This window comes from Nicotiana tabacum, chromosome 18, assembly GCF_000715075.1.
Source record: "Nicotiana tabacum cultivar K326 chromosome 18, ASM71507v2, whole genome shotgun sequence".
Classification (NCBI taxonomy): Eukaryota; Viridiplantae; Streptophyta; class Magnoliopsida; order Solanales; family Solanaceae; genus Nicotiana; species Nicotiana tabacum.
This window is the reverse complement of record NC_134097.1, coordinates 112263602-112335690: the sequence shown is the minus strand read 5'-3', so window position 1 is coordinate 112335690 and position 72089 is coordinate 112263602. Positions and strand designations below refer to the sequence as shown.

At 36.6% G+C, this 72089-nt stretch overlaps 5 protein-coding genes across 5 annotated transcripts; 2 read left to right on the top strand and 3 right to left on the bottom strand.

Annotated features, from left to right (window-relative positions):
* The first annotated feature begins 919 nt into the window (after positions 1–919).
* On the top strand, positions 920–6207 carry LOC107767074 (J domain-containing protein spf31). Its single transcript, XM_016585987.2, has 9 exons — positions 920–1114; positions 2605–2695; positions 2783–2843; positions 3703–3780; positions 4110–4183; positions 4596–4709; positions 4791–4898; positions 5831–5869; positions 5981–6207. The coding sequence occupies exons 1-9, from the start codon at positions 990–992 to the stop codon at positions 6065–6067; spliced, it is 777 nt and encodes a 258-aa protein (XP_016441473.1). The 5' UTR covers positions 920–989; the 3' UTR covers positions 6068–6207.
* A 33238-nt stretch (positions 6208–39445) lies between these two features.
* Positions 39446–39928, bottom strand: LOC142172638 (uncharacterized). The gene has a single exon (XM_075236304.1). It carries the CDS (start codon positions 39926–39928, stop codon positions 39446–39448), a length of 483 nt encoding a protein of 160 aa, XP_075092405.1.
* A 4-nt stretch (positions 39929–39932) lies between these two features.
* LOC142172637 (uncharacterized) lies at positions 39933–40370 on the bottom strand. Its single transcript, XM_075236303.1, has one exon. The coding sequence runs from the start codon at positions 40368–40370 to the stop codon at positions 39933–39935; it is 438 nt and encodes a 145-aa protein (XP_075092404.1).
* Positions 40371–49583: 9213 nt separating this feature from the next.
* LOC107795579 (GTPase LSG1-2) lies at positions 49584–57037 on the bottom strand. Its single transcript, XM_075237165.1, has 7 exons — positions 56592–57037; positions 53640–53741; positions 53478–53564; positions 52877–52970; positions 51529–51585; positions 51096–51175; positions 49584–51009 (listed from the first exon to the last, which is right to left on the bottom strand). The coding sequence occupies exons 1-7, from the start codon at positions 56813–56815 to the stop codon at positions 49887–49889; spliced, it is 1767 nt and encodes a 588-aa protein (XP_075093266.1). The 5' UTR covers positions 56816–57037; the 3' UTR covers positions 49584–49886.
* Positions 57038–64239: 7202 nt separating this feature from the next.
* LOC107795580 (uncharacterized) lies at positions 64240–65353 on the top strand. The gene is made up of 2 exons (XM_016618246.2): positions 64240–64746; positions 64910–65353. The coding sequence occupies exons 1-2, from the start codon at positions 64240–64242 to the stop codon at positions 65351–65353; spliced, it is 951 nt and encodes a 316-aa protein (XP_016473732.2).
* The last annotated feature ends 6736 nt before the right edge of the window (positions 65354–72089 follow it).

The window sequence follows — 72089 nt, the reverse complement described above, 5'->3', positions numbered from 1 at the left end:
TGCCACCTAACTGCTTAAACAACAAATAACCAGTGATGTATAATATGAGTATAATCATATATATATACCTACAAGAAAAAGTAAGCTGTAAATTTATCCTGCTATTTGAGTAAAGATCTCGACATTTTTACAAAAAATTAGACTTGTTGCAAGGGTGAAATGCACAAATGGCCCTCAAAGTGGATGATCTTGAAATTTTATCCCCAGTTGCCCCCATGAGCAGAACTTCAAGTTTAATAAGTGTGGCCCTTCACTTGTCCCATAGGCAATACTGCCAATAAAAGTATAAAATTTATGCAATTGTAAAAATAGTACGGGCTAACCAATTTTCGGACTGGTCATTCAAAAATAGCCAACGTTTGCCAAGTCATTGAAAAATAGTCACTATTTTGCTGCAACAGAGATCGGTCCAACATAATATACTGGAGTACGGTGCACCTGTATATGAACTTCCAGCATATTATGCTGGAACTCCAACACGCGAAAAGTTCCAGCATAATATATTGGAGATTCGAGCACCTGTGTATGAACTTCCAACATATTATACTGGACCGGTATACTTTGCGAGAACTCCAGTATATTATGCTGGAGTTCTAGTATACTTATGTTGGAACTCTATTATATTATGCTGGAGCTCCAGTATAATATACTGGAGTATTTTTTGAATTTTGAACAATGTTTTCGTTCAGATTTATCTTTACATAAAAAGTTGCTAAATTTCGATTATTTTTGAAAGTGTGACTATTTTTGAATCACCACGTGTAAATCTAACTATTTTTAGATTTCTCCCATTTTTTGTTGTTTCAAGGTGGTTAGGACTTAGGACTCATGCATCGGCCCAATGGAGCAGTCCATGTTGAAGATCGGCTTAGGCCCTTGAAAATGCTGATATAGAGCCCAGAGCTCAAAGCCCAAGTTTCTGAACTGGAGCTTGCGTCAAACTGTAAAACATCTTAGGATCTTCAGTCGGAGCGTGAAAGTCCGATTCAATGGGAGACAACAGCGCTACAACCACCGCACCTTCGCCGGCGAAAACCGCCGCGGTGGAAGATGCTCTTCTCAAGCAATTCTTCGCTGAGGTCAGTGAAGTTGAACGCGATAACGAAGTTAACAGGTTCATCTCTTCAATCAATTTGCTTCTAGTTGTTATTTAGTCGATTTTTGTTCGCATATTCATATCTCCGTGTGTATAACTGTGCCAAGCAACTAGCTAGGCTGATATTGTATGCTAATCTGGACGGGTAATTTTAGCGTGATCTTTGGAAAAAAGATGCGTAAGGCTGGTAGGATTGATTACCGGAAAATTTTCTTCCCTTTAGGCGAAATAAACTCTGTTACTTATACAAATGAATTAGTGTATAAGGCGTATGAAACCATAATTTCGTAGGCAGAAGAATCCATGTGTTTATGATGATTTGAGATGTTAAATTGAGCGGTAAGGAACCAATATTTTTGTAATTGATTGTATTAAAAGGAGGAGGAAAACAAAAACCGTGTTCACTGTAATGGTTTCAGTTAGAATCATAAAGCCAACTCTTATCATCATGATCAATGAGGATTTTGTTTTTAATATTAATTGATCAATGAGGTTAAGAACTCCAAAATGAGTCTCATGGATGATAACATGTATATCTGCCGTGAACTTATCTTGTCCTATTCCTGGGAGGCACTCAACTTCATGCTAAGTTACAGAACAAAAAAAGATAAAATGAAGAAGGGTGCTTTGTTATTGGATTGATGGAATAGTCTCATAGAAGTGTCATATCTTATATGCAGATGGCACTTCTTTTAATTCCTATGGTTTTTTTTTTTTGGGGGGGGGGGGGATGGGGAAACGGTGAAAGAGGGTGGAGTGGTGGGAAAAAGGGGGGGATGGGGAAACGGTGAAAGAGGGTGGAGTGGTGGGAAAATCCCTTCTTCGCGGAGATCCTTGAGTGGATAGCATTTTAATAATTTTAAGAACATTGTTATAGGTTTTAATTAATCAGATCTATTCATCCGTTGTAGGAAAAAACACTTAATGATTGTGATCTGAATGATTATGGTCCAAATAAACCACACTTAATAACTAGAGTATGAATGATTAAGATTTAGACCTTCATTAAGTGCAAACAAATGAGATCTTACATCTGTCTAGGCTTGGAAGGATTGAAAATACTAATGCGTAGAAGTAGCACAGTCTCAGTTATCCCAACCTGAAAAACGGAAATAGACTTCACTCCTTGTTTACTTCCTCCTTCTTATGAAACCTAACCTTCTTTCTCCACACCAACCTCAGCTATAGTTTTGGATGTGCCTCCCATTGAGGTTGAGTTTAAGTTAGACAGTTCTCATTTGTTTGTAGATTAAATCTGTTAGGGATCAACTATTTTCTCCTGTGGTTGTTGTAAAACCCTCAATGCAACTTTCTGGTTATCTTTTCAATAAGTTTGAGTTATCATTTTTTCTTTATAATATTGTGTTTGAGAGTGTTGTGTGTTTTAGTGTTTATCTACTGATATGAGTTGTTTTTTTTTGGGTCAGAATCAATTTGAATTCTGTTATCGATTTCCTATTTCTATCATTCAAGTTTGTTATTTGGGTTAAAATTTAAAAACTATGCAGGATCCTTTCGTGCTTCAAGTTGAATCCGTTTGACTACCTTAACCTGCCATTTGATTCATCCATTGATGAAGTCAAAAAGCAATATCGTAAGGTGTAAATTTGTGAAACATTTTCCATTTGACAAACCATTCCCTTATTCTGTCACACTATCTAATATGTTGACTTGAATTACATGTAGTTATCTTTGCTTGTTCACCCTGACAAGTGCAAGCATCCACAAGCAAAGGAGGCATTTGGCGGTAAGGAAGTTGTTCTTCCTTTTTGTGCCACTTTATATTCCATTTATTTTAGGTGGTTCTTTGAGTGAAGGATTATTCTATTTATTTTATCTCCTTTTGATAGGATAAATTTCACGAAGTTATGGGGATTGTGCTCTTCCTGTTTCATTTTAACTGCAAGATATACGATTTTGCATTAAGAATTTTGAGTGTAGTTTTACTGAACTTGGTGCATCTACCTTCAAGAAAACCATCACGAGAGCCTACTCCATTCACGTTCTTTCAAGTTTGTCTTTTGTAAAACCATACAACTAGAATGTTTTCATAGGTACTGGATGTTTTGACTTACATTGACCCAGATGTTCATGTAACGGCACAGTAAATGTGACATGAGCTTCTTGTTTTTGTTTAAATTACTTTTAAGGTGACACCGTGTAGCATATCATATTATGTTTTGGCTAGAACGTTGTTCTCGCTTCAAATATTGTCCTTAGAAAGCTTCAGAAGACATCTAACGTCGGAATAGGTTTTTCTTTTCAAGAGAATTCCAAGTACTATTGAAAGTCCACTTTCAAAGGACGCCGCAATGTGACCATCGGTCAAAATATCTGTTTGGAGTGACAACTTCGCTCATTTATTGGGAGAAACATTGCCATACATGTCAAGTCACACAGAATTAGAAGAAGCAATAAAGTGTTTCAGAAAGGAGTTAAAACCCTATCATCATTGTCAAAATTAGTCTTCTAAAGCTTTGTTGTAGTTTTGTAGATGGAAGTTCTGATAAATTTGCTATGTTACTGCTTGAGTTGGTTAAAACCATTCTAATTTTTCTGTTCTCGTGAAATATTTTGACCCAAATTCATTCTCATTATATTCACAGCTTTAGCAAAAGCCCAGCAGTTATTACTCGATCCCCAGGAGAGGGATTATATTCTGAACCAGGTTAATGCAGCAAAAGGTCGGTGGTCCTTTTTCTTTGTTTCGTCCTCTTGTTTTCCTTTTATCCCTGCTTGCCACATTGTCGTCGAATCTTTTAAGGAGGTTAAAACTGTTTCTGCAACTATTCAATTGTGGACACTGTCAAAACTTCATTTTATTTATGTATTTCGTACTTATATGGGCAGAGTAACATGGCAAATTCTTTTTTTTCCTGGTATTGCAGGTCTTGTTTTGTTACTAAGCTAGTGGAAACTATATTCTTCTTTATTCTGTTGTATCTTTTTCGTCGCTTGTCTCTGATACTGACACAACTCTTTATTTTTCACCCCTTCTTGGGTATGAGGACAGAAGAGCTGAGAGCAAAGCGGAAGAAGCAACTTAAGAAAGATACTGCTAGCAAACTGAAATCATTAGTGACTGAGGTAAATATCTACCATAGGCTCTTCAACTTGTCCTTTCATCAAATTCCATCTACTTGAATGTCAATTTATTAGCTGGAATTATTGTTCCTGGATTTTAGTGGTTATCTTCCAGATGTTATCTGTAGCTTTGGTTGACCCCTTTTTTTACATTGAAAACTGCGTTGATCATTTCCCAACACACGAACACCTTGAAGCATGATTGTATTGCCACCTTGATTCACTCTAACTAATTTGATGTGGTTCGAACTAACTTTTCTCTCACGTATCTGCTAGTGAAACTTTATTAAATTCCTTGTGTTTTCTACCCCCAAGGTTGAGATCAGGGAGTCAATTGAGCAAATAAGAAAATACGTACAGCCAGTGTAAATTTTTTCTGGAAAGAAGTTGAGATGGTTGGTTTCTTGACTAACAGGGAAAATTCGACCAAGAACATGAGCAATCAGAAGAATTCCAGCATCAGCTGAAGTTGAAAGTTAAAGAAATATTGACAGAACAAGAATGGAGGAGAAGAAAAATGGCGATGAGGGTACTTATACCTGTCGTTTCCTCTAGCTGTCATCTTTTTAAATTTTTACTTAGGTTTCATGTCTGGATATTGTTTGTGTAGATATCTGAAGAGGAAGGTCGCTTGAAGAAAGATGAGGAAGAAACAAAAGAAATGTGGAAAAGGAAGCGTGAGCACGAGGAGCAGTGGGAAGGAACTAGAGAAAAAAGGGTTAGTAACTTAGTTTTATGTATATCTTTCTGTTACCGAAAACACAACTCTTGCAGAGTCTGACTGATATTAAGAAACTATATATTTCTAGTCAATTATCTAGTCTTGGGTCACAGCCCCTCTTGTTTGAGAAAAGGTTCAATAGCTACATTTTGGAATGTTTATTTTTATGTTTGAATGCATTTCTTCGGAGTGATGATTTGCGCATGTGACTCATTTATGTGACATCTGGTTTTCCATTTCAACCAGCCAACCTGAACACTAATTATATGTTCATTTGTAGTGTGTTCTCTTTCAAATAATTGCACATTGTCAAAACTTTAACTACTTATTTGTCTTGCTTCTTGATTGTTGGTAGAATTATATGTGCAATGTACATTTGCTGCGCGAGGTATTACCTATTGTGTATCCTCTGGTTGTATTTGTATTTGATGTGGTTATGAAAGAAGTTTGATGTGATTATACCAAAAGTAGTTACAGATATAAGATTTCTGAAGTAACTAGTACAACAAAGTTGCATCTCAGTGTATACTCGTAATCGCGTAAAATTCTATGATGAAAGTATCTATTGGTCTCACTTGCTTTAAAATGAGCAGAAACAGAAAGAAGGTAATTCCTTCTCTTTTTAAAGAGGGGTGGAGTTCTGACTCTATGCTAAGTCATTGGGTATCTTAGCTCTTAAGCTAAGACAGTATGCACGACGTTACAAGAGCCGAGCAAATGATGCTTTTGATTCGTGAACATGAGGAAGTTGTTGATGATTGCCGATAAACTTAGGTGGTTGCCTATAAACCTAGTGTTGTCATTATAAGTTAACTGTATTATCTGAAATAGTACAGTTAGTGCTGACTGCTGACGTGTTCTAAAAATCTACACTTCACTGAAGAGCATTATGTTTCTATTAGTTGAACTTCTTTTCTTCTTGTCATCAGGTGTCCAGTTGGAGAGATTTCATGAAAGGAGGAAAGAAGGTAAATTACCTTATATTGCAATCACTTGATATTTTTCCTTGTGAAGAATATGAGGGGAATGTTTATATGCTGAAGAAAATGTGAGTGAACAAACTTTCTGTGCTTCTGCAGGTTAAGAAAGGAGAAATTCGGCCTCCAAAGTTGAAAACAGAAGATCCCAATAAATCTTATGTTCAAAGACCTGTGAAACGAGGTTAAACACATGTTCTTAGTTTTGTGTCATTGATATTTAAGCGATTCTCATCTAAGTTTGAACTGGCAATGGAAGTGTAAGTTCTCGCTTGTATCAACTTGTATCTGTAGAAAACTTAATTAATCTGCAGCAAATTACGTGTTCATATTGGCAGAGTCCTTGCTATTCTTTTTTGCACCATATTGGTAGACTAGCCCCCCCCCCCCTTTCCTCCTCGAGAAGATAAAAGTAACTTATCTCTCCCCTCCTACTCTCCATTGCCCTTCTTTTTACGCCCCCATGGTGCTTTTCGGTTGCATTTGACATAAATTTTTCTCTATGAGCTCGACCCCAGTAGCTTTTTTAAGGCCCTGCGGCGACGACAATGATCCAGTGAAATCCATAAGTGGGGTCTGGGGAGGGAGTGTGTACACAGATCTTACCCCTATCTCGAGGGGTAGAGATGCTCTTTCTGAAAAGACCATCGGCTCAAGAAGACGAAAAGACGACGAAAAGAGATAATATATCAGTACCATCAATAAAAATCATAGAAACATAACGTCACATGAACCAGAAAATAGATGAAAAGCAAAACAATAACCAGTAGATAAAGCCTTGTACTAAGAAAAACGAAAGAGGTGTGAACTGAACATTAACCACTAGCAGTCTTAAGACTAAATCCTACTTAACAGACTAGCCTCGCTCTGGAGCGTTGGAGAGAAATGCACAACTACCCCTTAACCTACAAGCTTAATGCTCGACCTCCACAACTTTCTGTCTAGGGGCATGTCCTCGGTAATCTGAAGCCACGCCATGTCCTGCCTGATCACCTCTCCCCAATACTCCTTGGGTCGCCACTCTCCTCGTACCCGCCAAAGCCAGCCGCTCATACCTCCTTACCGGAGCATCTGAGCTTCTCCTCTAAACGTGCCCGAACCATCTCCTTGCTTCCCGCAGCTTGTCATCCATAGGGGCCATACCCATATTCTCCCGAATATCTTCATTCCTTATCTTATCCATCCTAGTGTGCCCGCACATCCATCTCAACATCCTCATTTCAGTTACTCTCATCTTCTGGATATGTGAGTTCTTAACTGGTCAAGAGTCAGCCCGATACAATATGGCTGATCTAACCACCGCTCTATAGAACTTACCTTTGAGGATCAGCGGCATTGTCTTGTCACACAGGACTCCAGATGCTAATCTCCACTTCATCCACCCCACCCCTATACGGTGTGTAACATCCTTGTCGATCTCACCATCCCCCTGTATCACATTGAAACTGCCCTTTTTGGGAATGACCTGTGATTCAAGCCTCACATCCACTCCTGCTTCTGTCGGCTCGATGCTGAACTTGCACTCTAGGTATTCCGTCTTAGTTCTGCTCAACTTGAAACCCTTAGACTCGAGGGCCTGTCTCTAAACTTCCAGCCTCTCATTGACGCCGGCTTACGTCTCATCAATCAGAACGATATCGGCACTGCTTTTTTAAAGGCCCTGTTGACAAATAACTACAGCTTGAAATACGAGTCCATCTTTAAATCCAATATATTAACTGTTTAAGGGATTCCACTGCTCAATATGCATTACAAGTGCGTAGAAATGTTGAACAAATATGATGTGAAGCTTTTGACCCGAAATATACTTGTACGGTTAGGGACAGACTAATATGTTGTAAAACTGAAGGAAAAGGGTCATCAATTAAGGCTGGATTCGTAAATCTCAGGCATCGTCAGTTATTAGTTTTGGGAAAAAATTGCACTTGATTTTGATCAAGATTTTCTTAAACAAACTATTGCTATGAAAATGTTTCCAGCATGTAATAGTTTATGTTTATTCTGAACATCTAACAATACATTCAGATGATGAATTTATCAAGTTCCCCAAATTCATTTTAATAGTACTGTGTTGAGAGGCCAAAAGCTTTATAGGGTGATAACTGACGTGCTAAAACTGCATTTATCAATAGCCGCTTCTATTCTCATTACTCGACTCCAACGTATCATTGGGATAATTTCAATCTGAGAAACCAAAAGATCACTCAAAGGAACCTCAGTGCAAAAGCAATAAAGAAAAACTGTCTAAGAATTTAGTGGCATTTACTAGCTGGCAACTGTAACAATCTCATGTTAATTGAGAGATCTCTACTACTACCGGTTGTCTCTTTTGCTTTGATTTTTGTTATTATCAATGTTGTTGTTACTGCTTCTTGTTATTGGTGTTAGAATTGAGAGATCAAATGTAATCTCAAGCTGCCATTGTTGTGGCAGTTGAGCTCAAACGAGAGAAGAAGAGAGACCAGTGAAGACTTCTAGAAAGAAGATACTTTGGGAAAAGAAAACTAATTTCATTCTTCATCGTATATCCTATATATACATGTGCAAGGAAAATATAATGACAACTACCATTAGCTAATTACAAGAATACCCTTACTAGTGTACTCAATTTTGACTAACTGTGAATATGACTATACATATAAATACACTAATACTCTTAATAATTGTTTTTTTTTCCCATGGATTTTCCTTTACTGTATTTCTTTTACTATACTGTGATTATGTTTTTCCTGAGCCAAGAGCCTATTGGAAATAACATATTTACTTCCACAAAGTAAGGGTAGGGTCTGCATACACACTACCCTCTCCGGACCCCACTTGTGGGATTAAACTGAGTTTTTTGTTGTATTTGTTGCTACCAAACGTTAAAAGATAAATCAGCTAAAAATAATAATCAGCCATTCCTTTTGTACTAAGTTTCTTGGGCGAGTAAAGCTTCATATCTTCACACAAGTTACATTCTACAAGGCAACACCACAGATTACACCAAGCAACACCCTCTATGATACATGAAACCCCACTGACATTTCAGGATTATGTATCTCACCAACCATATATGGAGACTTCAAGTCCTTTAAAACACCTAAACGAGGGAAAAAAAATATAGGAGTCATCGGGAAATATAGAAAAATGAAAACCTAATACTATCAATCCATGAAAATGTAGAAACACTAGTTGATCCTTCTGTCTATGGCTCAATGTACAAGGGAAAATTCTGCAGACTCCGAACTACTGTGCGGAAGAATAGACAATGCGCCTGCACCACTCCAATATCTGAATCTGTCTCAATTCTGCAGGAAGATCCCAAGTGCGTCAAAGCCTTAAATCTTCAAGTAGATAGATTTGTCCGCGACACACTCCAAATGGCGTCATGCTATGTACAGATCACTGGAAATCCCAGATGTTAGAGCCTGAGCCTGAGGTATAATATGAAAACAATTCACTATAATCTAAATCCAAGCAAGAGAACCTCGATCCTTGGCAACTTGAGGACGGCCTCTAGTTGGTGTAGGTGGCCTATTACTAATAGTCTATTCAATGTATATTATGAGGATACTCGGCCTAAAGCAACCAATTATGTGCATTAAAATATAAGAATATAGTTAGAAGGCGGAAGCATAGCACAAACATATACCGAACATGTACCTTTAAAGCAAAGAGAAGAGTAATGGTTTCTAAGCTGTGCTGGCCCCTATCAACATATCTCCCAAGAATATAGGTAATCTATATACCTGAATAGTCAATTACACAAAATTAGCATTACTGAAAGATAAGAAAAAAAAAAAAAAACTAAGTAAGAATTAGTACTTAGAACTGCACATTGACATATTAAAAAAATAGATCAAGTGATGTAAGAGTACAATGAACTACAGTTGTCAACCACACCATAACTTATAGAGTAGTAATCAAATGTCCATATTTCATGGTTTTCTCAAAAGAAAAAAAGACCCAAAAATACGGTAATTAAAAACTTACTCGTATCGGAATATTTTATTAATCCAATAAGTACATGATATATGTCTTCACGAATATGATTATCACTAAATCACACTTAAATAATATATATTTTTTCCCTTAATTTATCACTTAACCATAATAAATTAATATAATTTAGTGTAAACACCGACTACGGGCACCCAAAAACACTTGTGTATTCCTTTCAAACAAATGGCCAGAAAGGAAAAACTGTGATCAGCAAGAGAAGGCTTTGAGTTGAATATTCTAAGCAGATAAAAAAGACTAGCCTATTAGCAAGATAAGGATAATATGGTATTTGTTTACATTAGTGGAATTTTCAGATGCATATATCTACAAGACTACGTTGTTGTTACTATTTACTGTTTTTACTTCTTTTCAATTCTTTCTTTAACCAAGGGTCTATCAGAAACAACCTCTTTATCCTTTTAGAATATGGGTAAGGCTGCGTACATTTTACCCTTCTCAGATTCTACTTATGTAAATTCACTGGTTTTTTATTATTGTTATTGTTGTTATTATTGTTGTTGTTGTTGTATATATATTGCAAATGCCTAATTTTGCACTTTCTTTTTTATGTTTATTATGTGCGTATGTGTAGGATTTAGGAGTTGTTGGTAGTTAATTAAAAGAGAATACGAGTGTGGGCTAAGATGAATTGGGCAAAAATTGACCCCAAAATTGGAGCCCAAAAACACCTGGACCTGTTCCATGATGAGGCCAGCCCAGTAGAGTCTTTAAACGACATAGTTTCATAGTGAAACTACGTCGTTTCATTTAGTGGCCCAGAGATCGAATCTCACCCGTATGATCTCTCTTGATCAAATGGTCCATATTCATTCCACTACCCATGTATTTAAAGCCTCATATCTCAGAAATTTGCCCTCATTTTTCCCCTTTAGTTCTTCTATTCTTCCTCTCTCTTTACTCTCCCTTCTCTCCTCGCCAGCTCCTCCCACTACCACCTTGCTCCTCCATCGAAAATCGCCCCCGGCGGCAGCCGTCGTCCAATTCACCCCAAAATTTTACCACTTCTTCCTCTCAACCTCCTCTCCATGAATCCAAGTCTTAAATCCTCCAAATCTCCACCAATCTTCACAGATCTACCTAAATCTGAAAAAACCCTAGTCACCGTCCACTACAACAAAAAGGCTTATCTGCGACCAACATTTAGGGACGAGTTAATAATTCCGTCTCTAAAAGTATATGTATTGCGACGAAATTATATTGTGGTCCTTAATTTTGCATTTTATTGTGAAAGTACTAAATCTGGTTCTAAAGAAATTAGTAACTGGTCCCAAATTATAATTGAGGGGCTATGAGCGGGAGAGAATGGAGCCAAATATAATACTAAAATATTTAAAAATATTAAAAAATAGGCGCCACAACTAATTTACTAAAATTAAAAATTCCAAAAACTAAAGAGACTCCTCTCTTATTTCCCAAAACAAACTCATCGATCTGCCCTAGTCTCAAAACGCAATAGCGCACGCAGCTGCTCTGCCTCCCTCTATCAATCTCTCAAAATTTTTGTTTTCTCAAAGCAAAGGTTACGAATTTGTTGATTTGTGAATCGAAGGTCTGCCCTAGTTTTCAACCTCCGTTTGCGAATCCAGGTATGCCTCATCTTTTGAGTTGCTCCTTTTCTTCTTTTTTCAACCTCACTCTTCTGAGTTACCCGTTTGGAATTTCCTTTACTACTTTGCTATATTCGACTTCTTCTTCTTCTTCTTCTTCTTCTTCTCTAATATTAAATTGTAAAAGGTTTCACAATTTTGTTCTGAGTTTTTACTGCATATGTTGAAGTATTCATTAATGAGATCCATAAATTTGCAAACTTTTGAGCAAATACACTTACTAAGTAGTGGTGTGTATTCGATGATAGTGAAAGAGCGATATTGAAATACATATGAGTGCCTGCTTATTAGCTCTCTGCTTTCGTAGTTCCAATTCTTACCTTCCAGCTATTTCTTGATATGTGCTTGTGATAATGAAATCTGTTGAATTCATTGCAACCGAATCAGCTGTGAATTGGCAAGAGAAGTGGTATTTTGGATCGAGTTCTTTCAATTTGATGTCAGAGTCTTCATATTTTGTCTTTTCCATAACATGAGCAATAGTTCAGAGAAATTCACGATCTCATACCAATTACTAACAAACAGTATTTTTAGTTGCTATCGATATGTTTGATGATCTTGTGTCGCAAATTATATTCTTTGCATTTTTTTGGGTTTAAGTACTTACTTCGATCTTGGGGCAGGTAAGAAGGAACCATGTATACATGTTTCAGGAACTAGCATCTTAATTACAAGTTAATTTATAATATTTTATTTATCTTAGTTCCATTTGATTGTACATTACAAAGCATTAACTGGAAAAAAAGAGAGCCTAATCACCTATTGCGACCTTAGAGTTCAACACAATTGTGCATCTAATCGTTATAAGTTGTGTTCATATTAGTATTTTCCTTGTCATTTATCTTTTTTAATCTAATTTTTATCTACTCTCCAAGGTTATGGCACCTAGTAAGCAATGGATGCAACTTGTTGATAATCGGCTTGATGAAGCCTACTTAATCGTGGAATGATATTAAGCAATATATGTCATTTGGGAGTATCATCGTGGAATGATATTAAGCAAGAAAAGTTGAATTACATGTGGGCAGCTACTGAGGTAACAAATGTAGTTAAGAGTATGTCTGTGCATTTTAAGCGTGATGAAACTGGAAAGTATATTACTGTGAAATGTGGCTATGTTGTGATAGATGTCAAATTGCTAATTTAGTTGATTAGTTATGTTTGTTGCAGGTATTTTGTTATATCAGTCAATTATATGTGTGAGTCTAACTGCTCTTTTACACATGAAATTACTACTGCATATGCCATTGTTCTGAACCTGAGTAAAATGAGCCTCAAGATATGATTTGTCTACTGCATTGCCATTGTTCCCTTCTTGTTGCTAGAATTGTTTGGTCAATTTGTAGTTTATCATTTGGCGGAACTTATGCTTACAAGTTTCGTGTGGGGCCACTCATTATTTGTGGGGAGCATCTCCAATAGACCTCCAAATTCAGTAGCTAGAACAACTTAAATGTGGGTCAAAGCCAGTTAACATTTACTTCCTTCTAATTGCAATGTCCTGCATTCTGTCCTATAAGCAAGCAATTTTTAGTAGATGGACGGAAAATTAAATAAATCAAACAATTAATTATTATTCACCCAATAGAAGATATTGTATTCTCTGATATGATGAACACTATGTTACTAAATGTTATATATTCGAAGTAATATTAAGTTCAAGAGACTTGCCTTTTCCAATACTGTGGAAGCAGATAAGTTTTTTTCCTAAATGGTTTTATATCAACCATGAGATGATTGTATTTGGAAATTAAGAAAAACAACTTTGCACAGTGACAACCTTAAATTTTAGTGCTAAATTAACTTTATTTGATATCTTGATTTTTTTTATCCAGATTTCCGAGTAGAAAAAGAAATTAGATGTCATAATCTCATTCAAAAGTCAATGTTTTATTATTTCTGCATGGTGATTATATAAGCATTGCTAGGACAACTTAAGGAAAAATATCAAGTTCTTTTTTAGTTTCAAATATTTCTAGGAGGCAGAGAAAATTATCAAATTCTCTATAATAATAATAATAAAAAAAAGTTATCAAATTCTTTAGATATCCTATAAATTTACTAAGTAGCTGGTGAAACTCTAAGAAAAAGTTCCTCAAATTCTTTAGATATCCTATAATTTTACTAAGTACTTGGTTCCTCAAGTGTATATGTATATGTTATCTCCAGAAACTATGCAGTACTAAAACTTTCTCTGATTCTTTTGGATCCTTTTTCTTGTCCTTTATTTTGGGATTTTCTTGAGTTTTATTTTATCAATTAGGGACAGGTTAGGATATGGTGCAGAAAATGATTGATAAACGGTTGTATCAGGTGGCAGAATTTTAAGGAATTGGAATATAAGAACTACTCAGATTACTCTTACTGTGTCTTCTTTCTTGCTATGGTAATGAATGTCATTGAACAACTATTGGAAGTGTACAAACTTTCTTTATTTCTCTGTTTAGGTACATCTATCTTTTACTGCAACTAAGTATCATAAACTTGAAGCAGTAATGTTAAAATATCCTCTAGAAGTGGGAATGTCTGCATCAATGTTTTTTTTTTTTTTAGCAGTGGTCTCGGGACCAGCTTGTGCACTTGCACACAACACTATTATTCTACCGAGCATCATTCTCGCCATCTTCCTGTTCAATGACCAAGGCATCAAAAGAATTAGTACACCTAATATTTGCTGCTGCAAATTCCTGCTTTTTATGATCTGTAGCAGTCCTTTTGCTAGGTGATACAACTGACCAAACCTTAGCCGCATTCTTTAGTCCACCAGCATTCCCTGTAGCTTCACAATTACTCCTGGAAATCTGTAGTACTTCACGATCATCTCCCTTGTCATGAAATCCAGTATCACCTTTAGTAGCACAATCAGTAGTACCAAACCTAGAAGCAGTACGATCTGCAGGTGCATTCAAACGAGCTGCTTGAATACCAGCAATAGCCTAATTCTCAACCAAATTTGTAGGCAGCTTAGCATCCTTGATCCCTGCCTTATCACCTGTAGCAACTGTAACATTCACTATTGTTCCATTCACAGTACTAGTAGTCTCCAAACTTGCATTCACAACCTGTGAAACACCATCCATAGGCTGCACAATCTTATTTGAAGTAACAGCTAGATCAGTAGCAGCATTCAAAGAACCAGTAGTAGCTGTATAATAGATCTCTGGCATCTCCTTGTAACTTTTCCACCTTGTTCATCTCAGCAGTAGGTAATAATGGATCATTATCACCATTCCTTCCGACCAAACTTTCATGTTGTTCCTTTCCATAATAGATCATTATCACTATCTCAGCAGTAGTGTTCTGATCTTTCTCCTTATATTTGTAATTGTTCTTAGATTTAATTAGTCAATATGTTATCACTTGATTTATGTGAATGGAGTTCGACTCTCTTAGTTCCTAACAAGTATAAATTTACTCCCAAAGCTTGTGTTTCAAGTATACATTCTAAGGTTTGTTCCTTGAGTGGAGTGGTGACTTTGGCTCTGAATCTGACAGATATGTTTGATAATTTGTGAATGATAAGAGAGAAAAAAAGGACTATGTATAGACGGTGGTCAATCTGACCGAAGTTTGATTTATCATTCCAAATTTTTTCTAATTAACTTTCTATATTCTTGTAGCCTTGTTGATATTGCTGGGTAACACCTGATGAATTTTGACTCCTTTTGGGGTAAGCGGCTTAACCATTACTATTGTAAATTAACATATACATTATTTTACCAATAGTTATTCATCGTCTTTTCAAAATTTTGTATTTACAGGTTTTGAAGATTGAAGCTACAAGTCAAGATGCAAGTTTGGAAGATACACAAGCTCAATATTATTTTGCTAAGAATGTTATGTAAAACTTGATATCATAGTCTAGCTCTGGATGTTAGTTAAGTTTTTTTGTTAAGGTGTCGAGCAAATATTGAAACTAACATCACTGGATGTTAACATTGCAATTAATAACTTTATTACCTTTTTATATCTAGATTTTTCAATAGCAATTTTATATTTATTGATAAACATATCTTTTTTGTGATATCTAGCTTTAGGAATACTTGTGGTCAATAAGATCGATATTGGAAATACGATCGTTAAAGTTACTGCAAATATTTTAAATAGAGACCAGTGTTGCTCGTCTCTAAAAGATAAGTTATGACCAATTAAATACTGGTCGCTAAAATGGGTTAACAACCGAAAAATATATATTTTTTATAATATATTTATCGTCTAATAGGGAGGAGCAAGGTGGTCACTAAAACTCTTTTACGACGAGAAAATATATAATTTTAATAATATATTAATTGGCTACTGGGACGAGATATGTAGTCTCTAAAGGTATTTAACGACTAGATTTTTTATCCGTCTCTAAAAACATTTAACGACTAGTTTTTTGGACCCGTCGCTATTAGCCTTTAGCGGCGGAAGCTATTGCGATCGGTGGCGACCAACTTTTTCCCGTCGCAATTGGTTTATTAGGACTAGATTTGGATCTTTAGGGACCATATTTCCGTTCCTTAAAAGGCCGTTTTTCTTGTAGTGGTCGCCTCAAAATTCCTCAAGTTTTAGCCCCCCATACCGTAATGCTTATATAAATGGATAGATATCCTTGAGATCTATCTATTTCTACCAGTTTCATCACCAAAAAACCTCACCACCGCCAACCTCCACACCTACTACTGCGACCAGCCCACTTCCACTACCTCACCACTGCCGATCCTCCGTTCTAGCATGAACATAACCTCGTAGTCTCTCTTTCTCTTTGACACAAATTTGGACTCAACTCTGGTTCGCTGCAGTTTGTGTTTTTCGGCATTTGTCGTCGAGAAAAATGAGGCGTGGAGGTCGATTCACCATCTATTTGTGTCGTACAACTAGCTAAAAGCTTGAGCGCTTAGGTAAAACCCTAATCTTTTCCTTTGTGTTTTTGATTTACTATTTCAATGCTATTTGATTATAGTTCTCTTTTTAATTTAAATTAGGTTAGTGGTTGTCTTAGTTAAACGCTTGATGTAGTTTCTGTTTCGATTAGCAATTAGGATTAGGTTTTAATTGTGTTATATGTTTATGCTTTTTCCTAATTATGTAATTCGTGCTTCTGATTTAATTAAATTAGAATAGTTGTTCTAGTTTAGTTTCTACAAACACTGACTCGTATCGATTCGCATTGTCTAAAGTTTTAGTTTATATCGACTAATTGTTGGTTGTTTGGTTTTGAATATCTATTTGGTTAAGTTACTATGAGTTTAGTAAGTTTGATGTTCTGATCAGTGTATAACCAAGCCCTCGTTAGGTTGTAACCATTGTGGTAATTGAGTTTATGTCTTCAAATGGGTCGTTTGGTTTTAAATTGCTTTTGGAATTGTGCTGGAAGTGTTGTTAATCCAGTTACTACTTAGCAAATGATGTTTGTCTGTTTGGTTGATAACTTGAGTCAAGTTTCATGGTTTCTTGTGTTTTGGTTAAAAAACATAGGGTGGTACTATTATTTGGTTGAAAGTTGAAGCTTAGGTAATTTGATCGTGATTTAGGGTACAAGTAGCCTACTTTTAACTAGTAGGGTGGCTGAAATAACTCCATGCTTTTGCCACAGCAAGTTGCAAGCTGTCCTTTCACCCTTTGGACAGCCCTTGGGCAGTGTTTTGGCAAACTTACACACATCTTTGGTAATCAAAATCTGTCGAAAAAGTGACTTTCTTTGCCTACTTAAAGGGCTGTTGTTTCCTCACTTCACACACACTCTAACAAACTTACACACATCTTTAGAGCTGCTTGAACACACAAAAATTTGAGAGAAAAATCAGCAACTGACATAGAGAAAGTAAGCTGAAATTGTAAGCTTTGTGAGTGGTTCTTAGAGTGAAAACTCTTTCAGAAAGATAAGCCTTTTAGAGTTGGTTCTGGGCTTCTATTCTAAGATTTTTGGACCGTTAAACGTGAATCTGCTGCTTGTTTTCTGCTATTTTTGCTGTTGTTTTCTACTGCTTCTGTTGCTGAGCTCTTATTCTTCATTGTTGTGTTTATTTTCTGCGAACCAGGTAACCTTTAAACTCTGTAATGCAGATTTTTAATAGCAATTGATGAGGATTTGAGCATGTTTAGATTACTTGAAGCATCTTTAGCGAAATTTGCTATATGGATAAATGTTGAGGTTTCAGTCTTGATATCAAGCTTTGGATCATAATGTTAAATCCAGGATTTTTTATTTATTTATTTATGGCCTTGTCGTATTTATCTGTTAGCCTTTAAGTAGTATTTTATGAGAATCTTGGTCATGTTGTAGAAAAGAAAAATTGTTAAAGACTTGATGAAGATTTTGAAAGTAGGCAGAATGTATTAGTTTTGTAAAAAACAAAGAGCTATGTTTGGTATAGGATCTTTACCATTCTCTTTATTAGAAGTCCTACTGAAAGTACTAATATTATCAAAAGATCACTCGATGATCCATTTTATTACTCTATTATAGCAATAATAATGTTACTTTAAAATTAGTTTCTCGTTGTCTATATTTGTTTGTTCTTAATTTTGTATTTCTTTGGTCAGTGTCCTTATGTATTCATCCCTTTCCTGATTTTCGTATTTCTCTTGTTAGTTTTCTTTAGTACAACAACAACAACAACCCAGTATAATCCCACTTAGTGGGGTCTGGGAAGGGTAGTGTGTACGCAGACCTTACCCCTACCATGGGGTAGAGAGGCTGTTTCCAAATAGACCCCCGGCATCCTTCCCTCCAAGAACTTCCCACCTTGCTCTTGGGGAGACTCGAACTCACAACCTCTTGGTTGGAAGTGGAGGTTTCTTTAGTATTTCTTTTTTAAGTTTAATAAAACTTGAAGTCTCTTTTCTAAGATACAAGAAATGGGATGGGTTGTTTGGTCAGTTGCTAAAGCTTAGTGTTGCTAGTTGAAAGTTTGAAATTAATACGATTGGACTAACAAGAATAATGTCACAACCCAAAATCTCAACCTGTCGGGATGAAGCCTAACATACCGACTAGGCAAGCCGAAACATTATAACAAATGCAACATAATAATGAAATTCATAAAAATATCATAAACTTGAGGTCTTAATACCATAAAAACTGCTAATACAATGTAAATACCCCCAGAGACTAGCAAGTATGGAATCATGAGCTACTACAACGGAATACAAGTTTGAAATTGAGCAATAAATACATAGTCTAAACTATAACAATAGTATAAAAGGAAAAGACAAGTCAAACTGCGACCAAGGATGCAGCTCTACCTAGGCTCTAGCAGATAGTCCGAAAAGCAACCTACTGCTGATAACTGGTCCTCACACCTGGATCTGCACAATTAAGTGCAGAGTGTATTATGAGTACAACCGGCCCAATGTACTCAATAACCAACATAAATAAATACGGCAAGGTAAAAGGAGCATAAATTATTAATGATATTAGCTATCACCTGTGTAGTTTCATCTTTAATTCTAGTACAGAACAATATTGAAATTGTGATGGTCCAATAGGTCATCTAGAGGTTTAGCCTCCATTTTCATGTTTCAAGACCTCGACTAGCTCGTTTAGGGTTGCTCAATTTGTGTGCGCAGTATGTGTCTTGTTGCAAAAAGTTTTATGTGAAAACATTAAAGAAAATGTGAAATTTGCCTTAAAACTCATTTGAGTTGACTACGGTCAAGATTTTATGCAAACGAATCCGGATTTATATTTTGATGATCCCAGTGGGTCTGTATCGTGATTTGGGACTTGGACGTATACCCGGAATCGAATTCGGAAGTCCCTAACTTGATTTAAAATAATTCGTTGAAAACTAGTAATTTGAAGGCTAAAATAGTTCCTAAGTTTGACATAGGTTGACTTTGTTGCTACCGGTTCGGATTTCGATTCCGGAACTTGAAATAGGTTCACTTCACCATTTACGACTTGTCCGCAAAATTTGGTATAAAACGGAATTGATTTGACATGATTCAGACGTCCGATTGTAAATTTGCATGTTCTTGAGTTTCTTTAAAAATTTCATATACTTTGATGTCTGATTCGTAGTTCTACATATTATTTTGGTATTATGATCATGCGAGCAAGTTTGTATGATATTTTTAGACTTGTGTTGGTATTTGGTTTGGAGCCCCGAATGCTCGGGTGAGTTTCGGATAGGCTACAGAGTGATTTCGGATGACCCTCTGTTACTGGTGTGGTTTGCAGACCTCGCAATTGCGAGGTGGGGGATCGCATTTGCAACATTTGGCCAAGTCTGTTATAATCGCACTTGCAAAATTTGTTCGCAACTGCGAAGGGGGCCTAAGAACAACAAAGATCGCATTTGTGATCATTTGATCGCTTTTTTGAAGTTCCAGCGTTCGCATTTGCGATGAAAACAGAGATGTGAGTTTCTTCGCATTTGCGATGAATTTCTCGCATTTTCCCGGGTGGCAATTGCGACATTTGCGACTGGATAAAAAACTGAGAAACGTGATTTTTAGCCTCATTTTCATATTTTGGAACTCTAGGCTCGGTATGAGGCGATTTTGAAGAGGGAAATTCATCTACAATCTTTGGATAAGTGATTCTAATCATATTCCATCAACTTATCTTAGATTTTAACATCAAAATCATGTGAATCAAAGTGAAAAATTGGGAAACTTTGCCCAGTTTTTGAAAAATAAGAAATTGTGTTTTGAGAGTTGATTTAGACTCGAATTTTAAAATTAATCACATATATGAACTCGTGGGGTCATGAGTAGTTACAATCTATCATTGGACCTGGTTTTTGATCGGACGGGCCCTGGATTGACTTTTGTTAGCTTTTTGAGAAAAGTGTAAAGATTTTAGCTTTATCTATTGTAATTGATTTCCCTAGCATTGTTTGATAATATTGAGTCGATTTTGGTTAGATTCAATTGGTTTTGAGGCAAATTAGAGAAAAGGTCCCAGTTGAGCTTCGATTTGCTTGCGGAACGAGGTAAGTATTGGGTCTAACCTTGATTTTGGGGAATTAAGAACCCTTGAACTACATGTTATGTGAATTACGTGTGTAACATCATATATGCAAGGTGACGAGTGTATATATGCTGTCAAAGTAATTATTTCTATGCTTTCTCTTATTTCATGAATTATCTTATTCCATGTCTTAACTGTTACATGCTTTGATTGCTTTCTATACTGGAACTTGTTACTTGTCATAAATTATTCTTGTATTTAAATTTTCCTTCACTGACTCCATGATTAATTGCTTCTTGCCTTAATTGTCTTACTTGTATACTTAACTGTCACATACTTGGCTTTTTTGTTTCTCTTGTATTATTTGTAGCATTCCTTTGATTAGTACATGGTTCCTTTATTGCTTTGCTTTCATATTATTTAATCATAGAGATTCTTATGAATTGAGCTGTTGGATTGATTAAATTTATTGAACTTGTTTATGGATTAGGTTGCACGCCGCAATGGTTGTGATATGATGGAATAAGGGAAGATTATGATATTGATTATGATGATATGGTGGGATTGGGTTATGCGCCGTGGATTTTATATGTGATTTTGATATTGATGTGGTAAAATAAGGGAGAATTGTATGTGTATGATAGGATCGGGTTGCGTGCCGCAACGGATTATGTGTGTTGTATGCATTGATGTTATTGTGTTGATTTCCAATGTTGTTACATGAAATTATGAGATCGGTTATTCTAGGTTCTCTGGTTACAATAATTGAGTTCGTTTTCATATATTAAATGCCCTACCTTCATTCCATGTTTTCCTTCTTTGTTATTATTATTGTACTATGTATATGTTATTGTAAGTGACCTGTCTTAGCCTCGTCACTATTTCGCTGAGGTTAGGCTCGGTATTTATAAAGTATATTGGGTCGATTGTATTCATACTACACCTTGCACTTCTTGTACAGATTTTGGAGTCGGTCCTAGCGGCAATCAATAGATTGCTCGAATCCAGTGTTTGACGGAGACTTGAGGTATAGGTCCTTAGCGTTTACAACCCAGAAGTCCCATTCTACATTACCATATCTGTTTATTTCGATTCAGACAATTATGCTTTCATTCAAACTATGATTTGTAGTACTCTAGTCACTCATGTATTCATGACACCAGTTCTGGGATGTGTATTTGGATTATCACCGTTTATCAGATGTGCCTACTTTATTTCAGTTTATTTAGATTATTGATTTTCATTTGACTTGAATTATTAAAAATGATTAATAACTACATTTAACTTTGGCTTGCCTAGCAAGTGAAATATTAGGCACCATCATGGTCCCGAGAGTGGAAATTCTGGGTCGTGAGAGAAATCAAATCATCAAGTTTAGTAAGAAAACATATGTGTGCGTATAAGGGAAATTTCTCAAATACTCTGCTCAGAAATCAAATCATCAAGGAAATTACAAGAAAAGATGAAATGCAAATCCAATAACACACTGACCTGATTCCCTCACTTTTACATATTCGTTCCAAACCACTTGTCAGTATTTCCAATATCCGCATGTACACTATCAAGAGATTAACATGAGAGGGTAACCCTGGGGGTGGATCTGTATCCACACGTTGCACGGATAACTCACGTACTAATATAGAACCCGCACGGACAACTCACGTGCCAATAACATCAATATATGGATCCGCACGAACAACTCATGTGCTGCACAGACAACTCACGTACCAATAACACAATCCGCCTGGTATGGTCATAGGCACAACAACACAATCCGCCCGGCGTGATCACAGGCCTCCAGTCCAAACGTATCATACAGGAGCATTTAAACAAGTACACATGTATGAAACGAGTGAATATCAAATCTCATGCTCCTAGACTGGTATAAATGACATGCTAAGGTATAGGCATGCGCAAGTGTACTATCATAGCATAAACTGACAATTTCAGCGAAGAATAACATTTATCAGTTCATTCAGGGATTAATCCCCTACATAGCCTCAACCATGGCTCAAATAGTTCACAATAATATCACAAATGTGCGAAGAATCATAACTTAAGGTTTAACAGTCAAATTCTACTTATAGGTGCCCGAGCACAACCTGAACATGAATAAATAATCCTCGTGCCCGCACATGGGTTCATCCCCACGCGTGTACGCACACAATAGCTCGTAGCTATAACAACAATTCAGGCAACTAGTGCATCAATCGAGTTTAAATAAGATACTTACTTCAACCAAATCAAATCACTTCGCTAACAAGCCCTTCCCACGCATATTGACCCCCGGAATCTAACCAAAAATAACGTAATACTATCAATAAAAGCTATAAGAATTGACTCCAAATGATAAAGCTATGATCTTTAACCAAAGTCAAAAAGTCAACCCCAGGCCCACGTCCCAGAATCCAACAAAAGCTTTAAAATTTGAATATCCATTCAATAACGAGTCCAAACATACTTAAATTATTCAAATCCGACTTCAAATGGCCTTTAAATTCCCAAAATTCGGTCTATGAAGTTTCACAATTTTTCCCCAAATTTTCCAACTCAAATCACTAACTAAATAATAAAAATAACGATGGATTCATGTATAATATCCAAATCTGAGTTAGAATCACTTACCTGATGATTTCATCAAAAATCCCTAAAAATATCGCCACAAACCGAGCTATCTAGGTCCAAAAGATAAAAATGAACTTAAACCCTCGAACACACCTTAATTGCCCAGCGATTTTCGCTTTTGTGGAACCGCTCCTGCGAAAATGGAGCGCACCTGTGGATCCCACTCAAGACCAGCCCCTCTACTTCTGCAGAAATACACCCGCATCTGTGCACGCGCACCTGCAGAGGAAATGTCGCACCTGCGACCATGCCCGCTCCTGCGATTCCCTTTATCGCATAAGCGACTTCGCTTCTGCAGAGAATTTCACGCTTCTGCGGTCCCAGTGTCCTCCACTCACTTCTGCACCTGTGCTCATAAGGCCACACCAGCGGCATCGCACCTACGGCCACTCCCACCGCCAGTGCGATCACGCCAGAAGTCAGCAAATCTCAACAATGCTCCAAGTCCAAATTTGATCTGTTAACCATCCGAAATCTACCCGAGGCCCCTAGGACCCAATCCAAACATACCAACAAGTCCTAAAACACGATACAAACTTAGTTAGAACCTCAAATCATGTCAAACAACATCAAAAACATGAATCGCACCCTAATTCAAGCCTATTGAAACTAACAAATTTCCAACTTCTACAATTGATGCCGAAACCTATCAAACCAACTCCGATTGAGCTCAAATTTTTCACACAAGTCATAAATGACACAGTGGACCTATTCCAACTTCCGAAACCAAAATCCAAGCCCAGGAACCACAAAGTCAACTCTCGGTCAAACTTCTCAACTTTGTAAACTTCAACTTTTCCAGCTTTCGCCAGTTCAAGTAAAAATCACCTACGAGCCTCCAAATCAATATCCGAACACACTCATAAGTCTAAAATCACCATACGGAGCTATCAGAACCATGAAAACTCCATTCTGGAGTCATTTACACATAATTCAATATCCGATCAACTCTTTCAACTTAGGCTTCCTACCTTTAGACCAAGTATCCCAATTCATTCTGAAACATCCTCGAAACCCAACCAACCACCCTAGCAAGTCACATAACAACAAATGAGAATAGAATAAGCATTAAATGGGGGAATGGGGCTACAATACTCAAAACGATCGGCCGGGTCATTACATTCTCCCCCCTTAATCAAACGTTCGCCCTAGGACAGGTTTGGAATCGTACTCGGAGTCTCAAATAGGGGTGGATATCTACTCCGCATCTCCCGCTCTGTCTCCCAAGTAGCCTCCTTGACTGGCTGCCCTCTCTACTACACCTTCACTGAAGCTATATTCTTTGACCTAAACTTTCGAACGTGATAATCAAAAATGGCTATCGGTTCCACATCATAAGTCAAATCCCCATCTACTGATCCGTGCTGAAGTCCAAAACATGAGACAGATCACCGAAATACTTTCGGAGCATGGAAAAATGAAACACTGGAGCAAGTTTGTAAGCTACCTCTCCAATCCTATCAAGTACCTCAAAAGGGACAATATACCAAGGGCTCAACTTGACCTTTTTCCCGAACCTCATAACACCCTTCATGGGCAAAACCCTGAGCAGTACCTTCTCCCTCACCATGTAGGCAACATCACGAACTTTCCGATTGGCATAACTTTTCTGTTTAGACTGTGTCGTGCAAAGCCAATCCTAAATCAGCTTAACCTTGTCCAAAGCATCCTGAACTAGGTTAGTACCTAATAGCCTAGCCTCACCCAACTCAAACCAACAAACTGGAGACCAGCACCGCCTTCCATACAATGCCTCATACGGAGCCATCTGAATACTCGGCTGGTAGCTGTTGTTGTAGGCAAAATCTGCAAGCTGCAGAAACTGATCCCAAGAACCCCCGAAATCCATGACATAAGCGCGTAGCATATTCTCCAATATTTGAATAGTGCGCTCAGACTGCCTGTCCGTCTGAGGGTGGAATGTTGTACTCAACTCAACCTGTGTGCCTAACTCTCATTGCACCGCTCTCCAAAACTGCAATGTGAAATGCGTGTCCCAATCTGAAATGATGGACATCGACACACTGTGAAGGTGAACAATCTTGCGGATATAGATCTCAGCCAACCGCTCCAAAGAATAGGTAGTCCCAACGGGAATGAAATGCGCGGACTTAGTCAACTGGGTCCATAATCACCCAAATAGCATCAAATTTCTTCAAAGTCTATGGAATCTCAACTACGATGTTTATGGTGATACGCTCCCATTTCTACTCCAAAATATCAATCCTCTGAAGCAAATCGCCCGACCTCTGATGCTCGCACTTCACTTACTGACAATTCAAGCACCAAACTACAAACTTTACTATGTCTTTCTTCATCCTGCTCCACCAAGAGTGCTGCTTCAAGTCCTAATACATCTTTGCGACACCTGGATGACGGGAATACCGCAAACTTTGGGCATTCTCAAGAATCAGCTCGCGTAACCCATCTACATTGGCCATACAAATCCGCCCCTACATCCGCAACATCATATCATCTCCAATAGAAACCTCCTTGGCATCACCGTGCTGAACTGTGTCCTTAAGGATGAGCAAATTGGGGTCTTCATACTGACGCTCTCTGATGCGTTCATATAAATAAGATCGGGAAAAATGCAAGCTAGAACCCGATTAGGCTCTGAAACATCGAACCTCACAAACTGATTGGACAAGGTCTGAACATCAGATGCAAGCGATCTCTCACCAACAAGAATAAATGCAAGACTACCCATACTCACTGATTTCCTACTCAAGGCATCGGCGACCAATTGGCCTTCTCGGGATGATACAAAATGGTAATATCATAGTCCGTTAGCAGCTCCAACCATCTCTGTTTCCTCAGATTTAGACACTTTTGTTTGAAGAAGTGCTGAAGACTCTGATGATCTATAAATACCTCACAAGACAAATCGTAGAGATAATGCCTCCAAATCTTCAATACATGAACGATGGCTGCCAACTCCAAATCACGAACATGGTAGTTCTTCTCATGAGGTTTCAACTGGTGTGAAGCATAAGCAATCACTCTACCCTCCTGCATCAAGTACACCCAATACCAATCCGAGAAGCATCACAACATACTGTATAAGAACCCGATGTTAAAGGCAAAACTATTACTAGAGTTGTGGTCAAGGAAGTCTTGAGTTTCTGAAAGCTCTCCTCACACTCATCAAACCACTTGAATGGAGCACTCTTTTGGGTCAACCTGGTCAAAGGCGCTGTAATGGACAATAACCCCTTTACAAAGTGGCAATATCCAGCCAAGCTGAGAAAACTCTGAATCTCAGTAGGTGAAGATAGTTTGGGCCAACTCTGAACCGCCTCTATTTTCTTTGGATCCACCTTACTCCCCTTACTAGACACCACGTGCCCCAAGAACGCCACCGAACAGAGCCAAAACTCACACTTAGATAACTTGGCATAAAGTTTCTTCTCCATCAACCTTTGTAGCACAATCCTCGGATGTTGTGCATGTTCCTCCTGGCTACGTGAGTACACCAGGATATCAGCAATAAATACTATCACAAATGAATCACGATATGGCTGGAATACATTGTTCATTAGATGCATGAATGTTTTTGGGGCATTGGTTAGCCCGAAAGACATTACAAGGAACTCATAGTGACCATAGCGTGTCATGAATATTGTCTTCAGAATGTCCGAGTCCCGAATATTCAACTGGTAATATTGAGACCTCAAATCAATCTTAGAGAACACTCTAGCTCCCTGAAGCTGGTCAAATTGGTCATCAATGCTCGGCAAAGGATACTTGTTCTTAATTGTAACTTTGTTCAACTACCTATAGTCAATGCACATTCGCATAGTACCATCCTTCTTCTTGACAAACAAAATTGGTGCACCCCAAGACGACGCACTAGGCTTAATGAACCCCTTATCAAGTAGTTCCTGAAGCTTCTCTTTCAATTCCTTCAACTCTGCTAGTGCCATACGGTATGAAGGAATAGAAATGGGCTGAGTGCCCGGTAGCAAGTCAATACCAAAATCAATATCCCTATCGAGTGGCATATCCGGCAGGTCTTCAGAAAACACATCCGAAAAGTCTCACACTACCGGAACAGAATCAATAGTAGGAGCATCAGCACCAATATCTCTTACAAAAGCCAAATACGACAAGCACCCCTTCCCAACCATCCATCGGACCTTCAGATATGAATTCACCCTACTGGGAACATAGTCTAAAGAACCTCTCCACTCGATCCTAGATATCCCCGACATCGCCAACGTCACGGTCTTAGCGTGATAATCTAGAATAGCATGACATAGGAACAACCAATACATATCTAGAGTCACGTCAAAGTCAACCATGCTAAGAAATAAGAGATCCACTCTAATCACCAATCCGCTGATAGTCACCACACATGACCGATACACACGGTCCATAATAATAGAATCACCCACTAGCGTAGATACATGAGCAGGTGAAACTAAGGACTCACGGGGCATATCTAGATAATGAGCAAAATACGATGACACATATGAATAAGTGGAACCAAGGTCAAATAATGTGAAAGCATCCTGATGGCATACTGAGACAATACATGTGATCATTGCATCTGAAGCGACGACCTCTAGCTTTGCAGGTAAAACATAGCATCAGGCATGTCCGCTACCTGATCGACCTCCCCCTCTTGGCGACCTCTAGCTGCATGGTCCCCACCCGAGCTGGCTTAGTGGGTAGTGTAGTTGATGGTGCTGGTATCATCGGCCGAGAACTCTGTTGTAGAACCCCACTCAACAATCTAGGGCAATCTTTCTTGAGATGACTCAATTCCCCGCACTTGAAACAACCTCTCCTCTGATGGAGTTGCTGCCCCTCATAACCCGAGGAACTACCTGTAGAAACCTGGGAAGACGAAGCATGGTAAGAACTTTGTGCTGGTAATGCACTGAATGATGACTGACCCGAACAAGCACTATAAGAACCATGGCTGAATGATGCACCACGATGAACCGGACGAGCTATCTAAGCTGGCCTAAAAGGATGACCCTTGCTGTGATGGGACTGTCCTTTAGAAGAAACATCGCTGAAACCACCCGAACCATGAGGCCTCTTAGCCTCCCTCTCCTCACGCTCCTAACGACGAACCTGCTCTAGCCGCCTGGTAATATCAACCACCTCGTCGAACCTAGCATCCGATGCAATCTCCCAAGTCATGACAAAGCATAGTCCATAGTTTAGGCCATCAAAGAACCTCCTAATCCTCTCTCTCTCTCTCTCTCTCTTTCTGTGGGAACCTACCAGATCGCGTGACGAGACAACTCTGAAAATCTCATCTCATACTAGGTCACGGACATACCCTCCTGGCGTAGCTGCTCAAACTGCCTATGCAACTCTTCCATATAGGTCTGTGGAACAAAATTCATAAAGAAGAGAACGGAGAACTCGTTCCACGTAAGTGGTGCAGCACCGGTTGGCTTGCTCGACTCATAAGACTCCCACTATCTGAAGGCTGCCTCCGACAGCTGAAAAGTAGTAAATGAGACTCCACTAGTCTCCAAAATAGCCTTCGTGCGAAGAATCAACTGGCATCAGTTTATGAAATCCTGAGCATCCTCTAACTCAGCCCCACTAAATGATGGAGGTCTGAACCTCCCAAACTTCCCTAACCTCTTCTGCTCCTCGTCAGTCATAGAAGGACCCACCTAGGTCTGAGCAACTACAAGCGGCTGGGCTGACAGTACCCCCGGTGTCTGAAGTCCCTGAACCACCTACTCTGAAGTATGGGCGGCATGAGTCTGTGCACCTCACCCAGCCTGAGAAGTGGATGACGCAGCCAGAACTTAAACCTCCTGAGCAAGGCTGGTGCATACAGTCAATATCTAGGCCAGAGCCTCCTAAAGGCCTGGAATCATAATGGGCACAACAGTTGCCTGAGTTGGTCGCTCAACCACATCTAGGATCTGCTCCTAGGCTCGAGCAAATGGTGGGTCTACAGGTGCAGCTCTAGCTTCTATACGAGCTGCACCTCGGCCTCTACTGCAGCCCTGGCCTCTCGTGGCCCTAGATGATAGTACTGGTGGCCGTCAGCCCAATCTAGTAGCACGTGTCCTCACCATCTATGAGAGAATAGAATAGCAGAAGTTTAGTACTCCGGATTCAATAAATTTGTACGACAAGAATACAAGAAAGTGAAGTTTTCCTAATAGTTCAGTAGCATCTAAAAGATATGTATAGACGTATCTGAATCAATCTACAAGACTCTACTAAACCTGCTCATGACCCGTAATATCTATGAACCTAGGGCTCTGATACCAATTTGTCATGACCCAAAATCCCAATCTGTCGCGATGGCGCCTAACATACCGACTAGGCAAGCTGAAACATGATAACGAAGGCAACATAATAATGAAATTCATTGAAATAGCAAAACCTGAGGTCTTAATACAATAAAAACTGCTAATACAATGTAAATCCCTCTCCCCCCTCCTAGAAACAGGTAAGTACGAAGTTATGAGGTGCTACAATGGAATACAAGTCTAAAACTGAGCAATAAAAGTATTATAAAAGCAAAAGACAAGTCAAACTGTCACCAAGGGTGCAACTCTACCTCACCTCTAGCAGATCAGTCCAACAAGCAAATCTATTGCTGATAACTGGTCCCCACACCTGGATCTGCACAATTAAGTGCAGAGTGTAGTCTGATTACAATCGGCCTAATGTACTCAATAAGTATCGTAAATAAACACGGCAAGATAAAAGGAGCACAAATTATTAATGATACTAGTTATCACCTGTGTAGTTTCATCTTTAATTCCGGTAGATAATAATTGAAAATCAAATCATCAAGTTTAGTAAGAAAACATCAGTTTGTGTAGGTGTACAATATCTCAAATACTCTGCTCATACAATATCTTGGCATATAGAGGTGATACGCAGTTAAATCAGATAAATGATCAAGGAAATTGCAAGTAAAGATGAAATGCCCTAAGTACCCTTCTACATTACCCTACCCGTTTAATTCGATTTAGACAGTTATGCTTTCATTCAGACTATTTTTTGTAGTACTCTAATCGCTCGTGTATTCGTGACACCAGTTCTGGAATGTGTATTTGGATTATCGTCGTTTATCAGATTTATCTAATTTATTTCAGTTTATTTAGCTTATTAATTTTCATTTGACTTGAATTATTAAAAATGATTAATAACTACATCTAACGTTGGCTTGCCTAGCAAGTAAAATATTAGTCGTCATCACGATCCCGAGGGTAGGAATTTCTGGTCGTGATAGAAATCAAATCATGAAGTTTAGTAAGAAAACATGTGTGTGTATGTGTACAATTTCTCAAATACTCTGCTCAGATAATATCTTGGCATATAGAGGTGATACGCAGTTAAATCAGATAAATGATCAAGGAAATTGCAAGTAAAGATGAAATGCAAAATCCAACAAGACACTGGCCAGATTCCCTCACTTTTACATATCCATTCCAAACCACTGATCAGTATTTTCGATATCCGCGTGTGCACTATTAAGAGATTAGCATGAGAGGGTGACCCTAGGGGTATGGATCTGTATTCACACGCTGTACGGACAACTCACGTGCAAATAATAGAATCTGCACGGACAACTCACGTGTTGCACAGACAATTCACGCGCCAATAACGTCAATATATGGATCCGCACATACAACTCACATACTGCATGGATAACTCACATGCCAATAACACAATCCGCCCGATATGGTCACATGCACAACAATACAATCCGTCTGGCGGGGTCACAGGCCTCGAGTACAAACATATCATGCATGAGAAATTAAACAAGTATAAATGTATGAAACGAGTTAATATCAAATTTCATGCGCCTGGACTGGTATAAACGACATGCTAAAAAATAGGCATGTGCAAGTGTACCATCATAGCTTAAACCGTCAATTTCAGTGAAGAATAGTAGCTTAAACCGGCAATTTCAGCAAAGAATAATATTAATTAGCTCATTCGGGGATTAAGCCATACGTGGCCTTAACAATGGCTCAAATAGTTCACAACAATGTCACAAATATACGAAGCATCATAGCTTAAGATCCAACAGTCAAATTCTAGGCTTATAAGAGCTCTAGCACAACCCGAACATGAATAAATATTCTCGGTGTCTGCACATGGGTTCATCCCCACGCATGTGTGCACCCAATAGCACGTAACTATTACAACAAATCAGGCAACTAGTGCCTCAACCAAGTTTAAATAAGATACTCACCTCAAACAATTCAAATCACTCCTCTAGCAAGTGCTTCTCACGTGCATCGGTCTCTAGAAGGCTCGAATCTAGCCAAAAATAATGTAATACTATCAATAAAAGCTATAGGAATTAACTCCAAATGATAAAGCTAAGATCTTTAACCAAAGTCAACCCAAAAGTCAACCTCGCGCCCAAGTCTCGTAATCCAACAAAAGTTACGAAATTCGAATACCCATTCAATAATGAATCTAACCATACTAAAATTATTCAAATCCGACCTCAAATCGCCTTTCAAATCCCCAAAATCCGGTCTATTAAGTTTCACAATTTTTTCCAAAATTTTCCAACTCAAATCACTAATTAAATGACAAATATAACGATGGATTCATGTATAATAGCCAAATCAGAGTCAGAATCACTTACCCCGATGATTTTCTTGAAAATTCCTCGAAAACCGCTAAAAACCGAGCTCGCTAGGTCCAAAATATGAAAAAGAATTCAAACTCTCGAATATACCTTAACTGCTTAGCGATTTCCACTTTCGCAGCCAGGAGGTCCACTTCTGTGAAACTGCTCCTGCGGAAATGGAGCGCACCTACGGATCCTACTCAAGACCAGCCCCTCCGCTTCTGCGAAGACACGCCTGCATCTGCGCGCGCGCGCCTGCGGAGGAAATGTCGCACCTACGACTATGCCCGCTCATGCGCTTCCCTTTATTGCAGAAACGACTTCGCTTCTATGGAGACTTTCACGCTTCTGTGGTCCCAGTGTCCCCCACTCACTTTCGCACATGTGTTCATAAGGCCGCACCTGCGGCCACTCCCACCGCAGGTGCGATCACACCAGAAATTCAACAAATCTAAGAAATGCTCCAAAGTCCAAATTTGATCCTTAACCATCTGAATCCACCAGAGGCCCCCGGGACCCCCATCCAAACATACCAACAAGTCCTAATACACGATACGAACTTAGTCGGAACCTTAAATCACGTCAAACAATATCAAAAATATATCGCACACCAATTCATGACTATTGAAAGTAACAAATTTCCAACTTCTACAATCGATGTCGAAACCTATCAAACCAACTCCGATTGGCCTCAAATTTTGCACACAAGTCATAAATGATACAACGGACCTATTTCAACTTTCAGAACCAAAATCCGAGTGTGGTAACCATAAAGTCAACTCTCAGTCAAACTTCTCAATTCTCCAAACTTTAACTTTTCCAACTTTCGCTAATTCAAGCCAAAATCACCTACGAACCTCCAAATCAATATCCGGACACACTCCAAAGTCCAAAATCACCATACAGGGCTATTGGAACCATCAAAATGCCAATTTGGAGTCATTTACACATAAGTCAATATTCAGTCAACTCTTTCAACTTACGCTTCCTACCTTGAGACTAAGTGTCCTAATTTATTCTGAAACACCCTAGAACCCAACCAACTACCCTGGCAAATCACATAACAATAAATGAGCATAGAATAAGTAATAAATGGAGAAACGGGGCTACAATAATCAAAATGACCGGTCGAATCGTTACAAATAAGGGGCCAAATGAGCTGACTTGCTGGCCCATTTTCAGTAATAATAAAGTTGACCAATTTTTTTAATAAGCAAGGCTGGCTCAGCGCCAAAGTATGTCCAAAAAGGGCCAGCAGTTTTTATACTCAAATAGTTGGCCCATTTCCTTTTTAAATTAATTGTTGCCCACTCTTTAAAATAACAAGTTGGCCCAATTTTATATATTTTTATTTTTAGTCAAATAATCTCAATAAAAATCAGATTTTATTTTATTAAAATAACTTTACAACTTAGTCACCTTAATAATTAATTTAAAACGCGAGGCAACTAGTAGGTGTGCTTTAACTTCACGCACTTGCTTGCGTAGCGTGATTTTTGACATTCAAATAATTAATAATCTCACACCATATCCAATAGTTTTATTAATTTCTAATTTAATTAATCCTTTGCTCAAATCGCGGATTCGCTTGTGTAGCGCGATAGTTAATATTTAATAAATTTTCAAATTAATTTTTTCAATCCTTTATCAATTTCAAGTAATAGCGTGCTAATAATACTTTGTCATGACTGCGGAGTCGTTTGTGTAGCATTATTAGGACAAAAAAATTAATAAATTTCGTCTCGATCACGCATTCGTTTGCGTAATGTGGTTACTATATCTTATTATTCAGAACATCCTTTAATAATTCTAATAATCAAGCAATAAAAGCGGATAGGAAAAACATGAAAATCTTATAAATCACATTTTGACCAAAATTAATTTAAACCAAGTTATAGTCAATAAAGCGATCATAATAGAACCACGAAATTCGGAGAGTGTCTCATACCTTCTCCTTGGTCAACAGAATTCCTTACCCAATCTCCTATTTTCATAGACCAATTATAAATAGAGTCAACCTTCCTTTGACTAGGGATTCAGATAAAAAGTGACTTGGAATAGCAAAAAAATCAATTTCAAGTGGCGACTTTGAACAAAAAAATAATCCCTATTTCTAATTGTCACTTTAATTAAAAAAACTCTTTAACCCGCAATAATAACATATATATCTTTTTGAGGTAACAAGTTGGCCCATTCCCTTTTAAATCAAGAGATTTTTTCTTTCTTATACCATATATGAAACCTTATTACCAAAAATGTGCATAGTTTCTAATTTACCCGCCCTGTCCATATTTTTTCTACAGTTATTATACCAATCATTAAATACTAATTAATAGTAGCTGAATATTCCTAATTTGTCGAGCTAAAATTGAGGAACAGAATATTCTAAGCGTAAATCAGATCAAATCATATTCTTCCAGATATTCCTATTTAGGCGCGCTACAATTATGGAAGTAAATATTCTTCCAGATATTTTCCACCATTGATAGCCATTAAAAAGCTTGAAAGCTTTGAATTCACATTTGGGTTTTCAAAAATCATTATTTGTTTGGATTGGGTGTTGTTGAAAATAATCGGGAATATGGTTTGGAGTTTATATCTCAATTTTGAGGGGTTTAGGTGAAGATTAGACTTGGTTTTGACTGAATTTCAGATTGAAACTCGAAGAAGAAGAAGAAGAAGAAGAAGAAGAAGAAGAAGAAGAAGAAGAAGAAGAAGAAGAAGAAGAAGAAGAAGAAGAAGAAGAAGAAGAAGAAGAAGACATATTGCAAAAATTGTAGATAAATCGTAGATATTTTGTAAATAAATTGTAAATTATTTGTATTCTAATTGTAGATGCTTTATTTTCTGTTTTCACAAATAAAAAATGGCTAAAACTCCTACAAATCTTCTGAAAAAACGAAATTATGTCAAAAATCACAATTATGCTATAATTGGATGGGAATTGGGATATAAATGTACCCAGTTTGTAGATATTTTGTAGATAAATTGTAGATTATTTGTATTCTGATTGTAGATGCTTTGTTTTCTGTTTTCACAAATAAAAAATGACTAAAACTTCTACAAATCTTCTGCAAAAAATGCAATTACGTCGAAAATGCCAATTATGCTACAATCGAATGGGAATTGGGATATTAAAATTCAATGTACCTAGTTTGTAGATATTTTGTAGATAAATTGTAGATTATTTGTATTCTGATTGTAGATGCATTGTTTTCTATTTTCACAAATCCAAAACGACTAAAACTCCTACAAAATTTTCTGCAAAAAATGCAATTATGTCGAAAATACCAATTAAGCTACAATTGAATGAGAATTGGGATATTAAAATTCAATGTACCCAGTTTGTAGATATTTTGTAGATAAATTGTAGATTATTTGTATCTGATTGTAGATGTTTTGTTTTCTGTTTTCACAAATCAAAAACGACTAAAACTTCTATAAATCTTCTACAAAAAATAGTCTACAATTTTTCTACAATTTTTCTACAATTGTTGCAATTCTTCTTCTTCTTCGAGTTTCAATCTGAAATTCAGCCAAAACCAAGTCTAAATCTTCACCAAAACCTCTCAAAATTGAGATATAAACTCCAAAACATATTCCCAATTATTTACAATAACACCTAATCAAAACAAATAATGATTTTTGAAAACCCAAATTTGAATTCAAAGCTTTTTAATGGCTGTCAATGGTGGAATTGCTGCTCTCTTGTCTCTTTGAAGGTTTGTTCTTCTTCATTGAGAAAATTTGAAACTGAAGGTAAATGTGTGTATGAACTTTGAAGATTTGACTTCAATTTTGATGAACTTTGTTGTTCTTCATTGATGAACTTCAACTGGAGTAAAATGGGGAATCAACTTTATTGAAGGGTTTCTTCAATTTTTTGTGAATTTAGAGGGAGAATTTGGTTTCAGAAGATGGAAAATGGTAAAAAGAACGTGGGTACGAGTAAAACGTGGGTGGGACTGAGGGGTTAGGAGAGAGAAACATGCAGATTCCTTTAATTAAGGAGTAAAAAATGTACAATTAATTATACCCTTAATTAATTATGGTATAGAATTGGTAATTTGGTATACTAAGTGTAATTAAGTCAAACCTTAAACATTGAGGGTAATAAGGTTTCCTATGTGGCATAGGAATGTAAAAATTCCTTAAATCAATGGTTGCTCACTCTTTAAAATAACAAGTTGACCCAACTTTTTATGTTTTTTATTTTAAGTCAAATAATCTCAATAAAAATCAAATTTCCTTTTATTAAAATAACTTTACAAATTAGTCTCCTTAATAATTAATTTTAAACGCTAGGCAACTAGTAGGCATGCTTTAAGTTCACGGACTCGCTTGCGCGGTGAGACTTTTGACATTCAATTAATTCAATAATCTCACACCATATCCAATATCTTTAATTAATTTTTAATTTAATTAATCCTTTGCTAAATCGCGAATTTGTTTGCGTAGCGCGATATTGATGTTTAATACATTTTCAAATTAAATTTCTTAAATGTAGTATTTTTTCCAAAAGTAACAGCATGCTAATAATCCTTTGTCATGACTGCAGATTCGTTTGCGTAGCGTTGCTATAACAAAATTAATAAATTTCGTCTCGATCACACATTCGTTTGCATGGTTACGACATCTTATTATTTAAAACATCCTTTAATAATTCTAATAATCAAGCAATAAAGCGGATAAGAAAAATATGAAAATCTTATAAATCACAGTTTGTCCAAAATTAATTCAAGCCAAGTTATAGTCAATAAAGCGACCATGCCAGAACCACAGGATTCGGGGAGTGCCTCACACTTTTTTCCCGATCAACAGAATTCCTTACCTAGTCTCATGTTTTCGTAGACCAATTATAAATAGAGTCAACATTCCTTTGACTAGGGATTCAAATAAAAGGTGACTTGAAAGACCCAAAAGAAAAAAGCAAATTCAAGTGGTGACTCAAAACAATACAATAATCCCTATTTCAAATTATCACTTTAATTGGAATTTTTTTTTAACCCGCAACCATAACATATATATCTTTTTGGGGTAAAAAGGAAAATGACACATATCTACAAGACTACATGTTTTTTCACCAAAGTCCAACTCACAGCAGTATCTGTTCCTTTTAGAAAGAAAACATTTAGTTCAGACAAAGAAAAGATGTTACAAAAAAATTGTAAGTAAAACCAGGTCAACCATTTTGTACTCCATACAATTTTGGTCATTTTAAGGTTTTGTTGGAAGCTCAAATCTTTTGATATTGCATTAGAGTCAAACTTTCATGAGTTCATTTGCGCAATTGCTTTGATTCATATTCTAGGCTTCTCTCTTTCTATTCAGCCAATCGAGCTACTAACATTGCTCCAAACCTACTTATAGGATGTCGAGCTTAATTTGTCTCCTTATATTCCAGGACCATCATGTTGAGCCTCCACTATCTCCACTTCAATAAAAAAAAATCAAATTTACGTGTAAACTTTAGAACTAGGTGGGTGTTAAATTATGTACTCATCCTCCATTGGTTCAAAAAGCTTTATATGATCTTGAACTACACCCATTATCTCAAGGAAAAGGGGAAAAAATCAAATTTACGTTTAAATTTTACAACTAGGTTAGCGTGCGAAAGGGTGTTAGATAATGCTATTCATAAGTGGAGTAAATAAAGGTTTCTAAAGGGTTTAAATGCTCTTTAACTGGGGTATTTTTTTTTTTGGCCGCTTGAGTATACTTCTTAGGATATTTCTTATGATTTGACTAAGGATGACACATGGGCAGGTTGGACTGAATTTGGGTGGGTAAAGATGGGTCATTGCCCAACCCAGCCTAAAATGTACTTGGGCTAATATGAGTTGGGTCAAGATGGGCTAAACAATAAGTCATAACCCAACCTGCCCAACTTGACTCATGTTTTAGAACCATACTCATCTTGTATTAAAAAAACCTTTTACCTTAAAATATGCAAATTGAAAAATATTTTCCGGCGTGTGTGTGGGGAGGGGGAAGGTGCAGAAAAAAAGAAAATTAAAAATATTAAAAAAAAAATTGAGAGGGTTTGCGCGGAGGAGGGGGGTAGGGGCGTAGGGTGGTGCAGAAAAATAAAAAATAAAATACAAAACAAATGTAAAAAAAAATTTGAGGGAATTTGCGCGGAAGGGGGTGGGTGGGTGGTGCAAAAAAAATAAAAAAATGAAGATAAAAAAAAAAAAGTAAAATTGAGGCAACTAAGTAAATTTTTAGACAAGTTGGGTTGAGATCCTTTTGTTTTGGATGAATTTCATGGGTTGTATTTGGGCTACTTAACGGATCAGAATGGGCTATAAAAATAATGGGTTAACTTTGGCTCAACCCAAATTAACCCATGAACTAAAATGTTTGTAGTCCAACCCATTAATCTTTGGACGAGTAAGCGAGTTACATAAATTTGGGCTCAAATTGCCACCCCTAGATTTGACAGTCTTACATTTTCCAGTTTCAAAGAACAGTAACTTGATCTAAGGACCAACCTTGATTATGGAACCAGCACCTCAAGGCTATATTTGGACAAATATTCCATATACTGTCACTGTAGCATAGTTGGATTAGTCTAATTTCCTAACCAACACTGTCGTACCATATCGAGAAATGATATACACGATGAACCAGAAAAAAAGAATATTTGAAGTAATGGGGCAAGTAGGAGATAAGCAATCATACGGTTATGAAACTTTTCAATATAAAAGTTGCACGGGGCGCTTTATTTGGCCGCCCCCATTTAACTTATACCCATATTTTTAAAATTACTTAACCTATACTCTAATATTTACAACTTCATATGCCTCCTTATTCCTGCAACATGTGCACTCCTTTAATTGCTATTGAAACATGAAAGCACGACTTGATTCCTTGTGCATTAGGTGAAGATGTTACTTTTACTAATAGTCTTGTTTTATAGGAGTATTGCTTTTCAAATTTCCTGATAATTCCATTATAGCAACCGGATCTTAATGACAACTTGTCATAGAGCTTAAGTTCAGCTAATATAAACAAAAACTTTAACTCCTAGAATTCTGAAGTTCAGCAAATACAAAACAAACTTCAGCCCTGAAGTTCATCACAAACATAACAAAAAAGTTCAGCAAATATAAAACAAAACTTCAGCGAAAACATGCTGAAGTTCAGCAAATAGAAAACAAAACTTCAGCTACTAGAATGCTTAAGTTCAGCAATTACAAATAAAAACTTCAGAGAACAAAACTTCAGCTACTAGAATGCTTAAGTTCAGCAATTACAAAAGCCAACACTTGGTTCAGCAATTTGCTACTTCAGGCCCGTCTACTATAATGCTAAAGTTTGCGTGATTGTCTTTGTTACCTCGGGCTTGTATACCTGAAGTTACGCGAAAAGTGGGTACGCTTGCAATTTTTTTTGTAAAGCAGATATAAGTTAAAATGTGACCCAAAAAGTGGGTATGGATGAAAATGTCCCTTTTCAATGCTATAATGGGATTAGTCATTGTTTAACTTTTTGTGTCACAATCATATTACACAATTTGGGAATATTTACCAAAGTATTTCTTCATTTATTTTTATTTTTCATATTGGCTTAGCCAGGTAAAAATTATTCTCAGTGCATCATTCACAATTGACGGTGCATAGAAGAAATCGCCTTTACTGGAAAGCAAGGAAAAAAAAAAGAAACAATATAGTTTAAGTACTTGTTAGTTAGTTTAATGAAGTGATATATCAAGCATATCAGCGGTGAATGCAATATTTTTAGTAAGGTGATCCAAAATATAAAGAAGAAAACATGCAAAAGAGTCAAAGAAACAGAACTCTACTAGTGAAAGCACAACTCAATACACTATTACAACTCTATCCGACGAGATTTATCTCTTCAATTATTTTTATAATAACATCATTAGAAATAGTATTAAATACTTCTCCTTCTACGTAAGGCACCAAGCAATCGCCAAAAAGTTCATCATTGAATCGGTCCAGCATGTCATTCTTGATAAACCTTATTGCCGAAAAATCTCTTTCAACGGAGGCAGTGTCAACTAGTAGGAGCAAAGCAAGCTTCACTAAGAGGAATACAAGAGAGTAATTTAAATGCTTCTTTGTCTGAATTAATTTCCTTGAAAGGTCAGAAAGTCCACTTAGATTGGAGAACCTTTCATCAATATCACGAACATCAATAATATAAGTCGCAAGTTGATTTTCAAGAGCATGCATATTAAACTCATCAAAGTCATCAGGATATAATTCAGTCATTCTCATTATCTTCCCGATGTCAAAACTAGAAAATGAGTTAATTGGATTCAAACAAGAAACTCCATGAAGCAAATCAATTGTCATCTTATCAAATATATTTGAGTTCTTGAAGGTGCCAATCAACAATTTTATAAAACACCTTAACACGATAATGATGTAAGACATTACAATCAGCAGGTTTACACCGTGATCTTCCAGAGTCAACATACGGCTCATCAAAATTAGGTACCAAAATGTCATACTTGATACAAAATGCCGATACCTTATCAATAAGCGACTCCCATCCATTGTCCCTTAACTTTTGCAACATTGTCTTTGCAATTTCAAGGAATAGTATGGCATTAGCAATGTCATGCTCCTTCTTCAGTAAAGATTTATTAAGTTCATTTGTGATTTCTAAAACATCTCTCATCAAATACAGCATAAAAGCGACCTCAAACGTTTGACAAGTTCTGAGATATCCCCTTGCCTTAGCTCTTTCATCTATAGAATGTGCATCCACAACAATAGCATCAAGTACATCCATAATAGTATTCGATTGTTACTGTTAGCGGAAACGTAAAAGAAAGAACACAAGATTTAACGTGGTTCAGATCAAAATAATCCTACGTCCACCAGAGAACAGTTGCCTTTTTAATATTAACAAAGGAAGAGGAGAGTTCCCAATTACACTTAAGAGAATTTCTCTCCTAACTCTCTACTCACTACAATGTGTTGTATTATTTTTGGGATGGTTTCTACAAATGAAGGAGTGCATCTATTTATAGAGGTAAAGACCTCCTCTTGATGTCATTGGTGACATCAAACTACCTCCTCTTGATGTCATGGGTGACATCAAAGGAGGAAGCTTCCTCCTAGCATCCACACCAACTCTTTCCACCAACTCTTCCAATTGGCATGTCATTGTTGACTAAACATAAACCAACATTTTCAGCATGCCATTGTTGACTAAACATAAACCAACATTTTCAATCTCCACCTTAGTTTGCGTTTCGAGCGTGTGAACAACTAGAATCAAACCATTGTTGAACATACCACCTCCACCTAACAACTGTTCTCTTCGGAGTTGCATCAGTTGATGCACACCCCCGCCAAGTCCTTGCAGTGTGCAAACTTAGCGAGTGGGACTATCTTGGTCAACATATCTGCAGCATTATCGTCTGTGATAACCTTCACGACCTTGATAGTTCCCTCTTCAACAACATCTCGAATAAAATGAAATCTGACATCAATGTGTTTAGTGCGCTCATGAAATCTCTGATTTTTCATTAGATGAATAGCACTCTGACTATCACATCTAAGAGTTGATTCCAGCTGAACCAAACTCAATTCCGCTACTAAACCTTTCAACCAGATAGCTTCCTTCACCGCCTCCGCTGCTGCTATGTATTCTGCTTCTGTCGTAGACAAAGCGGCAATCGACTGCAGAGTCGACTTCCAACTAACGGCACTGCCAACGAGGGTAAAGATGTATCCAGTTGTGGACCTTCTTCTGTCAAGATCTCCTGCATAGTGAGAATCTACATAACCGAGAATTGAAATATCTCCACCATTTTTTCGAAAGGTCAGACCAACACCAGAAGCTCCTTTGAGATATCTCAATATCCACTTGACAGCTTCCCAATGCCTCTTTCCTGGGCTGGACATGTATCTACTTACCACACTTACAGATTGAGCAATATCTGGACGTGTGCATACCATAGCATAGATAATGCTACCAAAGGCTTGCACGTATGCATATTGAATCTCTTGAGAACCCTTTCAATAAACCTCTTCTGAGAAAGATGTACAACACCGTTTTCTCTTGAAATCTCCATACCAAGGATTTTCTTTGCAGCTCCTAAATCCTTCATGTCAAATTCTTTACTCAACAATTTCTTCAAAACATTTATCTATGTAATATTGTTAGCAGCAATAAACATATCATCAACATACAACAGTAAATAAATCATTGAGTTACCAGACATTTTCTTGTGATACACACAGCTATCAAATGCACTCCTTGAGAATTCATGTGTAGTCATGAATGCATCAAACCTCTTGTACCACTGTCTAGGGGATTACTTAAAACCATACAAAGACTTCTTTAGTTGGCATACGTGATCTTCTTTTCCCTCAGCTAGGAAACCTTCAGGCTGATCCATATAGATTGTCTCTTCTAGATCACCGTGTAAGAAAGCCGTTTTGACATCAAGCTGTTGAAGCTCCAAGTCAAATTGGGCAACCAATGCTAGTAGCACGCGAATTGAGCTATGCTTCACGACTGGAGAGAAAATCTCATTGTAGTCAATTCCCTCCTTCTGACTGAATCCTTTTGCAACCAATCTCGCCTTGAACCTAGCATCTTCCACTTCAGGAATTCCCTCTTTCTTTCGGTAGACCCACTTGCATCCAACTGTCCTCTTCCCCTTTTGTCTTTTCACTAAGACCCATGTCTGATTCTTGTGAAGAGACTCCATCTCTTCAGTCATGGCTAACCGTCATTGTACAACATCCTTGCAAGAAGTTGCTTCAATATACGAGGAGGGCTCCAGATCCTTAATCTCTTCTTGTGCAGCTACGAACGCATATGCAATCAAGTTTGCTTGATCTATAAGGCGTTCCGGTTCTCGTGTCTGCCTCTTCTCCCTCCCCTTTGCAATTGTGTATGGTTCATTGACAGCAAGTTCTTCAAGGTCTACATCTTCTGACTCATCTTTAACCTGAGTCTCTTGATCCTTTTTCCTTGGCAAGCTCCACCTGCTCGTCGTTCTTGTTTCCTGAAAACTCCACGGAAACTTTACAGGATCAAGTATAGAGGATTCATCAAAGGTGACATCTCTACTAACTATAAATTTGAGTAAAGACAAACACCAAAGTTTGTACCCTTTTACTCCATCCACACTTAGCCCTTGGTTCAAGCTTTCCTTCATTAACGTGATAATAAGCTGGACACCCAAATACTCGTAAGTATGAATAGTTAGAGGGTTTACCTGACCATACCTCATTCGGAGTCTTAAAGTCAATTGCCGATGCTGGAGATCGATTGACAATATGAGCAGCAGTGTGAACTGCTTCAGCCCAAAATACTTTGGACATTTTGGCTTGTAGGAGCATACAACGAGCCTTTTCAAGAAGAGTTCTATTCATTCTCTCGGCAACTCCATTCTGTTGTGGGGTATGCCTGACAGTCCTATGTCTTGAGATCCCATGAACCTTGCAGAATTCATTAAACTCTTCATTGCAAAACTCCAAGCCATTGTCTGTGCGAAGATACTTGATTTTCCGCTCCATTTGATTTTCAACCAAAATCTTCCACTCTTTAAATGCTTCAAAAGCATCACTTTTTGCCTTCAAAAAATGCACCCAAACCTTTCGTGAGAAATCATCAATAAAAGTGAGAAGATACCTCTTTTTGCCCTTCGATGGAAGTTTAGAGGGACCCAATAAATCTGAATGGATGTAGTCTAGCACTCCTCTTGTCTTGTGTTTGCCAGTGCTGAAGCTGACATTTTGCTTCCCTAGAACGCAGTGCTCACAGAAGTCAAGTGTGTTGATCTTCTCACCTTCCAAAAGGTTACGATTGCTCAACATCTCCAATCCACGTGCGCTCATATGACCTAGTCTCATGTGTCATAGTCTTGCCTTGTCATCATTAGATAATTGCACTGTAGATGCATTTGCAGAGCCAACAATGGTGCTTCCGGCCAATGTGTAAAGGCCATTCTCCAGCTTGCCTTTTAGCATGACTAAAGAACCTTTAGTCACCTTTATAGTTCCTGCTTCGCTCATGTACCTGTAGCCTTGTTCATCCAGAGTACTCAGGGAGATCAAATTCTTCTTCAGATCAGGAACATGACGGACTTGTGTAATAGTCCTTACGACTCCATCATGGCAGCGAACCCGAACTGAGCCAATGCCAACTATTGCACAAGTTGCATTATTGCCCATTACTACGGTTCCTCCACTTTTCTCATAGCTGCTAAACCAGTCTTTTCGGAACGTCATATGCAGAGTGCAAGCAGAGTCTAACACCCATTTGTTTCCATAACTACTATTATTATTACACGATGTTGTTAGTACATAATCATTATCAAAATCATGTACCTGTTCAACTGTGGATGCACTCGCCTTTTCCTTGGACTTTGACATTGGGCAGTCTCGTTCAAAGTGCCCTTTCTTGCCACAACCCCAACACTCTGTATTCTTCTTGTTCACACGAGACTTTGATCTGTGCTTTGATTTGCTCTTTCCATGTTGGCTAGTCCGGCCTCTCACAAAGAGCCCACTTGTCTGGTCATCTCTATCTCCTTCAATGTGCCTCCGCACATCACTAGAGTTAAGTGTCTGCCGCACTTGCTCAAGCTTGATAGGCTCTTTGCTATACATAATTGAATTCTCAATATCACGATATCCTGAAGTCAATGAAAATAGCAAAGCACATGCAAGCGTCTCCTCCTCCTTTTTAATTCCTGCAATCTGTAAGTCCATGACAAGTTTATTGAACGCATCTAAATGATCTTGTAACGAAGTACCTGACCCCATCTTAAATGTATGAAGACGCCGTTGTAACAACATCCTTGTTGTCACTGATCGGTCTTGGTATAGCCCTTCTAGCTTTTCCCATAACTGTTTGGCCGTCTCTTCGGTACCCGTACTCACTTCACAAAGCACGTTAGGTGCAAGGGATAGTTGGATTGCACTCAATGCATCCCCTTCAATCTTCTCCTTGTCGGGAGTTGATATATCCTTAGGATACTTTCCGTCAATAGCATGGATTGAACCTTCCCTCCGCAGTAACGCCATCATCTGGATCTTCCAGATATTGAAGTTGTTGCGTCCACTGAATCTATCAATTTCAAACTTCATGGAACTCATCTTTGCTTGTTCTTCCTCCTTGGATCGTTAAAGAATCATGTTGCTCTGATACCAATTGTTAGCGGAAACGTAAAAGAAAGAACACAAGATTTAACGTGGTTCGGATCAAAATAATCCTACGTCCACCAGAGAACAGTTGCATTTTTAATATTAACAAAGGAAGGGGAGAGTTCCCAATTACACTTAAGAGAATTTCTCTCTTAACTCTCTACTCACTACAATGTGTTGTATTATTTTTGGGATGGTTTCTACAAATGAAGGAGTGCATCTATTTATAGAGGTAAAGACCTCCTCTTGATGTCATTGGTGACATCAAACTACCTCCTCTTGATGTCATGGGTGACATCAAAGGAGGAAGCTTCCTCCTAGCATCCACACCAACTCTTTCCACCAACTCTTCCAATTGGCATGCCATTGTTGACTAAACATAAACCAACACTTTCAATAACCAATATTCTAAATTAAGTCCGTAAATCCCCAACAAGCATCCCTAGCTTTAATAAGACCAAGTTCTTGAAGCAAGCTCCTACCATTTATAAGTTCACCCATATCTAATGCCTCTTGAATTTTTTCCCTTTGAGATTCTTGAAATTCATTCATATGTGTAAAAGAAGCTCCCAACACATTTGAAATATTTGAAACCAATAATACAATTTCTCCCACTTGAACACAATTTTTAGAAATTGCAACAAGAGTTTGCTGAAGTTGATGAGCAAAACAATGAATAGAATGTGCCGATCTATTTTCTTGCATAATCAAAATTTTAAGACCTTTGATATTATCTAGCATATTACTTCCCCCATCATAACATTGTCCACGCACATAAGATAGACTCAAGGAATGATGAGCAAGCAAATCAATGATCGTCCTCTTTAAAGATGAAAAACTAGTATCTTGAATATGAATAATGTCAATAAGCCGCTCCACCACAAATCCTCTTCTATCAACAAATCATAAAATAATAGTCATTTGCTCCATGTGTGACACATCAACTAATAAGGCAAAGTAATCACCATTTAATTCCTCTATGATAGCCTTAGTTGTTTCAATTTTACATGCAGTCACAATACCTTTTAGAATCATTGGAGAAATCATTAGATCTTTTTGTTGAGCATGTCCCAATACAAAATCATGAATGCTATCACACCTTTTTGCATACCAAGAAAGAATTTCAAGAAAATTACCCTTGTCAAGTGATGATTTAGATTCATCAGGACCCACAAATGTGATTCCTTGATTTATAAGAAGTCTTACTACATCAATTGAAGAAGTTAAGCGGAACTTGTCCTTATGCTTAACTTGATAAGAAGTCATCTGAGAAGAATGCAACAATACTTCTGATTGATTGGCATTTTCCTCCTGGTTAGATTGATTATGAGATGCCAAACTTGATTTTGATTTTGGTAGTTGGGGAAAATACTTCTTCATTGAAATTTGAAACTGAATTATAAAGTAAAAGTTTTAGTTAGAAGACAAGCTAACAATCGTATTCACACAAAAGAAAATACAAGTGAAGCTTGCTATAAAACTTCACACTGTTAAGAATCTAATGCATTAACTATGAACCATTCCTTCCCGATTGTTTACATTAGATGCTTTAAAGATTCTTTTTACTAGTAGAATTCGTTGGTGTTTTGCTTGACTATTTGACCAAGAAGATGTTGCAATAATCTGTTTCAAGCCTAAAAATAATATCTGCACCAAGTATTTTAGTTTCACTATTTAGTAGCTTTAAATCTCGATGATCATATTTGTGTTATAGTTTGAAATCAGTATGACTCCAAAGTTTAATTCAGATGCTTTATACTCTGTTACTCCTAGTTACTATTAACATTTCCTTTACACCACTGTACTGGAAAATATTTATATTTGGGATTAAGATTCAAGGGAAAAGGGTCTGAAAATATGCAAAATAAACTAGTATTACCCATGGCAGACATGAGAATATTAGGTAAAACATAATGTGATAGTTGTATATTTAATAAAGATGGTGCTTTAGCCTTTATGGCTTTATCTCAACACTAGGTAACTGTTAGCTCCATGGCAAGTATGAAGCAAAAAAAAAAACTCAATCACAAATTCACAAATTCAATATGTCTAATGCACAGTATTCACTCAATTTCATTCACATATTCAATGAATATCTAAGGGAACTGACCGCTGCTGTGATGAACGGCGGGTGGCGACGATCAAACTGACGGCGAAAACACTGAGATGCGATGATTTAGCAGAACAACCGAAACAGTCTTTCAGCCTTCTCAGTTCTCACGTTTTGAAATTAGGGTTTATTTCAATCCCAAATACCCCATCACGTTTTACGAAATCTTTTAGAAAGAGCATAAATCGACAGTGTTTTCGTCCTTTTCAGTCTTAAATTGCAATCGTGTATTGAAGAAAGTGTATTTATGTCCTTTTCATTGTTTATTATTCCTCTTGTTCATTTTTTTCTAATATTTTTAGTACCAGCTAATTCATTCAGGAGTGTCTTCATAGGATACTTGCCAAAAGTTATGTCTCAAGTCATGTCCAAGTTTTTGGGTTACATTTTTGTTTTTATTTGGTCATGTAAGACCTTAGTTTTTGGGTCAGTTGCATCTATATCTGCTTTTTGGGTCACGTTTTAATTTGTACCCGCTTTGCAAAAATAATTGGAAGCGTACCTACTTTTTCGCGTAACTTCAGCATACGAGGCTGAAGTAGCAAAGACAATCATGCAAAACTTCAGCATTCTAGTAGACGGACCTGAAGTAGCAAGTATGCTGAACCAAGTGTGCTGAAGTTTTTGTTTGTAATTGTTGAACTTAAGCATAGTAGTTGAAGTTTTGTTCTCTATTTGCTGAAGTTTTTGTTTGTAATTGTTGAACTTAAGCATAGTAGTTGAAGTTTTGTTCTCTATTTGCTGAAGTTTTTGTTTGTAATTGGTGAACTTAAGCATAGTAGCTGAAATTTTGTTCTCTATTTGCTGAAGTTTTTGTTTGTAATTGGTGAACTTAAGCATAATAATTGAAGTTTTGTTCTCTATTTGCTGAAGTTTTTGTTTGTAATTGCACTAAATAAGCTAAAGTTTTTTTGTCCTAGATTCATTAGTTTTGTCATTAAAAACTTCAGCAGAAGATGCTGAAGTTATTTAGTTCATTTATAAAAACTTCAGCACTAAATAAGCTGTAGTTTTTTTGTCCCGGATAAGCTTTTTCAAAAATTTCAGCAGAAGATGCTGAAGTTATTTAGTTCATTTGTAAAAACTTCAGCACTAAAAGCTGAAGTTTTTTTGTCCTGGATTCATTAGTTTTGTCATAAAGCTTTTTCAAAAACTTCAGTAGAAAATGCTGAAGTTATTTTGTTCATTTGTAAAAACTTCAATACTATATAAGCTGAAGTTTTTGAAAAAACTTTCTAACATACTAGATAAATAATCAGATTGCCAACAGTATCTAAATCACAAATTTTGGAAAACAATAAACGTGAAAAGAATAGAATTATCATTGTCTACTAACTTACGTACGTGAAAATATTCACAAATTATTGTCTACTAACTTACGTAATTATTTATAATTTATTTTTAAATAATCTGATAAACATATTTATGACAATCATCCCATGAACTGAAATTTCATAGCAGCACTAATAGCAGCAGAAGAATGAAGAAGAAAATGAAGGAGGAGAAAGGGGACTTAAGTTGTTTAAAAAGTGGGTACAGGTTAAAAAAAATTTTAAAAAATGGGTATAGGTTAAATGGGGGCGACCAAATAGTAAAAATAGCACGGTATAGCCAGTTTTCGGACTGGTCATTCAAAAATAGCCAGCATTTACCAAGTCAATGAAAAATAACCACTATTTTGCTGCAACAAAGACCAGTCCAGCATAATATACTGGAGTTCGGTGCACATGTGTATGAAACTCCAGCATATTATGCTGGACCGGTATACTTTGCTGGCTCCAGTATATTATACTGGAGACTGGAGCACCGGTGCTCCAAACTCCAGTATATTATGCTGGACCGGTATACTTGTTGGAACTCCGGTATATTATGCTGGAGTTCTAGTGTACTTATGCTGGAACTCCATCATATTATGCTGGAGTTCCAACATACTTATCCTGGAACTCTAGTATAATATGCTGGAGTTCAAGTATACTTATGTTGGAACTCCAGCATAATATAGTGGCGTATTTTTCGGGTTTTGGATAGTATTTTTGCTCAGTTTAATCTTTACATTGAAAGCGGCTAAATTTCGATTACTTTTGAAACTGGACTATTTTTGAACGACCAGTTGTAAATCTGGCTATTTTTTAATTTCTCCCAAATAGGGCACCCCGAGCAATTTTTACTAATTTTTGTCGGGGAAAATAGCTTTTTGGGCTTAGTAGACCCATAAAGGGTGCTAGCTGACCCATAAGGTCTAACCCTAAGTCCTAACACAATCTATATAAACACATTACCGGGTGTTGTGAGACAAACTTATTCTAAGAGAATGGCAAGGGTTTATTCCCTGCGTCAACTAAAGAGGGATATCTAGTAGCACTATGATTAGCAAACATAGTCATAAGTTGAATAATGAACAAGAAATGCAAGCGATTATCTATTTCCTGCCTCAATATAAGGATTCACTTCGCTCATAATAAGCGTAATAATGCATTTGATAATGTGAGGCAATATCTAAAGTTGGAAAAACAGCGGCATAAGGCTTCCACAGAAGGTGCAAAAGTGCACAAAACTATAATTTCTAACTCAACAAATGGTTTTAAAGGTAAAACTAGCGAAAACTGAAAAATTAAAACTCATCAAAACAAAAAATCCTAAAATGATAATCAACAAGATTGAAAGCGAAGAAAAATTGTGACTAAAGTGAAATGCTTTCCCTCATTTGTGATCAAGGAAGAACCATTAGGCACAGAAGCTCAGATAAATAACTCAAAGGAAGCAATATGTTGTGTTGCATAAGATTTTACCCTATAACTCCCTTAGTGAGAGTCTTACTTTAGAAATAAGCATATATACCGCACTATCATCGTAACGATATGCGTGTAACAAATAGTACATGCAATAATGTAGGGTAAGAAACAGCAGTTCACATGGCAACAGAGGCAGGAGCCAAAGAGCCAACTATCAGAAATAACATGTTTTGCCTTTTTTTTTTTCCTCTTGAGCAGTTCGCCGCTGAGCAAAGATATCAACTTCCATCGACACCTATCGGATGCTCACAGGTCCAGTGTTAGCTGGTTTCTGGAAGACTCTTACTACTGGCATCCCATCAGCATCACCATTCTGGACCCTCCACGACCGGTCTTTCTTTCTTTGTGATTTCTTGTGTTGTTTATGGGGTTTAATTGAGGGCTTCTTTTTACGAGCTGCCTCGTTAGGAGCAAGTCCATTGGCCATATCAAATGTACTCAAATCACTCAGCACATGCTCTAGACTGGGTCCATTTTCGTCTTCATCATCACCAGAGGAATCAGAAGCAGACATTCTAGGTCCAACATCATCCTCTGTAACATCTTCATCCTCTGCACTACCTTCATCCTCCGATACCCCTGGAGGCGTTTCAAAATGTGGAAGCTTCCCATCAACATAATCTTTCAACATCTGACGTGATGCTCTTGTTTCATCAGGCAATCCACTTGCAGCAACATAACCACGAGATGCACAGTATGTTCGCAAAAGTTCTGCAGCAGTAGGTGGGCGAGACTGTGACTCATACGGCTTTGGTTTCGGCAGAGATATGTTGTAGACATCCTCAATAATTTTTCTAGGGACTCGATTTGCCACCACCTGTACAGCCTCTCTATGCTCAGTAATCCGATCAATTGGCAAAACACCACATGCAATCATCTCATATCTCGAACTTGTGAATGATGGAAATACCAAACCAGGGCAATCACATAGAGTAAGTTTAGGAGAAATCACTAGAGTCTGAAAATGCTTTGTCTTCCCGGGAGTAGATGTCACACCAGCCCGTTTTTCCCCTACCAAAGCATTAATAGTTGAGCTTTTTCCAACATTAGGATACCCCACAAACCCCACCATCACACTTCTAGATTGAACATCTGCTGCTAAGTTCTCATTAGCACGATGAGCATGAGACGGACCTCCTCCTCCGACAGAAGCTGACCTATTCCTAGTCAAAACTATCTCCTCCGCTGCAGACTGTAACCGGACCAATAGCTCTTCCCTGCCTACAATTTTCGTATCAGCATCACCTGCCTCTTGAGACATCGTTGGTATCTTCCCTTCCATAGCCGGAGAGGCAGCTTTAGCTGACCAGAATAGAAAAAGAATCCTTTGCTTGTGGAAGTATTCAGCCCATTTCTTTCTGCAGATAAAGCAAGAAGCATAAACTTCACATTCCAAAAAAAAAAAAAAACTGGCAGGGGGCAACTATATTATCAGCATACTGACCTGATAGAAATGGGTAAAAGATCTGCTTTGTTAACAAGAAGCATTGTTCTTTTGTGTTGGTCTACTTCTAGTGCATAAGCCTGCAAATTGGCCCCATCAGTGCATAATCCTTATATGGAACTTGTACGATACAGGTAAAACAAGAGAAACATCACTACTGTCGAAGTTTTTGGCATATGTACGAAACCATTTGCTACTCTTTAAATTTCATTAAAAAGGAAAGTAGAAGTAAAGATCAGAATTCAACAGTAGCGCCTCAAAAGAATGCACAGCCACATGAGACTATATGAAAAAGATATCAACACATATCTGAACAGTCTTTCAACTGCAGTCACTGAAACTGTGAATATCCAAGCAAACACATAGGAAATGTATCATAGTTGTGCTAACAATCAAAGGTACTTCAATCTATGTGAAGCATTGAAATACTTACCTCAAGATCAGGACACCGATAAAAAAGTGGGTCCCGTGCATCAACAACCATTACAAGCTGAGGATGAAGAAACATTAAAATAAATCAGCAATGCTAATTTTGACAAAGTAATAAATTTTATTAATGAAGGAAAAATACCGTCTGTATACAAAAAAAAATATCAGCAATACACCAAGAAAAAATAAAAAACACGTCTATAGAAAGAAGGAAATAGTCCAATTCAGCGAGAATTATTCACAATCAAGTAGCAGATAAAAATCCATTACTCTTTTCTCGATTGCACTAGTAGATCACTGCAAATTCATACTACATAATAGTGGGAAAGATGCAAAAGACGTAAATCCTAAGGATCTGAAGAGGCCAGGACAGGCCTAAAGGGGACTGCATTCATGTGTTTAAGCTCTTTGCCTACATAAACTTCTTTTGCAAAGTCAAAATTTATCACCAAAGTAAACTGGCATGCTTGATGCTGGAATTTTCATTAGTTTTTTTTTTTTTTTTTGATGACCGAGAAATCCGTCTGAGGCCGATCCTTTGGACCAACCGCAACCTTCGAAACTCGGTGGATAATGGACCCGCCCCTCTATCCTTCTCCACTTAAATACCGGGCTTTACTTTGCATGGTGTGCGGGCTTGGAATTTTCATTAGTTATTATTGCTGATATTATCCAATAGTGGATGTTTTTGAAGTTCACAGTATCATTATTGTCTATCTAATCCAAAAGATACAAGCAACCAATAAACTAATACCCTGGCACACTTTAATGAAATTTCACCTTTTCACAAATGAACAAAAATAAATAAATAACCCAATAACCTAAAACTGTGGGAATCCAGAAATTAGGGGAGGCAAATGCAAATGAGGAAACTATGATACAAGAAGTATGAAAGTAAAAAAATTGACTATTGAAGCACCTAGAAGTCAACCCTGGCGAATTTGAAGGTCCTCACAGTTTTCATGCTCAAACATTTGCAGCCCAACTACTAGGCAAAATTTAAACAACGTTAACGGACACAATTCGTCACGCGGAAAGTATCTCTAGTACAAGGCCAGAAATGTTACTACATACCAGATTACCAACCAATCTTCAAAATCTCTTACCAAGTACTTTCAGGCTTCTTTACAGGAAAACTATATTTAGTTTAAAATGCTTGATATTAAAGCAACCTTAAGTTTGAAGAAACAGTTTCTCTCAGTGTTTTAGTGTACGCAATCAGATCAAATAAACTACACGAGGGTAAGCATAAGAAGGAACCAGTAGACTGCCAGATGCCAACTGTTAAACTGCCACGAGAAATATTTATCCTCTTGAATAATCCTAAAGGTAGAAAATGACCAGAATCTCACCAGATCACTACGCTCGACAACTCTCCAAAGCTGTCTCCAGATATCCAGGTTCTTTTCAAAAGGGGTGAGAACCAGTTTCTCATTCTCTTCAAGCCTATATAATTAATTTCTGTTAGAGCAAAAAATGTACATAAACAGAATTCACATGCTAAGCAGTAGCCCAACATAAGATGAGGGCCTATCTGAAAGCTCTCAATGTACTATTGATACATTTTCCATTTTCTGGTCATACCTCCATCACACATAAATTCACTATAAGCAGATGGAAAATGCTTTAAGTGCAAATAAACCAGCTATTTTTAAGTGTACATGGAAAATAATGGTTGATGGATAAACTGAGAGGGAAGGTACAAATTCTCTTTCGAACATACACAAACTTCCTAGATCAATCTGCTTTGTGTACAGAACCCATAGTGACTAACTTTGAATGTAAGCAGTTATCCACAGGAAAATGAACACAAGATATCTTAAACATCCATCTTAAATTTACAATGTTCATATTCCTTGCCCCCACTCCCAAAGAGAGGAAATCAACAATATCCATAAACATGCATTCACTAATGTAGCATAAGCAAATAAAATGTCTTCTCACAGAACTGACCTTGCAAGATTGCGGCGCCAAGCTAGAAAAGCTTGATTTTCATTGGCATCAAGCTCTTCTACTGACATTCTAGTATTCCATGGCGGCCTGAAAAAGAAGTACTTCAGACCCTCGGACCATGATACCAGATAGTGCACTAGATTAAAAAAGGATAACAATTACCTGCGTGGAACACGAAGACTGCTAGCATGCAAGGCCTCCTCTTTCTTCTGCTGCTCCTTTCTTTCTTCAGGTGTCAGATCACCAATGCTAGAATCACCGTCCCTACAAAGTCAGGACACAACCACCATAAGTGTAAAAGGTAAGTCACCTTTCAATTCTGTCTGAGAGGACACTAAGACATAAAGTTATGAAAAATCAAACGAGCAAAGAAAAAAAGATCAGAAAGAAGGTACATGATATTTTTTTATAAAGCAGCAAAAAGATAGTACTAAAAGGACCCCAGTCAAAGATGAAAAGTGAAATGCTAAAAGGCAATATCATGAGAAGTGAAATGTTAGCATAAAGAAACACCTTCTCACAGATGAAGCCAATTGTTACAGGATCTCTATGGTTCACACTAGCATATTCTATAGAAATTAAGAAAAGCAAATTTAGAGCATTAAGACAACTGTGAACTTCACATGGTAAATCAAGCTTATTGAATCTGAAGAAAGAAAAGATCATCCCAAATGATCAAATCTTTTGCAGGGTTGACCATGACACATAATCAGCAATCTTATCTTTAAATTAGCTTCAACTTCCAGAGAGCGCCCTAATTCCAAAAACACAGTAATTTTCTGAGGTAATTTAAACTGATAACACGAGTTCAACCAAACGAAGATAACATAGCAAACCCAGCAATAAAGCATGACGTGGAAAACCTTGTATCAAAACAACAAGTTCTGATTGGGATATTATTCACTTCCCATTAACTAATATGTATGACTTAGGTGGATTTCCTTCGCAGTTCACATGAACTTTCTACTGCTCCACTTCCTTTTAAATTCAAAACTTCATCTACACCAATCAAGTCACTCCTTGAGTTAATAATATCTCTCGATAAGAGCTAGAACAGAGTCACATATGTTAGTGGATACTTCTTCTGGATCAAAGTATCCTCTAGGATTCTGATGCTATCTACATACATGATGCCCTTCGGACAAAGCTGTTGAGATTTCTTCACTACTAGTAGTTTATTACAGTACATCAGATATAGAAGCCTTCAGCTAAGGAACATTTCAACTGGAGAAGAAGTTTTATGGCTTCAAATTTAGAAACAGTCGTGGTGAATGAGCCACAATGACTAAGCAAGAGTGACACAATAGCCCCCCTCTAGTGCGTCCTTAAGTAGCTTATAAAGACTAAGAGACAGGTAATGAATCTACTATCTATTGTCAGCTGTAGTCAGGGCAGATATGAAAGTTAATTTCTTAGTCATTACATAATGCATCAATAGAAAAAAGCAATACACACTCAGGATAGAAGATGGAATACGATCTTCGCAGTATCAGCCTATCACGCCTCTGATATAGAGACAGCACAGCTGGAAAGATATATGTTATTTACTTAATTCTCATGCTTAGATGTGGTTTTATGCCACTGAACACGTTGATAACCATGTAAATGATCTGTAGGAACTTCTATTCCTTAAGGTTCTCATAGAGGAACCACAGGAGAAATGTATTTCAGCCACGGAGCTATTGAGACAGTAGCTTTATGAAAATGAGTGTTTAGTATCACTATTGAGAAACAGTGAGCATTATTTCCCATTTTCTTGAAAGATGTTGTATTCTTTTATTTTTAATGGACTACCTCTCACATAGCAATTCAACAACAGCCAAGGCAATAGAGAGCTCTTTCCTTCACCATTCAATATATGTTTCAACAGGGAATCCTTCTTTACCATTCCATAATGTTTGCACATGGCACAGCACGTTGTCATCCGTGCAAAAATTGACTTCGTCGGGAATGATGCATATGTTGGCAACAAGTCAAACCCCTCCACAGTCCACACTATGATTAAGCTAAATTGAATAACATCTCACAACAGAACAAACAAAAGAGTAAGATAATCGCTCAGGAAGGGGCCAGCAAGTCACTTATTCTTTCGAAATTGTATGGGGGAGAGGTGATTAGGCAAGATATGGCGCTACTTCAGCTCACTGAGGACATGATCCAGGATAGAAGAGTGTGGAGGTTGAAGATCAGGGTAGTTGGCTAGTAGGTAGTCGAGAGTTCCCTGTTCTTTTTTAGTAGTATTAGTAGCTCCCTTATTTTTTTCGTCCGCTCTGTGTATCGTATGTTCCATTCTGTTACTGTTTGATGCTACTGTTTGATGCTATTTTTTGTTACTAGTTTCGTCGTTGTTGTTGTTCTGTCTTTCTCCCCTTTTCCTTATCGTCCGTTGTCCCACTATTCTTTCTTTCTTCTTTGCCTTCTTCCTCTCTCTCTCTTCACCTTTTCTTGAGCAGAAGGTCTATTGGAAACAGCCTCTTTACCTCGCCAGGCAGGGGTAAGGTCTGCGTACACACTACCTTCCCCATACCCCACTTGAGAATCAACAACAAACTCCCAACCTCATACAGTACCCAATTTTCTCCTTTTGTTAAAATCCCGATTCAAAAAAAACAAACCAAAAACCTGCAAGCATTACAACAACTCTCTAGCAACAAACTAACTCCCAAGCCCCCCCCCCCCCCAAAAAAAGGAAGGGAAAAACACACACCAACAAGATACATGCTTTATCAACAACAAGTAATTACAAAAAACGATTTCTAAGAAAATATCTCAACTTTACTCAACTTAAATGTATATTAAGGCAATTCCCAAATACCCAATTCTCTATTTTTCTCAAAGATCAATTAGAAGAAAAGAATATAAAGAACAACATCCCAACTTTACTCAACTAAAAAATAGATTAAGGCAATTCCCAAATACCTAATTCTCTACTTTTCACAGTAGTCACCCGAAATAAACAAAAGCCAATAAACCCGACAAGCATAGCAGCTCTCGACAACCCAAAGAAACAAACACACACAGAGACATATTTACGAAGAATTACCGGTTTTATGACCAAAATTTAATTAAGAAGCTGAGTAAATAAGAAATGTTTAATTAAAGGGGGGTGCTTACAGATTGACGAGGAGTTTAACGGGAGGATTAAGGTCAGAGAAGACGCGTTGAGCTTCATCTGACTGCTCTATGACGGCCTGAATATCAGTGACTTCAGTGACGGACTCCAGAATCTTCTTGTGTTGGTTCCTGTAGAACCGTCCCTTCTCTTTCGACTGTTGAATCATTTGGTTATGGTGCCTCACCAGTGCCCTCCCTAACGTACTTTTCTCTCCTTTCCCCATTACTTGCTTCTCCTTTCCCCTTTCTCTTTAATAAAATTATCAGGAAAAAAATGATTGATGAGCGAAACCCAAATACTGCTTTTCGCTGGAGGCTGTGGGAGAAATGGGCGGTGGTACTGTAGCGGGGGCGGCTGAGAGGAGTTGTAGAGCGGGGAAGAGGAAGAAGTTCCTAAAAGGGACTTCTTATTCCCCTTTTTTTATTTTTTAAAATTTTTAATAATAAAATGCAATTTGACCCTATTACTCCATTTTTTGAACTTTACTTTTTTCCATCCATTTTTTGGACTTTATAATTTAGTTAATTATGAGCTTTTAACATATTTATTGATCAGTCAAAAATAATTATAGTAAAAATATATATTTGAAATATACATAAATAAATATATTTATCGACTATTATATTTTTAGGGACGGTTCGATTTCCCTTAAATTATTTCACTAGCACCCGAATTTCTTGTTCCGCATAAACATCCAAAACAAGAAGCTTTTTTTAAAAGAAAACTTACTACGACTGTATTAGACAATAATAGCGCAATTAGCACCAGAGTGGTCACAATTCAATTTGATTTGATTTTGTGAAAAAAAATTAAATTTCTTATGTCAATTTGCTGAATATACAAGTCAAAATATAACAAACTAGTTTCATTTCGCTCATCATCCTCATTGTTTCTTATTGGTTGCTTTATAAATACAAAATTTAGGGTGTAAATGTCGAATATAATTCAAACAAATAATAATTTACTATTAAGCCGAAATCACAACCCTCTTATCATAACCTAGTGGTATTATAGTGTAGCCCCATGCTATATGTGCCAAGATGCCATGTATGAAGGCACAAGTATAATAGTTCTTTTCTTGAAAAGAAAAAAAAAGTTACTATCTTCAGAAAGTTTGATAAAGGTCTGTGCGGGGACTGTAAGGTCCCGAGTGAGAACCTCACGACTCAGCATTGGCTTCTAGTCATGGACTTGAAGATTATGAGGAAGCAAAGAAAGAGGGTTATGTTTGGTATACCTAGGACTAAGTGGGAAGCTTTGACAAAAGACAGAGCACAGAAGTTGGGAGATAGGTTTCTCGCAATGAGAGCATGGAGGAATAGTGGGGATGCGAGTAGTATGTGGACCGTGACTGCGAATTGCATTAGGGAGGCTGCTAGAGAGGTATTGAAGGTCTCAAAGAGCTCATCTGGTGGTTGTAAAGGGGGTTGGTGGTGGATTACTGAGGTTCAAGATAAAGTGGAGGCTGCATATCTGAAGCTTCTGAAAAGCGTGGACGAGGAGGCGAGGAGAACGAATAGGGAGCGATATAAGATGGCTAAAAAGGAAGCGAAGTTAGCAGTTACTATGGCCACGACCACTACATTTGAATGCTTGTATGAAGAACTCGGAGGTAGAGGAAGGGATAAGAAGTTGTACAGGCTAGCCAAGGTGCGAGAAAGGAAGGCCCATGACCTGGACCAAGTGAAGTGCATCAAGGACGAGGACGACAGAATTTTGTTGGATGAGATACTTATTCGACGTAGATGGCAAACTTACTTCCATAAACTCTTGAACGAATAGGGGGATAGGAACATTGAGCTAGGCGACTTAGAATACTCTGAGTGTCATTGGGACTTAAGATATTGTAGGCATATAAGAGTTGAGAAGGTTGAGGGGGCTATACGTAAGATGAGCAGGGGGAGAGCGACTAGCCCTGACGAGATCCTGGTGGAATTTTGGAAGAGCATGGGTAGGGTGGGCTTGGAGTGGCTCACTAGGTTATCTAATGTCATTTTTAGGACGAAGAAGATGACTGAAGAATGGAGATGGAGTGCGATGGTCCCACTATATAAAAACAAGGGTGACATCCAAAGTTGCAATAACTACCGAGGCATCAAGTTACTAAGCCATAATATGAACGTATGGGAGAGGGCGGTGGACCTGAGGTTGAGGAGGATTGTGGATATTTCTGAAAACTAGCTTGGATTTATGCCAGGACATTCGATTATGAAAGCTATTCATCTTGTTAGGAGGTTAATGGAGCAGTATAGGGAGAAAAAGAGGGATTTACATATGGTGTTCATCGACTTAGAGAAGGCTTACGATAAAGTGCCAAGGGAGGTTCTGTGGAGATATTTGGAGGCTAGAGGTGTTCATGTTGCTTACATTAGGGTTATTAAGGACATGTATGATGGAGCTAAGACTCGAGTGAGGACTGTAAGAGGAGACTCGCAATGCTTCCCGATTATGATGGGTTGCATCATGGGTCAGCCCTCAGTCCATTTCTATTTTCTTTGACTATCGATGCACTGACGCGCCACATACAAGGAGAGGTGTCGTGGCGCATGTTATTTGCAAATGATATTATTCTGATTGACAAGACACGAGAGGTGTTAACGAGAGGTTAGAGATTTGGAGGCAGACTCTAGAGTCTAAAGGTTTTAAGTTGAGCAGGACCAAGACAGAATACTTGGAGTGCAAGTTCAGTAGGATGACTGAGATTGTGGACGAAGAAGTGAGGCTTGACTCTCAAGTCACCTTTAAGAGAGAGAGTTTTAAATACCTTGGGTCAGTTATACAAAGGAATGGAGAGATTGACGAGGATGTTACACATCGTATGGGGCGGGATGGATAAAATGGAGGCTCTCTTCAGGTGTTTTGTGTGGTAAGAATGTTCAACCTAAACTTGAAGGTAAATTTTATAGAGTGGTGGTCAAATCGACTATGTTATATGGGACGGAGTGTTGGCCAGTCAAGAACTCCCATGTCCAAAAGATGAAGGTGGCTAAAATGAGGATGTTGAGATAGATGTGCGGGCATACTAGGTTAGATAGAATTAGAAATGAAGTTATTCGGGACAAGGTGGGCGTGGCCCCTGTGGAGAGCAAGATGCGGGAGGCGAGACTTAGATGGTTCGAGACTTAGATGGTGCGGGAGCTTTTAACATATTTATTTATTTTCGTATTCCTTAACTTTTATGTTTACTTGTTGTTGCTTTCGTTCCGGCCTTCTGATTATAATACTCCATTTTTAATTTTGTATCTTTGTATTATTATTTTTTTTGATTTTCTAATTGGTGTGCTTGCGGCTGCCTTTCTTTTATTTTTCCTAAGCCGAGGGTCTTCCGAAAATAGCCTCTCTGCCTTCTTGTAGGTAGAAGTAAGGTCTGCTTACATACTGCCCTCCCCAGACTCCACTTGTGGGATTACACTGAAGTTGTTGTTGTTGTTGTTGTAGATAAACTAAGGGATGAAAGAAAAATTGATCGAAAATTAAGAAAAGCCAAAATAGTTTATTTTTCCTTTTCTTAGAATATACTATTTAATTCATAATGTTGGTAACTATTTAACAGAGCCATATGGGAGTACTTGGCAAGATTAGGTGAAGGGACACAAAACACATTAATTTAAACTAATTAGATAATACAGAAAATCGTAAAATAAGAACTTACATGTTCTTTCGCACTATATATTACAGTCTAAACACTAATGATATGTAAAGAAAAAGCTATGAAAGTCACGTCTATAGTATATCTATGTTTAGTTATACTTGAATAGAATATTAAGGTTTTACCCTAATGGGCTTTTAGAGCATTTTTATTTCCAAGAGATTTTTTCCTTCATATACCATATATGAAACTTTATTACCAAATATGTGCATAGTTTCTAATTTATCCGTCATGTTCATACTTTTTCTACAATTATTATATCATTCATTAAATACTAATTATTAGTAGCTGAATCTTCCTAATTAGGCGCGCTACAAATCAGGAACAGAATATTCTAATAGATTTAGCGACCTTCAGATCAAATTTGAAACGGAAATCCTTTATCTTCAATTTAAAATCAAATTACATAGACTCTTTTCTGCAAAAACTCTATTCTTCGATATTTTTCCTTAAACCACAAATAAAAAAAAAGACAAAATCGTCAACAAATTCGAATCAAATTATCGAAATCAGTTCTGCAAAAGCTCAGTTCGTCGACTTTTTTCCTCAATCCACTGATCAAAAAAGCGACAAAATATTCAACAAATTCAAGTCAAATTGTAGAAATCAATTATGCCGATATTCCGTTCTTCGTCTTTTTTTCTTAACCCAAAAAAGAAAAAAAGACAAAATATTGAACAATACCTCAGTAACGACATGCAATCATGTCCAAAATCCAAATCATGCTACAGTTAAATGGGAATTGGGATAGCTATGACAGATTTAGAGATTTTCAAGTTGATGGCATTGTGCTCGATGAGGATGCAAGTTACAGATGTTGATTTCTACAATTGCAGAGCAATTAATGATTGATACTTCGGAATTTTTTTTAGAAATCAAATACATTGTGAATGAGAATTGTCCTCTAATGGAGATTAGGAACGATATGGGGGTTCGTGTGTATATGGAGACAAAAAAGGAGAATAAAAACTTAGGATCGTATCCGTCATGTATAAGTGTACGAGATTTCAATATGGAATTGACTATTACCAATGAGAACACAAGTGCATGTTTGTTATGTTTCAAATTTTATGGAAGTCTGATTTTACAGTAATATCTATAAAATTCCTACATTTATCTACAAATAAACTACACATCAATTTTAGGATGTATAAAGCAATATTATTTTCATGATTATCTACAAAATTACTACATTTATACTACAATTAAACTACAATCTATGTTGAAAAAATGTTGACTACAAAATTTTTTTCTTCATCTACAAATATTCTACAAATGTACTACAAATCAGTTTAAGTATGTATAAAGCAGTATTATTTGTAAGGGTATCTACATAATTACTACATTTATACTACAATTAAACTAAAATGTATGTGGAAAAAAATGTTGACTACAAAATTTTCTCTCATCTACAATTTATCTACAAAGATTCTACAAAATTGTAATGACACTATTTATCTTTATTTTCATGCAGGTTCGTCTGGGACAATAAAGTTACTTGATATGCCAGCCTCTCCCGTCATAGAGGAATATATGAAACTTTATTACCAAATATGTGCATAGTTTCTAATTTACCCGCCATGTTCACACTTTTTCTACAATTATTATACCATTTATTAAATACTAATTATTAGTAGCTGAATCTTCCTAATTAGGCGCGCTACAAATCAGGAACAGAATATTCTAATTGATTTAGCGCCCTTCAAATCAAATTTGAAACATAAATCCTTTATCTTCAATTTAAAATCAAATTACATAGACTCTTTTCTGCAAAAACTCAGTTCTTTGATATTTTTCCTTAAACCACAAATCAAAAAAAGACAAAATCGTCAACAAATTCGAATCAAATTGTAGAAATCAGTTCTGTAAAAGCTCAGTTCGTCAACTTTTTCCTCAATCCACTGATCAAAAAGGCGACAAAATATTCAACAAATTCAAGTCAAATTGTAGAAATCAATTCTGCCGATACTATGTTTTTCGTCTTTTTTTTTTCTTAATCCAAAAAATCAAAAAAGCAACAAAATATTGAACAATACCTCAGCAACGACACACAATCATGTCCAAAATCCCAATCATGCTACAATTAAATGAGAATTGGGATAGCTATGGCAGATTTAGAGATTTTCAAGTTGATGGCATTGTGCTCGATGAGGATGCAAGTTACAGTATGTTGATTTCTACAATCGCAGAGCAATTAATGATTGATACTTCGGAAAAAGTTATAGAAATCAAATACATTGTGAATGAGAATTGTCCTCCAACGGAGATTAGGAATGATATGAGGGTTCGTGTGTATATGGAGACAAAAAAGGAGAATAAAAACTTAGGATCATATCCGTTATGTATAAGTGTACGAGATTTCAATATGGAATTGACTATTACCAATGAGAATACAAGTGTAGGTTTGTTATGTTTCAAATTCTATGGAAGTCTGATTTTACGGTAATATCTATAAAATTCCTACATTTATCTACAAAATAAACTACTCATCAGTTTTAGAATGTATAAAGCAATATTGTTTTCATGATTATCTGCAAAATTATTACATTTATACTACAATTAAACTACAATCTGTGTTTCTAAAATGTTGACTACAAAATTTTTCTCTTCATCTACAAATATACTACAAATCAGTTTAAGTATGTATAAAGCAGTATTATTTGTAAGGGTATCTACATAATTACTACATTTATACTATAATTAAACTACAATCTATGTGGAAAAAAATGTCGACTACAAAATTTTCTCTCATCTACAATTTATCTACAAAGATTCTACAAAATTGTAATGACACTGCTTATCTTTATTTTCATGCAGGTTCGTCTGGGACAATAAAGTTACTTGATATACTAGCCTCTCCCGTCATAGAGGAATATCAAATTGAAATAATAACTGAAGGTACACAAAGTGTTATCGAAGAAGGACAAGTGTATCAAGACAAGCAAACAATTGCAACTGCAATAAAGCACTATTCTGTCATGCACAAGTACCAATTCAGGGTTAAAAGATCTAGCCACAGAAGGTATGAATATATTAACGGTGAAAAGATCATTATAAACAGTATTTTCCTTGTGATATGTGTTTTTCAAACATTGTAGATGAAAAATAGTTATATTGTATAGTGTGTTACTTTATGTTAAAATAGTCCTTTTGTTACATCTACATTGATAACCTGTATTATAAATGTATTTTTTGTAGCTACTGGCTTATATGCGTTGGAGAAAACTGTAATTGGCACTTCAAGGCAACATCAATTAATGATTCTGCAATGTTCAAGGTCAGGGGTTTCAATCGACAACACACATGCACCTTAATGGACGAAACATTCATACAACGCAAACGTACTACAGTTGTAGTTGGTAGAATGATCATTCCAATGTATTGTGATCCTAAGACAGTTTACACACCAAAGGACATACAAATTGACATGTTGTCCCAACACGGAGTGAACCTAAGCTACATGCAAGCATGAAGAGCAAAGGAAAAGGCTTTATAGTTTTTGAGAGGATATCCGGCTGACTCCTACAGCAAATTACCAAAATATTTTTATATTCTTGAGAAGACGTATCCTGGTTCAGTTGTTAAATTGAAGAAGATAGCAGATGAATGCTCCTTATATGCATTTGTTGCTCTTTGTACTTCAATAAGTGGTTGGGAATATTGTAGACCAGTAGTAGTGGTTGATGGTACATTCTTAAAGTTAGCCTACATGGGGATTATGCTGACAGCAAGCACAATGGATGCAGCAGGTAAAATTGTAGTTATTTTGTAGTTATTTTGTAGGCAGTTTATAAATTGTAGATACTTTGTAGATATATTGTAGTTTATATGTATTTGTGTTTGTATATGCATTTTCAAAGCTGCCAGTTAATTATGTTTTGACTAATAATGTAGGTACAATATTGCCTTTGGCATATGCTGTGGTTGATTCGGAAAACAACGCATCGTGGAAGTGGTTTTTTGAGTAATTTAAGCAAGCATATGGTGAAAGAACGTCAATGTGTGTTGTTTCAGATAGGAATGAGAGTATCCTGAAGGCAACATCAATTGTCTATCCGGGCGTGCCACACTACTCTTGCATGTGGCATATTTGGACAAATATAAGGGCAAAGTTCAAGAAGGGTCATCTACAATTAAATGAATTGTACTTTGCTACAACACGATCATACACTCTGGATGAGTTTAATGAAAGGATGTCTAAGATTGAAGAGATAGACTCGCGTGTTAAATCATACCTCTATGATATTGGCTATCATAGATGGTCAAGAGTACATGCAACGGTGAATAGAACTTGGACTATGACATCAAACATTGCAAAGTCGTTGAATGCTGTAACAAAAGATGCAAGAGAGCTGCTAATATTTGACCTATTAGAGTATATGAGGACACTTCTTGAACGTTGGACGAACGAGAAGTTATTGAAGGCAAAGGGTACTTTCACATTCCTTGGGTCCAAATTCAACAAAGAATTGGAGAACAACAGAACATTATCTCAGAAACTTAGGGTAAGATCTGTTTATTTGGTGCAGAAAAATAATATTTTAATAAACAGTATTTGCAGATTGTAGATAAATTGTAGACAAATTGTAGTTAATTTGTAGACAAATTGTAGATAATCTATTTTTATGATTGTAAATATTTTTCTTTCTGTTTGTTATGTAATTGTAGGTGAGTGCTTCAACATATCATATCCATACTGTGATAGATGGTGTGAAGCGGTACATTGTGTGTCTTGAAAGCAAAAAATGTAGTTGTGGCCAGTTCCAACTTGATGAACTTCCATGTGTGCATGTTTTGGCAGCTTTAAGGCACAAGAATGAAACTTATGAAAACTATTGCTCTCCGTATTACACAAAGGAGAGCCTACTGTGTACGTATGAAATACCAGTAAATCCCCATCTTGATGAAAGCAAATGGGATGTGCCACAACATATATCTGATGAAGTAGTAAATCCACCTACGCTAGAGAAAAGGCAGTCAGGAAGACCTCAAAAGGAAAAATACAAAACATATGATGAACTAAAGTCAAAGAAGTACAAGGTGTCATGTGACAACTATGGAGGTGAAGGGCATAACAAAAGATATTGCAAAAATTCGCCCAAAAAGAAATAAATATCATGTAGTTAGAATAGTATTTCAAAATAATTGTTAATGTGTTCAAGTTAACAGAATTTTGTGTGTAATCGTTTAAGATTATAAAGATCATAATGTAGTTAATTTCAATTTGTTTCTGTGTTTGTTAACATGTTTTTCTGTATTGTGTCAAGCATCTACCTCATTTTTGACATTCTGTTCATAGCAGTTAATATTTATTATCTACAATATAACTACAAGTTAAAAAAAATTAATTTAACTTGAACTGACAGTTATATATAGAAATTAAATATAACTGGAGGGATTCCCTACAAATTATATACATATTCAACTATAAAATTATATACAATCTCAACATTCGGTGTTTCTAGATTGTAGATAATTTGAAGTTTTTTTTTTTTATAGATAAATTGTATTCTAACAACATAATAACTATATTTAAGATAATGAAGAACAAGTGTTATAAATATTAAACAACTGGATATAAAATCACCAAGTTATTTTCAAGTGAACTACTACACTAGATAAAAATTAACAAAACAAAAGGTTTGCTACAATAAAAATACAAATGAATTGTTCCGAAAGTTGTGTACTATGCTTCTCCTACAAACTAGCATCAACTAATTACATATACATGACACTACTTCTTCTTTCTCTGGACTCTTGTTTTTTCATTCAATGCAGGTGCACCCTTCCTCCTTGCTAGTATGCATGTAACCTCACTTTTACTGATTGACCCATCTTTCTGCTTCTTTGTAGCAAAGTCCCATAGGAGCGCTCCATAGCATCTACGATGTTGGTCAATATCAGAAAGGTCTTCTGCGGGAATTGACAAATCTCCAAGGCTAACATACTCCGCAAAGGCAGCAACAAATACACCACAATCGCTGCAGAACACATTTTTTTTAAATATTTACCAAATGATAGAAATAAAAAAAGAATTAAATGCATAGAAAGAGAAAATAGATTTTTTATAGTGGCCCTTCTTTTTGCTGTGGAAGCTCTTCAACGATCCACTGAATGTTAAGAGGGTTGGTAACAGGTTTCTCGATGTATGCCTTTGTATTCTTGAAGTTAATGTCTTTACGCTTCCTATAGAAACCAGTGCATGACAAATACAAAGGGATAATAACAAAGAACTTTTTGACACGGGATTCAACAACTTGATGGTTGCATGAAGAGACCATGGAATCATACGCATAAAGTTGCCTGTCTGCAATGTCGAAAACGACCAACACCCAATGGAATTTTTATATAATATTGACGGGCATGATGGCATAGTCAACTTCATCCCATACAACATTGGCAAGTAGTCTATACCCCAAAATATATTCTGCAACAACATCTTGGGGTTTAACAACCGAATACTTCTTTTGTGGAGGTGAATTTATGAACTTTTCATAAATTTGTTCTATCCTGGTCTTGAACAAACAATCCGTTGTGGTAAACCTGGTCTTGTTATTGGGGTCGTACTTGCCTCTTTTCCTCAAGTAATACATTAAAACATCAATATGCTGCAACCAAAAATAGTTGGCATGTAAACATCAAGTCAACTTCAAATAATCTACATAAAACTACATTATAACTACAATTTACTACAAAACAGAAACAAAAAATCTACAATGATGTCTAAAAACAACTCTACAATTTAAACTACAAAGTCAACTTCAAATAATCTAAAAATAACTACAATTTATCTACAGTTATTGGGCAAACATGTAACACATCATCTACAATCATGTCTACATTATATCTACATTTTATACTATAATTAATCTTGTAATGTTCTACATAAACTACAAAATAACTACAATTACACTACAAACAGGAAATACAACAACAAACTATTTTGTCCACAAAATATATATAGAATTTATGCTATAAATAATCTTCAAATATGATACATAATCTGAAACCTAGATACAATTACACTAGATACAATAAAGACATCATTTACAATCATGTCTACATCATATCTACAATTTATACTACAAGTCATCGTCATATATTATAGATATCTATAACATAACTATAATTAAACTACAAAACAGAAGACAAAATATCTACAAATCATATCTTGGGAATAGACTCCTTGATACTTACCGAGTCATTGAGGACTTGTCCGGGGTGAGCCAGGGAAAAGAACCATTCCTTCTTATCAACCTTTTCCACTCCAAGGTCTAACCAAGGCTTAAAAGATAAATGCTAAAATGCTAAAATGTAGATTGAATTAGATATGTAAAAGATAAATGCTAAAATGCAAGTGTCAAATTATGCATTCATACCTCTTTGAACCTTTGTTGCTACAGTGGTATAACCACTTGTTGAAGTTATCTAAAACCTCCGGATCTACATCTTCACCAATAACAGTAGTAAAAGGGTGTTTGAGGTAGAAAATTTTAGGTCCAACCGAGCTGCTGCCCCCAGAACTATATAGAGAGATAAATGGTGATCGGGCATGCTTTCCCGGATGCCTTGTTCTCCGCGGATGCATAGGTGTTGTATCATCTTGTATGGGCTCGCCAAACTTAACCAACTGGGATAAGTTATCAGGCAACTCAAAATCATCTAGTGTGACCCCTTCTTCTTAACTCCTGATCCTTCTGAATCACGTAGATCCACATACTGTGCATCTGCACCTTCATTGTCATATTTCTCAATGACCTGTTCTGTCTGAGCTGCTACTGTCACTCCGTGAATTGGGAACTGTGCATTGATATCTTCCATCACTGTAACACAGTTCGTATCTTACTTAACAAGAATGTTAAAATTTATAAACAACAAGAAAATATCTCTGAATGACAGTACGATACCTGCTTTGTCTTCATCAGCTGAAACTTGAAGATGTATATATAAATCACCATGTGCTAGAAGATTTTCTTGACCAACTTCACCTTCAACATGCTCTGTTTTATAATTAAAAATGGTAAATAATACTGGATAATAGTGGCTTGAAAGTTGTAGAATATGTGTATCAGAATTTTAGATAATTTGTGGATAAATGTAGATATGTTGTATATACACTGACACAAATTGTAGATACTTTGTAGGTATTTTGTAGATACTTGTTTTGTTGGTGTTGGCTTGAACTTGTTCCCCAATATTGAACGGAAAATGCTGATTGTTCAAGTCTTTTTGTTGGTCATTGTTTTTTGTTGAACTGCCAACAAACTGAATGTTTTATGTTAGTTTGTATATATTTTTTCATATGTCTAAATTGTTTTGCTATAAAAATAAAAGTCAGATCTTACTTTTGCATCATCTTGCATATTTCTACTGTTTATCATTTGCAAAACAGTCTGCACAGACTCATTTATAAACCCTCGAAGGCTATCGAATTACACAAAGACAACTTTCCCAAAATCTTCAAGCTTTCCATCAACCTACAAGTTACAATATAGTAAGTTGTTAACTTCATAATATGTCCTAACATACATTCAAAAACATATGCAATTATGTATAGATATATATCAGAATTTACACATTTGTAGATATTTTGTAGTCAGTTTATGAAATGTAGATATATTGTAGATATTGTGTAGATATATTGTAGTTTATATGTATTACCTGCTCAATTCCTTTTTCTAATTTGTTGATCTTCTTAGCAATAGACTCCTTGTCCTCTTCTCCATCTGTTTGTTTGGGTTCCAACGAAGGAGGATCAGCATTGGGAACCTTAGATATTTGTTCACCTTCTTGAACTTTGTACTCAATTTTGTCGGGCAAAATCAGCACTGCAATCTCTTCTCCAGATTCACCTATGTTGGTAAACTGAATGAGGAAAAATAAATTAGTTTGATCAAGGCAGAATATGTAGAATAATTGTAGATATTTTGAAGGTAAATGTATAATCATCAAAAAAAAAACTTTACCTTTATCCACTCAGGCTTTATCATCTTCTCTTCAAAGGCAGCTAACCAAATATGCCCCTTACTAGCTGACCTTCTTAGTATGCGAGGTAGTGAGTTAGAACACCTCGTAGCTATATCAGTGCTGACAGTAGAGTAACACTCATAAAGCCATACTTGCAATGCTAGTGAGCATCCTCGTATAAGATAAGAATGTACATACGGATTTAGTCTGTGCCTAACAGATTCCATCATCTGGGTGAAAGATTTAATACCCCATGGGTATGACTCATACTGCCCAGATTCTACCAAATAGAACCTAAAGTGATCTACAAAAGAAACATGATCTTTGTCCGAAGGACAAATGAAAAATTCTAAAAGATAAAGGATGCACAACTTCACTGCATCCTCATCGTTTACCCAGGATCTAGTGGTTACTATCTGTTTCAAATAAGACTTCTCCACTCTTAATTTGTTAGGAAAATAACTGCTCATTATTTTGCTAACATAAGTGGGAGTATAACCAAAATCAGTAACCTGAGTAACACATCTTAGACTGGTAATTAATGCAAACTCACGCAATCCAAAATTTAATGTTTCACCCTTTAACTGTACAGAAAAATATGATGCATTGGATCTTGTCAATTCATACTTCATCAGAAGATGAATGGCTTGGTTTTGCATGCATATGGTGGGAAGAGACAGTAGGTATCCAAAATACGTCTTTTTGAAAAGCTTCAACCCATTTGACGATAGAAGCTCTTTAATCTGGCTAGGAATGCTAGGATCACACAAAGTGTGGAATCTAAGCACCCCATAATCAACATTATGTGGGGAAAAAAGTGTCCATTCTGCACAAATAATAAATTATTTCACATTAATAAAATGCATAAAAAGGATACATTCATCTAAATTTTATCTACAACATAACTACAAATGATTACATAATATCTATAATTTAAAGCATTTCTACAAAAAGGCAGCAACAAAAGATAACTACAATTCTACTTCAAATAGTACAAGTTACCTAGCAATATAACTACAAAAAAACTACAAAATATCTACAATTATAAAGGCAGAACATCACACCTACAAATAGTCTTCAAAATTAAGACAATTACTCTACACTTGTCTAAAACACGTATAACACAGATTTTACCATCATAAACCAAACTAAAAAATTAGAAACGAAACTAATAAATGTTTACCTTCACCAATGATTGGTTGCGAACAATTTTAGGGTGTTTTTTTGAATGTTTCTTCTTTTGAATTTTTCGAACCAGGAGACACCTTTGCTTTCTTTCCTGTTCGAAGATTAGGGATCTCTTCTTCAAAGTCGTCATCTACCAAAAGCTCTTTTCCTTTTCGTTTGACTTGTTTGCCTGGTGTAGAAGTTTCTCCAGCATCTACATCATGTTTTTGTTTAGTTCTCATCTCGGCTCTGATTTGTTGGGGAGAGGAATTATGAGTAGTCTCTGCAATTGCATGTGGAGATTTGCCTTGCTTTTTGGGTAATTTTGGTGATAAAACACCCAAATCAAATGAGGGTATATCAGCTACTGCTGATTTTTTAGGACTTTGTTTTAAAGTTTTGTTGTTCTTCATTGATGAACTTCAACTGGAGTAAAATGGGGAACCAATTTTGTTGAAAGATTTCTTCAATTTTCTGTGAATTTAGAGGGAGAACTTGGTTTCAAAAGATGGAAAATGGTAAAAAGAACGTGGGTATGGGTAAAACGTGGGTGAGGCTGAGGGGTTAGGAGATAGAAACGTGGGATGAGTGGGGATACTGGGATATACATATTCCTTTAATTAAGGAGTAAAAAATGTACAATTAATTATACCCTTAATTAATTATGGTATAAAATTGGTAATTTGGTATACTAAGTGTAATTAAGTCAAACCTTAAACATTGAGGGTAATAAGGTTTCCTATGTGACATAGGAATGTAAAAATTCCTATTTTCAATATTAGGTGTACTAGTTTTTTAGTACACGCATTGCACATGTATTTTATTCTAGGTAAACAATTTCAAAAGATCAAAAAAATATTATATGAAATTATGAATTATAAATTAAAACTTGAAGAAAAAAGTATAAGTTCCTAAAAACATGATTATTGATCTTATATATAGCTAACTTAATAAAGTAACAAATTATGTTTGATAGACGTCCTCAATTATCTCAGTCGAGATACTAACATAAAATTTATTTTAGTTTTACTAATCACTTTCGCATAAGTAGAATTAAAACGTGATATTTCGAATCATCTTTGGCAACATTTGTTTTCAAAAGCTATATCTTAAAAATAATTATAATATTAAATCAACTTCTAGAATGCAAAAACTCTTATTGTTTTCCAATAAATAATATTTGATTTTGTCCATATTTTTCTTCTTTAGAAATAGTAGAAGGAGAATTAAATGCATATAGTTGTAGAAATAAATTGAGAGAGGAACATAAAAAGAGAAAGAAAACAAGTTTGTACTAACTACCGTTAGAATGTTTACCTTATTTTGAATAGTAGAATGTTAATTAACTTGGAAGTCCTAAATATTTGGATTTAAATCCTCATAGCTCAAATATGGAAAACATTTAATAAATTAAATTTTAATCGACTTCGAAATCCTAAATATTTGAGAAATTATTAAATGACTATTTTGTCGAATGTGAAAGTAATTTTTAAAGGGTAAAAAAATAAACGATATTTCGCTAAGGCATTCGTGCTTTTAATATAGTATAGATATAGATATAGATAGATATCCAAAAAGCTCTGATGAAAAGGTAAAAAAGAGAGAGATGTAAATCCAGTGTTAAAATCTGCACATCCAACCTTTTATTCTAGCATCTAGTCAATCATCAATATCCAGGTTCACCATATTAAAATTTTCAAAAAATCATTTTTGC

What these genes read in the sequence shown, in the direction of transcription:
- LOC107767074 (XM_016585987.2), top strand. Translation starts at nt 990, where the DNA reads ATGGGAGACAACAGCGCTACAACCACCGCACCTTCGCCGGCGAAAACC. An exon ending in CGCGATAACGAAGTTAACAG is followed by an intron (nt 1,115 to 2,604) that starts GTTCATCTCTTC and finishes AAAACTATGCAG; the next exon opens with GATCCTTTCGTGCTTCAAGT. An exon ending in TGAAATCATTAGTGACTGAG is followed by an intron (nt 4,184 to 4,595) that starts GTAAATATCTAC and finishes CTTGACTAACAG; the next exon opens with GGAAAATTCGACCAAGAACA.
- LOC142172638 (XM_075236304.1), bottom strand. Translation starts at nt 39,928, where the DNA reads ATGACAATTGATTTGCTTCATGGAGTTTCTTGTTTGAATCCAATTAAC.
- LOC142172637 (XM_075236303.1), bottom strand. Translation starts at nt 40,370, where the DNA reads ATGGATGTACTTGATGCTATTGTTGTGGATGCACATTCTATAGATGAA.
- LOC107795579 (XM_075237165.1), bottom strand. Translation starts at nt 56,815, where the DNA reads ATGGGGAAAGGAGAGAAAAGTACGTTAGGGAGGGCACTGGTGAGGCAC. An exon ending in GTTAAACTCCTCGTCAATCT is followed by an intron (nt 53,742 to 56,591) that starts GTAAGCACCCCC and finishes CTGACTTTGTAG; the next exon opens with GGACGGTGATTCTAGCATTG. An exon ending in TTGTCGAGCGTAGTGATCTG is followed by an intron (nt 51,586 to 52,876) that starts GTGAGATTCTGG and finishes CTTCATCCTCAG; the next exon opens with CTTGTAATGGTTGTTGATGC.
- LOC107795580 (XM_016618246.2), top strand. Translation starts at nt 64,240, where the DNA reads ATGTGTGTTGTTTCAGATAGGAATGAGAGTATCCTGAAGGCAACATCA. An exon ending in CATTATCTCAGAAACTTAGG is followed by an intron (nt 64,747 to 64,909) that starts GTAAGATCTGTT and finishes ATGTAATTGTAG; the next exon opens with GTGAGTGCTTCAACATATCA.